This window comes from Haplochromis burtoni, unplaced genomic scaffold (assembly GCF_018398535.1).
Source record: "Haplochromis burtoni strain Fernald_Lab_line unplaced genomic scaffold, NCSU_Asbu1 Contig_72, whole genome shotgun sequence".
Lineage (NCBI taxonomy): Eukaryota > Metazoa > Chordata > Actinopteri > Cichliformes > Cichlidae > Haplochromis > Haplochromis burtoni.
This window is the reverse complement of record NW_024582433.1, coordinates 1375470-1447284: the sequence shown is the minus strand read 5'-3', so window position 1 is coordinate 1447284 and position 71815 is coordinate 1375470. Positions and strand designations below refer to the sequence as shown.

General features: G+C 41.1%; 3 protein-coding genes across 3 annotated transcripts in view; all 3 read left to right on the top strand.

Moving 5' to 3' along the window:
- Positions 1-27057, top strand: part of ass1 (argininosuccinate synthase 1) — a 32518-nt gene extending 5461 nt beyond the window's left edge. The window contains exons 2-15 of the mRNA XM_042221697.1: positions 34-168; positions 1057-1125; positions 1481-1669; positions 3345-3401; positions 3818-3892; positions 4567-4637; positions 4745-4775; positions 9870-9960; positions 14152-14236; positions 17130-17194; positions 19840-19971; positions 22253-22409; positions 26526-26591; positions 26684-27057. Of these exons, the coding sequence (XP_042077631.1) occupies positions 34-168; positions 1057-1125; positions 1481-1669; positions 3345-3401; positions 3818-3892; positions 4567-4637; positions 4745-4775; positions 9870-9960; positions 14152-14236; positions 17130-17194; positions 19840-19971; positions 22253-22409; positions 26526-26591; positions 26684-26732 (1272 nt within the window). The 3' untranslated portion in view covers positions 26733-27057. The remainder of the gene's footprint in view (positions 1-33; positions 169-1056; positions 1126-1480; positions 1670-3344; positions 3402-3817; positions 3893-4566; positions 4638-4744; positions 4776-9869; positions 9961-14151; positions 14237-17129; positions 17195-19839; positions 19972-22252; positions 22410-26525; positions 26592-26683) is intronic.
- Positions 27058-40350: 13293 nt separating this feature from the next.
- On the top strand, positions 40351-66813 carry fubp3 (far upstream element (FUSE) binding protein 3). The gene is made up of 19 exons (XM_005930095.3): positions 40351-40488; positions 49791-49902; positions 52655-52688; positions 53590-53639; positions 53778-53849; positions 55318-55375; positions 55606-55768; positions 56765-56863; positions 57058-57162; positions 57265-57367; positions 58061-58161; positions 58386-58515; positions 62878-63038; positions 63313-63386; positions 63497-63573; positions 63872-63928; positions 64120-64170; positions 64284-64408; positions 64971-66813. Exons 1-19 carry the CDS (start codon positions 40393-40395, stop codon positions 64977-64979), a joined length of 1677 nt encoding a protein of 558 aa, XP_005930157.1. The 5' UTR covers positions 40351-40392; the 3' UTR covers positions 64980-66813.
- A 4239-nt stretch (positions 66814-71052) lies between these two features.
- The window catches only part of prdm12b (PR domain containing 12b), a 3704-nt gene continuing 2941 nt past the window's right edge, over positions 71053-71815 (top strand). Inside the window, exon 1 of the mRNA XM_005930094.3 lies at positions 71053-71446. Coding sequence (XP_005930156.1) covers positions 71221-71446 — 226 coding nt within the window. The 5' untranslated portion in view covers positions 71053-71220. The remainder of the gene's footprint in view (positions 71447-71815) is intronic.

Below are 71815 nucleotides of genomic sequence, written 5' to 3'. Positions count from 1 at the left end.
ATGTTGTATTGTTGTTTCCCTGCCACTCGACAGCTTCTTTGGCTGCTTCAGCAAAAAGCACTCATCATGTCTAAAGGTACGGTGGTTCTGGCTTACAGTGGTGGACTGGACACCTCCTGCATTCTGGTCTGGCTCAAGGAGCAGGGCTATGATGTCATCACCTACTTGGTAAGGTTTGAAGCCATGCATGCAACAGTTGGTTTAGTTTTATGCTGCCAGGCTTTTGCATGTTGTGTCCTTTTGGTTGTACAGTTGGCTTTATAAAGGGTTACAGGTGTTCACTGTGGTCCGTTATTAAAAAAATCTATAAAAACAACCCCAAGACCTACCGTTTTGGGTATCTCTGCATGGGTCAAAAGGTTTGGATTCATAATGACAGCTCAAATCTGCCTGGATTTGCGTTTTGCCCCACAGCCACTCAGAACTGCACAGTAGGCAGATTTTCCGATTGTCTAACTTCATTTAGTGATTTTTTTTAGGTCAGTGGGGGTGGGTGTCAGCCAAAGGTTCATAGCTGTTGAACAGGATGTACACCTCAGCTCTAGCTCTTCAGTGGAGTAAAAGAAGGCACTCTTCCAGTACATGATCCAGTGTAATGTTTCATGAAATTACAAAATCACGCACTTGCGTGAATTTGCTAAACAACAGTCACATAAACAAAAACCGAGAGGGTTTACTGTGCCACTGTGCAAGTATAATTCATGTATGATTACTGCAATATGCAGGTTCTTTTAGAGCAGCTACAATTCACTTTACTATGTGAGAAAAATAATCCCTTGCTCAGTTCAGGAGATCAGTACAGCCTCTTCATGGCCTCGAGTGGCGTTCACGCTCAGTTGTTGCATCTCCTCAGCAGACATGATCTGAACTGCAAGACGGTGGACTGTCAAAAATAACACTTTGGTAGGCACGTGCCTCTGTGTGTCGATGCATTTAATTTAGAGAAGAATTTAAACTAGAGAACCTGCATATTTATCTTCTTATTTTGTTCATCCTGTTTCCCCTGGAGATTTCAACATCAACGTTCACATTCACAGCGCTTTTCTGTCTTTCTAGGCCAACATCGGGCAAGACGAAGACTTTGAAGCTGCCCGGAAAAAGGCGGAAAGCCTCGGTGCAAAGAAGGTAAGTGTCAGTGAAACAGGATGTTGTATTTGATTAGGATGTGTTTGCAGCGTGAGCAACATCAGAGAATGTCAGCTACAATGCTTTTAATGCTTATGCACAGCCCGACTAATCCTGGATTTCTGGCACTGATCCAAATACTAATATTTTTTTCTAGATGTAGAAGTATTGCAGTTATAGTAAAGGTGGAAAATTGTTATTAATTTCATTAGGATTTTATTTCACGGACGAGTTAGCAAGGCAGTGCTTGATTCTGCACCACAGTCAGAGTCACAGTCAGTCTTCTGGACAAATGACATGATGGAACCATTTTAACAAAGCCCTGTTCTGTGTCCTCGCCTCTGTGGCTGTGCAGGTTTTCATTGAAGACCTTCGTACAGAGTTTGTGGAGGACTTCATCTGGCCTGCAGTTCAGGCCAATGCTGTCTATGAAGACCGGTACCTGCTGGGCACTGCGGTAGCACGGCCCTGCATTGCCCGCCGTCAGGTGGAGATTGCACGCACGGAGGGTGCCCAGTTTGTCTCACACGGTGCCACTGGAAAGGTAAGTGAGACAATGGGCATGGAATTATGTCGTGTGGGGTAAGAATGTCCAAAATCTGCAAATGTGATTCCGGGAATAACTTTACATCTTTATTTTTTGAAGAGCAGGGACATAAAATCAAATGCAGGGCTTGTGATTCAAGACTAAAGCATCAGTTTTCTTATTATAAATTAAGCCTCAGACATGGCGGTTAAAATTGAGGTGTTTTGATCCCAACCAATTTCAAAGTACAGACTTATTAGCTAGGTCTAGCTCTCTTTGCACAGTTGCTTATTAACCTAAATAAGACTACAAAGTTAAAATCTACCCTTCCTCTTCCTCAGAAACCCTTTCTATTTAGTCCTTTGAAAAGAAAGAGGCATAACAGCTGAATAACAGCTGTCTTATTTCTAAAGTGAGCCTTTTTAATGGGAAAGAGCGTACAGCTCAAATGGTAAAATAGGAGCACAGAGTTTATTTGGTCAGAGTTGGTAATTTAACAGATCAAGACAACTTTGAGTCTCATCTAATGTTCAAGTGTCCTGACTGCAGCTCTACCAGATGAAGATGTTTTCAGGCTGCATGCCAAGAACTTTCTCAGCCTAGGTTGTGAAAGTGACAGTTTGTGATGTTCTCATTATTTAGACTTACTGCAGTTAGCCACACTTTCATGCTATTGTTTTCATATCCCGATTTGACCCGATGTATGTTCAGAGCACAAATTTAGCTGCGTTAGTAATAGTTCCTGTATATTTACACTGCAAATTTATGGAGATTTTTCTGGATTCATGGATTCATAATGTATTTTCAAATATATTTCTGGAATATAAAACCCTTTAAAAAAACATGTTGTACTTTTTAAATACATTTTCCTTCTATTATTTTACGTCTTTTCTGAAATGCAGTGTCCACATGTTGCCTATAGATGGAGTCAAAAACCACATCATGGAGTTAAAGTACAGGTTTAAAGCATTGTAACTTCTTATAGCTGTGTGAGAGGCCAGCGACCTGTCCAGGGTGTACCCTGCCTCGTGTTTCAACGTGCAGCCCATTTATTCTTTTACTATTTGTGTTGATAATGAGGAAACTATGGAAGCTTGTTTAAGCCACAGAAAAATTGAGTTAGTAAGCCAAAAGTAACTATTTTTAAATTTTAGGATAATAATCCAAAACTCTAAATTGTAGATAACAAAAAATGTTTAGTAGGTGATTTTTTTTGTTCTAGTGTCAGAAACAAGCTTCTATAGAAAGAGACAGTAGAGAAACAACTACTAACAACTAAGAAACGACTAAAATTTAATCAGTTCATCCATTAACACAAAAAGTAATCAACAATTCTAAAAAATTTGAGTCAGTGTGAAGTAAAATAGTTCATTTTAAGGGTTTTTTTTGCATAGTAACTATGATTCATTTGGTTTTCTTTACTGTCTTTGATAGTACATGGAGGGCATTTTTGAGTTTAGGATGTAGTTTGGGGAAAACTAATTGTTTGAATATGTAAACTTGGGGTTTGGGGTCTTTTCTGGCCCTTAATAGATAAAAAATAAAGCAGATTATTAGTGAAAATATGAATAAATGATTAAAAATGTTAGCAACGGCCCTGCTGTGCACACTTCTAATCATCTGCGTTTATTGTAAACTGATACAACAAGTAACACAAGAAACATCGAGTTGAACTGTTGTTTGCACTTTTCAGGGAAATGACCAGATCCGCTTTGAGCTAACATGCTATGCCCTCTACCCTGAGGTCAAGGTGAGTTTGTTTATTTATTGTGTGGATGTAATTTGTAATGGGGCGACCGTGGCTCAGGGGGTTGGGAAGCGTATCTGTAACCGGAAGGTCGCCGGTTCGATCCCTGGGCTCTCTGTCCTGGTCGTTGTGTCCTTGGGCAAGACACTTTACCCTACCGCCTACTGGTGTTGGCCAGAGGGGCCGATGGCGCGAAATGGCAGCCTCGCTTCTGTCAGTCTGCCCCAGGGCAGCTGTGGCTACAACCGTAGCTGCCTCCACCAGTGTATGAATGTGAGAGTGAATGAATAGTGGCATTGTAAAGCGCTTTGGGTGCCTTGAAAAGCGCTATATAAATCCAATCCATTATTATTATTATTTACTGACACTGTGGAGTAATGTCACTGTAGCTGGAAAGAGTTTCTGTTTGTGTTCTTCAGATCATCGCACCCTGGAGGATACCCGAGTTTTACAACCGCTTCCGGGGGAGGACGGACTTGATGGAGTATGCAAAGGTAACTCCGTCAGTGGCATAATGTCAGAAACACAATTATTTTACCCCCTTTATTTTCATAGCAATGGGTCTGTTAACATTTTCAAGGTACAGATTCAGCCTTTGACTAAAAAAAATCCTAACAATTACCTGATCAAATCTCCAAGTCCTAAAAGTACCATCCACTTAATAGTGACATTAACATTGTCCTGAATTATTTTGAAAAAAACAATTATTAAGCATGCAGTGGACTACCAAAGATAGGCTTATAAACGAACATTTTGTATTGAAAGCTTTAATTATTTATTGCCTCAGATTCTCAGATTAAATTACATGGACCACTTGTATTCTGGTGGACGTTTGTCGATGTAGTCGCATCCAAAAAAAAAAATGATGGGCTGACCAGTTTTTCCCACTAGAGGGTGGTCATGATGTTTAGCCAACACCTTTCAGGCAAGCCTGTGAGTTAATTGTGAAATGTACTTTGTCTTAAAGCGCTTGCATTTAATTTATTTTATTAATTAAAAAAAAAAAAAAAAAAAATGTGTATATATATATATATATACACACACACACACACACAAAATGTCTTTGTCTGTAATCCTTCAGTCAGAACCTTCTCAGTGGAGACGTACCCTTTTGCAAGTCGCGCTCACAGGATGTAACTTAAAAGCTTCTTTTGCTGTTAAACTGTAGGAGCATGGCATCCCTGTGCCTGTGACCCCTCGGGCACCTTGGAGCATGGACGCCAACCTCATGCATATCAGGTGAGCAGGACTGGCGTGATGCATCTTCTTTAGCTCTTATTTCAGAATCTTTGATTTGATTTGATTTTTTCCAGTGAGAAACTTTAATTGTTCAAATTTCTTTACAGCTACGAGTCGGGCATCCTGGAGAATCCCAAGGTAAGCTCGCAATGTTTAATAAAAGGAAACATAATTCATCATTTTTTATATTTAATCCTGCGGGGACTTACTTGTGTTAATTTTGAATTTATATTGAAGTTGTTACAGTATAATACTTGTTAACTAAAGAAATGCCTTCTAATATGCTGTTCTGTAACTGTTCTAAGAAAATAGACCAAAAATTGTTTTGTGCAGACTGTCTGAGGCATTTTTTTCTAACCTTCCTCACTGACACCCCTGTTCAAGCCTGTAAAAACAAGAGCTGATCAGAAGAGTTTTGCACAGGTGCAAAAACAATTTAAGTGAACCTGAAAAGGTAAGGTAAGGTTTTGCCTAAACTTCTGAAGGATGACATCATCTTCAGGTCAGTACCTGTTCTTGAAATTGATCGTGAGAAATAGAAAGAAACCTGCATAAGCCGCTTGACGTACATCTCATTTTTGACCATTGTGAGTCATCTCTTCAGCATCCATCTCATGCGCACACGCCGAACTAACAGAACTAATGCTGCGTTTTTGTGTGTACGTGTGGTTAAATGTGTCAGACACTTGGAGGGACACATCAGTAAACCTTCCCTTCAGTCTGCTGACCAATGCCAGCCCTGCCAGAGACAAACATGACTCACTCTCCCACAGTGCCATGGGTGAGTCAAGGGTTTGATCTCTGCAAGGTTAAAGGTCAGTGTAGTACATACAGGTTGCCCCCAGTGACCCCCCCACGCCCCCCAGAGCTCCCATCCCTCGGTCGTTGTGTCTGTGCCTCTGTCTCTCCTCACCCCGGGTCCTCACCAGGCCCTGGGAAGAGCCTGGGACACACAGACACTGACTTGTCGTCAGCAACGCTTCTACTAATTCCCGATTTCATGGGAGCCTGGGAGGGGGAAGGGTTAGGGCGTTGCGCCCAGCTGGGGCCTCCTGAGTTCCAACCCCAACTCCTCGGGACCTCATTGTTCCACTAGTTGCGCCGCCGCAGGCTGCGACGTGGGAGGGGAGCCATTTCATCATGACACCGTGACACCAAAATGTCACCAGTAACAGTAAAGTACAAAGACAGTGCGCCAGACAGATGAGTCCCCAATGGACGGGGTGTCACAGGGAGGCGAGGGGTCCTGCGCTGCTGGAGCGGAGATGCAGGGGCAGGGCCACTGTAACTCACAGACCTCCATCTCTTGCTGTCTTTCTCTGTCCCTTTCCCACCCCTCCGCTGCCTCTTTAGTGGCCGTCCTGTGGAGAAATGTTTTGAAAAGAATGAGACGAACCAGCTCAATAGCATAGCGATGTATGATGATGGTATTGTGTGTGTGTGTGTGTGTGTGTGTGTGTGTGTGTGTGTGTGTGTGTGTGTGTGTGTGTGTGTGTGTGTGTGTGTGTTCATTCGGGAGGGGTTTGTGCTGGACCTTTTCTCCGATATTGAATCGATTCATGGCCTTAAATACAATGAAATATTTATGGCACAGAGGTCTGAAGTGGTAAAAGGATTTGAATATATTACCCCAGAGCCTGAAATGCTGAAATGTGGGACTAGGTAGAAATTTCTTTACAAAAAAGTAAAAAGTTTTCAAGTCTTTTTGTTAACATTTTAATAAAAAAAAAACAAAAAAACACCAGTGCAATTTAAACTTGGGGGGTAAAAACAAAAAAGTCACTTCCCCCTCCAAATTCTTAAACCAGCAGGTCACATTCTGATCTACCTGAAGGTCATCTGATAGAGGTCACCTTGCTCTCTGTACCAGCCTGTCTCTCTGCTCCAGTTACAGCCCTGAAGGCTGAGGTCGGGCCGCGACTATTCAGACGATACAATAGTCCCCCCCTCTGTATCTGTGATACAATGGTCCCTCTCTGCTGAACACCGTCAGATTAGGAAATATCCAAATGGTCGCTCATATGTTCGTCTGTAGATAAGCGTCAGCAGTTCAGGTTACTCTGTGATTAACACTGTATCCTTCCTGATAACCCCAAACCAGGTCACCTACACCACAATGGGCTGCAGGCGTTTGTTTACTCATCTCCATATGGCAACGTTAACCTATGTGAAGACATGCATTCATGCCAGCTTTAGCTAGCTGTTGCAGACTGTTGGCATGCATCTGATAAGTGCACTGATGTAGTGGTTGTTATAAAGTTATTACATTCTGGTGTTGCTGGGAACATGAAGGTGTAGTCTGTTTTGTCTCCTGCTTATTCTTTACTAATTAAGAAGAGATATTAGAGACTGTAATGAATATGAATGTGCAGGGTTTTAATGCCTAGGATTTGCCTAATTACATTTCTGGAAACAAAATGCTAACTAGGAAGGCGATAAACAAATATTATGTGCTGTTATATATGTTTTTTTTTTTACTTCATAGACCACCACCTGTTGGCAAAACGGCTGAGGTTTTAATTGTTGCTTAGCACCTCTTATGTTCTGTAATCCATCATGTGTGGTAAACAATCCAGCACTTGTGTTTGGATGTCTCCACATCCTCAAGCTTCCTCACTGTCCCCGCTCTCTTCGTCCCTTCGCACATGAGCAGTCAGAGTCTGCCCTGAGGCAGCTTGACACTCGTCCTGAGTCATTAAAACATCACCTTGGTCTTAATTATAGCCTCTGTCAGCGAGTTTCCCCGGGCCTGCTTCTTTTTCCTTTTTTCTTTGATCCGGGAGCTGATGGCCCACTGCTCCCGTTGACCAGGAGTAAAGGAGCGAAACGCCGTGCCCCTGCCCACCTAGAGGAAATGAAAACTTGTTTGCTGCCGTTCACATTTGATCGCTGGAAAGATGGATGGTCGGAGGACTGCCTGTAGGGGTAGGAAGTGGGCTCGTAGGTGTATGTATACATGTCAGTGTGCGCTCTGAAGCAAAGAGGTCAGTATTTGTCATGCGCCTTCACTGCTCTCAGGTCTCATTAGCCTGACCTGTGCTACTTGGCGAGTGCTCTCTGCGCCCATCTAAGCATCGTCATCATCGCAGCTTTGCCTTCATAGACAAGCGCCTGCTGTCCTCATTAAATTCAGCCCAGGATGTGACACTATCCAAGGGCGCTATGAATATAAATATCTCTACAGCACAACACAAGCATATTGTTTTATTCTTGTCTCAATTTGCCATGTTTGCATTTTAAGGAGAAGGACAGACTTGAAACGTGGTGATTTTAGGATCATTTCCAATCTGTTGCGCCAAACATGTTTTGCTTTTTTTTCCCTCTTTTTTTTTTTTTTTTTTTAAACCATCCTCTCCCGCTCTCTTCCCAAATCCTGCTTTCTCCTCCTGCCATTTCTGCTTCTTTTGGCCCCTTTTTGGCTTTGATTGAAAACCAATGAGGCGACTAATAAGTGGAAAGATAGAAATTTACTTGCTTTAAGTTCATGCGTCAGCCTTCTCCTTTTGCTGCCCGGGGCACGTTTAGCACAACAATATCGCAGAAGCAAAGACTGCCAAAGGAGCTGCTCTGTGCTACATGATGGTGCGCTTCACGCCCCATTTCCCACCAATACCCCGTCGCCCCCCCGCCTTCGCCATCTCTACCTTTTCCTCTCTTTCAGGGCCACGGCTTTGGGACAGGTCCACCTGCAGGGGGTTTGAATTGAAATGCATTGATCTCTCGCTCACTGGAAACAACCCTGTCCCTTTACGTTTCCTTTTTTCCCCCCTTCTTTTTTGTATTCAGTAGTATGTAAGTTCAAGCTCTCAGCTTTGGCATCACATTACTGCTACTATACTTTTTAAATTAATGATTTTTTTTTTAGCTGATCGTGTGAAAATACTTTAGTGGTTATTTTAAACTCGGACGTTCTTCAACAACAAAAGCAGGGAGCCTAAATGAACAACTTCTTGTTAATTAAATGATAATTAAAAGACCATAAATGGAAAAAACTATAAACAACAGGTTTCCTGTAGTGTAGCATCCCGCCACCTGCAAGTATTCTTCCAGCTGGTGCCTCTCATGTGCTGTGTTGCATTTGCAGGTTAGAAAAAGATTAATTCCCTCTTTCCCTCTTCCCTCTCCAAGAGTAAGCATCAAAAGGCTTTTTAGGGCAGTCATTTTGTCCCTCTCCCATTCGCTCTCATTTGGCATCTTTCAGGGCACTGAGGCAGAAAATGAAGGAGAGGGAGATGGCCGCCTTCCCAGTCAATTTCGGTGTTTAGTTAAAAGGAAGGAAAGTGATTGCGCTGCTCGTTTTCTCCTCACTGACAGGCGGCGAGCGGATGCCGATTAGTTATTGAATGATGATTTAGAGTCTGGTAAAGCTTTCCATTTAAATGCACCCAGTGGTTATTTTGCATAGTCCCCCTGCAATTTGCCTCAGCTCAGGAGACATTGGCCATCATCTTGTCCTAATGCCGTGTAATTGTTGGAGGGGTGCATCACTGGGCAGGCACGTCAGACCGCCACGCTCTTTTAGGTCCCAGCCGTGACTTTACTGAAATCGCTCCCGGCTCCCGCCAGCTGGAAAAAAGAAAAACGACAAATGTCTGTCAACGAGGACAACTTTAGTGGATTTTAGGGTGTAGACTTGAAGGTCTTATTGTGCGATGCCCATTTAGGGGAAGATTCTTCATTTGAAAATAAAGCAGAAGGGGAAACGTCACTCAGAAAATCACAAGTGGAAAACTGGAAGATTAGAGAAGAGTGAGAGAATGGCAGAAACACGATAGAGTCGGCAGATTCTCTCAGACGGGCAGAGCTGCTGCTCAGATCGGTGCTGTCGTAGCATCAGTGGGGTTTTATTGTGTTTTTCACTTGTCAGGTATACACTGTTCTTTAGGATGTGAGTAATTTCATTCTCGTGCCCTTTCCCACTCTTTCTCGCTGTGTTCTGCTTTTCCTCGCCTTCCCCTGTGGTGCAGGGCCACATGGGGAAAATGAAACCAAATAGAGGAGAAAAATGGAACATTGATTTTTCCCCCCTTTTTTTGTCTTCACTAAAGTCCTGATGTCGTTTTCAGGTCTCTTCTTTTTCACGCATCATTCCCTCTGTTCTTCTGCCCGCCGTGTGCTCACACAACAGTCTCTTAATACGTTTTTTTTCTTCTCTTTTCTTTTTGATGAGGTCTCAAGAGGTCCGAGTTATTCCTCTCAGGGAGTGAGTGTGTGCCTTTGTGTGTTTTTCAGAGTCGTGCACCGGCTGACCTGTACCTGATGACCAAGAACCCAGAAGACTCTCCAAATGTCCAAGATGTGCTGGAGATAGAGTTCAAAAACGGTTTGTGGGCTCGCCACATGTCACCTGTTGATCCCTCCATCAGTCTGCATCTGTCTTTTACCTGTTTTTGCAGTACTGTGCAAAAGTTTTAAGCCACCCATCGTTTCTTTTTGCTTTTATTCTGTTTCATTTTTGAAAGTTTTCTCCAAAGTAGGTCTCCAGGGTTTTTTTTTAAAGCTCTTTCAAAGTTTTTCTTTGACTGCTTTTTCACTCATTTTCAGCTCCGCCCTTGTATCTGCCCATTTTCAGAACACCGCTTTTTGTTAAGCCAATGATCAGTGAGTCATTCAAGCATAAAAAAGACACCTGTATTGTCTACAATAACAGACAGCTTAGCAAAGAAGCTGTTTTAAATGGTGTATTTGGGTGCTTTGTTACTACCACGCGGTGGCAAAACACATAATTTGCTGCAATTTCTTTTGCTGAATCTATGAAAAATGCCCAAAATAACAGTTTGACAGAGATGACGTAGGATCAACACACAGAAGAGCTTTAAATGTCCTTAAAGAAGCCCAGAGAACTATTCCTGAAGACTATTTGAATACATTACAAGAAAGCTTGCCTAATAAGAAGTGTAGAAGAAGAAGCATGTGCTTTTTATACTGTTTCTGTTTGCACATCTTTTAATAAATTGCTGCACCTTTTTCCACAGTTTTGTTGCAAAATATAAAGAAATCAGGGAAGGTGCAAGCCCTTTACACAGTACTGTTCATGTATATGATGGATGAGTTTTATAGAACTTTCCAAAACACAGAGTAAAAAGTCCTTCACAGTTTGAATGAAAGCTACACATTAAAGATACGTATACATGTTCCAAGATACAGACAAATAATTAAACATGGAGTCACGTATTCATTCCAACATACACACAACCAGATGTAAACGATGGTTCAGAGTAAAGAGAAAAAGATTAAGGGAAAGATAACCTGTAAAAATTAGTTTTCAGCAGCCGTTTAAAGCAAATCACAGATTTGGCCGGCCTGACAGGCTGAAGGAGGCTTTTCCAAAGTTTGAGCACCGCAGTCTCAAAAGCAGTCTCGCCTCTGACTCTAAAGTAAGAGGGTGGAACAGTTAGGAGACCTTGATTCAGCCATTTGAGAAGTCTGCTGAAGCGATGATGTCTCAGTAGCTCTAATAAAAGAAACAGGGGCCTGTCCATGTAGAGCTTCATATGTTAATAAATTTCACTGGGAACCAGTGAAGGGAAGAAAGAAGGTCTGTAATGTGTGAGAATATGCGTTCAGCACTAAACGGAGACTGGCTAAGGAGGACTGAGAGATGCACATCAAGAGCGAGTAAGAGTAATCGAGGGAGGAGAAGATTAAAGAGTGAACTAAAAGTTCAAGATGACTGAAGGACAGTGAAGGCTCGATTTTTGTGATACTTCGGAGGTGAAACCTTTATCATGCGAATTGAAAACAGACAATTCAATTGACCTCTTGCCATGTATTTGATGAATAATTGAAGAATGGATGTGGTGATAGAGGACCTGCACAGGGTTGGTGTGACAGATGAGCCACTGTGGTGACCTCTAAGAAGGAGGTGAATTATATGGAGGATAATCACGCAGTGTTTTTAGTGTCATTTCTTTGGCCTCTGCCTTACTTTGTGTTGCTCCATCAAACCTGGAGACATTCTGTTGCATGTCATGCATAAACATTCAAAAAATGTGTTAAATGTAAACATTTCGGAGCTTCTGTTAATCATCGTTAAGAGGTCGCGTCCACTATCACTCACTGTCCACTGCAGGCCGTACCTCATCTTGTTACTTAACACTGATGGTTACAGCTGTAGGGCTACAGATCTGAGGCTGACTCAGCTGCACTTTATCAGCATTTCTGACCACCCAGTCTTATCCCTAACCCCTCACAGCATTACTTGGTCCCAATCTGCCATGTTTGACCCGGGGGCACACACACAGGCCGGAAGCATTAACTCCAGCTAATACATTGAGCCCTGAGGGGCCAGGGGAACGCTCATTAGATATATTGCTACGAGGCTCAGGGTGAGTAGTAGAAAGTGTCACATGTTTGTGCAAAAAGAAAACGGCAAGACACATCCAAGCCTGGGGCAAATGGCACAGATGTCCCTTCATCGTGGTTCCTCGGTGGAGGTTGAACTACGGCAACATCAATAGGCTGAGGAGACACTAGCGCCTCTGATTGAACAGACTTAGTGGGCAGCTTTACGAGCTATAAGCTATAAGGGTAATTTAAGGGAAGTTCAAAAGTTTAGCAGGAAATTTTAAAGAGCAAATGAAAATGCCTTTCAGTGGATCCGCAACGAAAATGGATACCCCGATCTCTCTTTACCAGTTTCCCCCAAAGAAATGTTTAACTCCGAAACAAGTTGCTCGGCGTCGGTTATCTGGAGATGCTTTTGTAAAACAGCGATGCTCTAGTAAAAGCCCGGTCTGGTTTCGCGGGCCCTTTGCATGCCTGTGCTCCATTTTCACACATATTCTCTGTGCCTTTTATTGAGCGCTCTATGACAAAAGCTGTTTTAGTTGTCCACACAAAGGCCCAAGCCTACTCCTCCCTCTGAGCACAAGATCAGCACAAGAATGTTTCATTTCATTCCCCCTCCCACCTTTTCATCCCTGCCTTTCTCACCAACGTTTTCTCACTGATTAAAAAAGAATATTTAACGACAGGAACCTTTCTACCCCCGTCAAACGCTCCGTTCCCCCAATCCTCTCCCCTTTTTTTAAGTGAAAAAAAAAAAATCATCCCTCCCTCCTTTCTTGCCAAAGAGGTAAGTAGGAAAAAGAGACACAGAGGAAAAATGTAAAGCAGTAATTTTTCCTACAACTGTGTCTGCGCTCCCATTGTCTGCACTGTTAGGCCACAAAAAAAGAAAAGAAACTGAAGAAAGGGGATCATGAGTGGAAAAATACCCCCTCGGTAAATGATAGAACCCAGAACAGCGCAAGGACGAAAAGAGCCGACCCCTGCACTCCCACGTTCAGACGCTCAGCTAATTTATTTAAACTTTTAATCTAATTATTAAATACCTAGGAGAGGGCACGTTTTAAAAAACACACTGCCCTCTCCTGCTTTCACTCTTTTTTCTTCTTCCCCTTCTTCTTCTTCTTCGTCTTCTTCTTCGTCTTCCATGGGAGCCACCATGATTCCCGCGATATGAGAATGGGCTGTCAACAAAGCCCTTGTCTAAAAAAAATTAGCCAAGTCCCTCACATGTCAGTCCCATTAGAGCTTAGCAAACGCTAGCTGAAAAGCAGAGAAGTGCTGCTCTTCTCTTCAAAGCTGTTTGACTGACAACTGCAAGCACGCTCAAGTGTGTGTAGGCCACGGGATGGACAGCGCAGCGGATTTCGTCCTGCTTCCTCCTTGCGTAGTCTTAAAAAGGATATATACACCCCCCCTCCTTCCACCTCCACCTTTGGCCTGCGTTGCTTTATCGAAGGCCACGAATAAGCAGGTCTATGACAGTGATTGATGCGCACTTGGGTTAAGTGTGCGGAGAGATCGTGGGCGTCTAAAGAGCAATAGGAAGATGAGTGCAGGTGCTTTAGCTTCCAGCACATGCGCAAAACACACACAAGAAGTGAGAAGGAAAAAAACCTCTGAGCTGAAGAGAGTATGGGTAACAAAGCTGTGTGTGTAATTGAATTAGGTAAAGCCAGCCCACAATTTCACAGCTTTCAAATGAGAAGGGCCTTTGAATTTATTAGCCCTTCTCTCCATCTCCTTTTGTAATGGCTTTCACTTTTAGCTGGAGACTATTTATTTGACTGGCTGAGATAATAAGCGCTTGTCAGCAGATTTGATAAACTCTGCTTTGTTTTTGTTTTTTTATATATCTGTTCAGTGAAAATTAATAATTTGTTTTTTAAGCCATTTGTCCAAAACATTTTTTTTAAACTAGACTGTGAAAGTAAACTTTATAACTCTTTGATTCTTTGATGTGTTTCTTGTGTTTTTGAGCATTACATTAATTTATCAGCTGCCTGCTTTGCTGTAGTTCTTTGTTGTATCAGAAAAACAGAGAACTTGGATATCAGCCTATAGATAAAATGTTGTCCTGTTTGAATCTCAGATGTAAGAAAGCACGATGTAGAGGATGGATAATGGCCTGCATCAAAGCTATTTTAGTTACTATTTATGATTCTGTTTCTATGTTGGTGTTAAAAAAAATCTTTTTTTCTAAATCAGTATTTTATTCCTGCAGGTGTTCCTGTCAAGGTGACCAATATGAACGATGGTATTTCCAAAAACACAGCACTGGATGTCTTCTCTTACCTCAATGAGATCGGGTAAGCATTTTTCTGTGGCTTCAAAACAACACGCACCTTCTGTGTACGCCTGTAAGTAAGCCTCTCTATCAGGATCGTGTCCCCAGAGGTGGAGCAGTGGTTAAGTTTACCACCTCTAGAATGATGTCTGTCGCTGCTGGCCCTGGGATCAACTTCCACCAGTTTTCCCTCCTGCGTTTCTCTTCCAGCCTTGTTTCCTCTCTCTGCTTTCCAACTGTCAGCGTAAATGAGAAATACTGAAGGTGAACCAGGCGACACCACAGAACAAACTGTTTTCCTCTGCTGCTTTTGGGTTTCAAGGTGTTTCCTGTGATTTTTATTTTACACACACTTTTTTTTCTTTAATTCTTAACTTCAGACCTTCAGACTGTTACAGATTATCTATCGTTTACATAATCTATAATGAAGTTGTACAAACTGCTACTGTTACTAATGCAGCACATTTCTATTGAGTTTAAGCACTCAGATTGTTTTCTTATTACAAAAGATTTTTAAGATGACACACACACACACACACACACACACACACACACACACACACACACTCTCTGATTAATACATCAGGGGCAACTCTGGAGTTCAGTATCTTTCCTGATGATGCTCAAGATGCAAACTGAAGGAGCCAGAGAGCAAACCACGTCTCTGATCAGTGGAGGACATGCTCTACCAAGCAAATGCATCATTGTGCGAACAGTGCCCCAAATCTGTAGCCAGATGCTACAGATGTGTGCTTTTATTAAACTTGTGCAATGATGTTGATGATGCATTCCTATGATTGCATGATTGGTGTGTATCTACCCAAGATATTTTGGGTTTATTTGAATTCTTACTGCTCTTTGACACAAGCACCCCAAAACAATAGCTGTATGGGCCACATTCAGGTGTCATTTTCCTGTAGTTGCTGTAGAAGCTGTTCATTCAGTATTAAGTAGCTGCGAGCCAAAGGGTCTTCAAGAATCACTTGTAGTAATTTATCGATCTCTAAATAAAAGAGTTTAACTTCAGGCAAAATAAACATTTATGTGTTATTCAAATGTTTTATGCCTCCACATTTGTAGTATAATTCTGATAAAGTCACAGCAGGCGGACATTGTGCCAGACACAACCCTGGTTTCTGGAGCTCTATTAGCCCTCTGTCCTCTAATAGGATTCCACTGGAATGTTCCAGATTTTGGAGAATTTTGAAGGAAAAGGGAAATCTGATAACAGTTAAAAACACCTAAGTGTCAAGTGTTAATTTAAAGATCATGAGTAGGTCTTTTAAACTATACCATTTAATATTTCTACATTTCATTATCTGTTTCTTATTATCTCTTTCTCCGCCTCCTCTCTTTCATCTGCCTCAGTCATCATTGCTCTCTCTCCTCCCTCATTCTCTTTCTCATCACCTTCAGCCTCAGCCAAGACTCCTGAACTCAAGTCAGGGGTCTAACAAAAGAAAATGTGGGTAAACATGCTTATTTATTACTGGTACTGCCATAGTTAGTTATTGCAGATCCGACATGCAACCCTCGGACTGGAGACTTCCAGGTAATGTTAGGCTCGAGTATTTTAAAAATCGCCCATTCCTTCTTTTTTTTTTTTTTTTTTTTTTTTGGCCTGTCCCGTTTGGCTCTTTTGCCATCAGAATTGTTGTCTAAAGGCAAAGAAAGATCCCAACGGATTTACTTTACCAAACTGACCATCCCAGCCTTGCCGTAATGGTCCATTTGATTCACCTTTTATTGTTTATTTTATTTTCACTTAAAAAGGAAAAAAAATCGCCCATTCCTTCTGACAAATAGCTTGGTTGCATTCTCACATCATATCAGAGTTTGTTCACTAAGTGTGTGAGCCACTTCAAAGAAAGTTTCTCTAACAGCAGCTAATGGCAGCGCTCACTGATAGAAAAGTTCAGCATAACTTCAAAAACTCACCTCAGCATTGCTGTCATCAGAGAGAAGTGGGATTCACTGTTTTACAGCCTCATTCAGAGTAAACAGGCGTGGACACCTGGTACAATACAAGCTGAGGTGAACAAACGACAGGCTGTATTCACTACAGATGAACTCCAGCTAAAATGTATGAGGTGACTCGGGCAGGTAAAAATGTAAAATATTTCAAAATATTTTTATTTCTGATTTATTGCTAAGTGTTGATATTATTCAAACAATGTTAAAATTATACTATCCCCACAAGCTGCATGTCTTTGGACGAGTGGGAGGAAGCCGGAGTACCCGGAGGAGAATCCACGCAAACACGGGGAGAACATGCAAACTCCACACAGAAAGACCCCGGCCTGATGGTGGAATTGAACTCAGGACCTTCTTGCTGTGCAGCAACAGTGCTAACCACCTGCCACCGTGCTGCCGGTGGGATAGTATAATTGGATAATCAAATCCACTAGGTGTGAACTGTGCGAGTGAATGTGAGTGCGAATGGTTGTCTGTCTCTGTGTGTTGGCCCTGCGACAGACTGGCGACCTGTCCAGGGTGTACCCCGCCTCTCGCCCTATGACAGCTGGGATAGGCTCCAGCGCCCCCCGCGACCCTGAAAAGGATAAGCGGACGCGAATGGATGGATGGATGGATGGATGGATGGATGTTAAAATATATAGTTTGCACAAATATGTTTGAGCTGGAGAAACATGCTGGCCGCCCGTGGCCATTGTTAAGGAATGCATAGCAGCTGGCTGAGCATGTTATTCGTGGACTTTTATAGGCAAAAAAGTGTAACACACATTTTCAATCAACAATTTCCACCTGTTTTCTGCAGTGAGGCCCAGAATGTCACACAGATTGAATAGAAGGGAATTTCAAGGTCAACAAATTAGGGAATTGGCGGAGCACTTCTTCCTTTTTGATGATCTAAATAATTTAGGAGTTTATCCAACAGTCTTGTCTTTATCTCTTAGGGGAAAACACGGAGTGGGCCGGATAGACATTGTTGAGAACCGTTTCATCGGCATGAAGTCCCGAGGTAAGACTTAAAAATGTTTTGTTCTTCTTTGTCTCTTTTTTTGTGCCAGATTCACCATTCCTGACTTACTTGAGCAATAATATCCACTGTAAATGCAGTAAGGTGCATATATTTGCACTTACTCTGAACTGCCTCATAGTATTTTAATTTTACATGCACTGAAAGCCTTCCTTTCAACATCCAGAGCTTTCATCCAATTTGCAGTTATTTTACATGAATGCTTCAAGTGTCACCTCTGCTGTTCTACTTCCATAAAAGTGGGCCGGGTGGCGAGCACACTTCTTAAGAGAAATGTTTTTCCTGTGGTTCACCTGGAATCATAGACTCCAAAGTTGCTTCCATTCACTTATGCATGCACACATACAGAAAACACACACCGTGAAGAGGAAAGGTGCACACGCTCCAGTGGATACACACAAATGCACAGTCGATCACGTATCTGCGCACACATCGCTCTAGGATGGTTTTTTTTGTCTCTTTATCTTCAGCATCAGCAGGCAACTTGAAAAGCTCCTTTGTTAGGTCTCTACATGTATTACCACAGCAAATATACAGGGCCAGCGAGCAGCCCTGGCCTTGCGAGATACGCTTACACAAACTGTCCTCTTCCTCCCCGACACTATGTGCTATGATTGGCAAATTGACTGGCCAACAAACTGTGGCTGTGGCGCCACTTGGCAGGTAGAAATTGGAAAATGGGAAGCCCACTTTTCTCTCCCCTCGACTGAACAAAAGATCAAAGCTGTTTCCTACACTGAAGCAATAGGAAGAGGTGGAGCAAGAGGTGCCCGAGTGGTTGAATAACTACCATCAAGTGTTCACGTTGCTGTCCTCGGAAACGGCACTCGTGTTAGCACAATAGAAGATGGGAGGAATTGAACGGGGACATGTCATTTGTGTTGGGTCATATTTATTTGTGTGGGGTCAGGGAGGCGGCAAGGATTGAAATGGTTTGTCAAGAATCTTGTCACTGTGCTACAAAGCATTCAGCAGCCTGTGTGCCAGACTAACATTTCCCTCCTGTCAAAACACTGTCAGACCTCTGACCAGTGCACCCATGATGGCCTCAGCAAAAAGCAGTCGGAAATGGCCTCATCTTTTGATGAGCGGGCTGCCTCGTCAAAAACTGCTGTCAGACATCAAGATGCTGGCTCTAAAAATACTTATAAAAGTCTTTTTTTTTTTAATGTCTTCATCTAAAGAGTCCCACCAATAATTAACCAGCTCATCTTGATCTAGAACAGGGGTGGGCAACTCCAGGCCTCGAGGGCCGGTGTCCTGCAGGTTTTAGATATCACCCTGGGTCAACACACCTGAATCAAATGATTAGTTTGTTACCAAGCCTCTGGTGAATTTCAGGACATGTTGAGGAGGTCACCCCTGATCTAGAAGATATTTAACTTTATTCGCTTGCTTGCGCTACCTGTTTATGCTTAGCTAACAGTTTGCCTGAAGGGTCAAAGAGGATCAGCTTAAAAAGAATAAATTCCTGTCCTGAACCCCTGCAGGCCTGCAGCCATGGTTAGCATACCTGCACTGACTGTATAAACCTCAAAGCCACTGGATTTTCTTTCTTTAAGCCTAACTAAACTGCCACTGTTGGGGCTTAACCAGATAGCGTTTCATTGTTTCCTACTCTCCGTGAAGCTAGTTCTGTTTTCGGAGCACTTAAGCCGAGTTTTGTTCGGGGGCAGTTTTAACTCATTTATCTGATCGAGCCTAGAATGGAAATGTCTTTACGTGCCCTCCGTGGCCCAGGATCTCCAAAAAGCCACAAGCCGCTCTTGCGGCAGCCTTTTTGAGGCTTTAAACAATTAGCGGCGTCACTAATGCTTTGTTTTTTTACCTGCACAAAATAAATGCTTCTCAGATCAGAGGTCTTTAGGCTTGTACAGATTCGGATTCAGACACTCAGGAGTTTGGAAGAGTTTAAGTTGCATTCATCTGTTAAACTTTAGGAAAGAGCTTTGAAGCCAGAAGCACATCACACAAACTGTAGTGAAGTGTCTGTTAGGCAGCGTTGCTCCAATCGAAAGTGCGCTTGCCATTCAAATTGACAAAAGACACGTGGAACCTTGTATTGAATGAAAAAACTGCGTTCACAGTTTCTCAAAATTTCAGCTCGCTCCAAAATTGATGGCACTGGTAGAGCTTTTTTTTTCTTCCTACGGTCAGATCTTGTAGCAGTTTCCTGCCTGCCCTCCTTTTGTTTTACCTGACATTTAAGTGACAGCTTCATTTCTCCTGTCATCTACCTCATCTTTTCTCCCTCCCTGTCCAGAGGGGGTAAATTGCAGGGTAGTCAGAGCCGTGGTCCAGACTCCGGGCTGGCAGGGGCCTCCTAACCTGTCACAGGCTGATCCATGTTTTGTGAGCACTGTGAAGGCCTGTCTGTCAGATGGCTGATGTAGCTGTTTGGCTGCAGTTAGTTCAAATGAACAGACCTTGTAGTTTATGTTGCTATGAATGGCCTGTGAAGATTATGCCTTGGAAGTAATTATGTGCACTATCCCAGTGCCTCTAAAAATATGATATTCATGAGCAGTCAGGCTTGTAAAGGTGCCAGCACTCTCATCTAAAACCCAGCTGAAGTCTTTTGTGCAAGTTTGACTTTGTTTTGTTGATTTTTGCTTTGGTTTGTTTAGGGATATATGAAACCCCAGGAGGTACAGTTCTGTTGAAGGCCCACTTAGACATTGAGACCTTTACCATGGACAAAGAGGTGCGGAGGATCAAACAGGGGCTTGGTATCAAGTTCTCTGAACTTGTGTACAATGGTGAGTGCCCAAAATATCTCATCTTAATTATGTTGTTTCCTCTTATTCTGTTTTTCTCCTGTGCAGTTCCTGCAAGAAAGAAGCAAACACGCTCAGTGCATCCGTACACTGCTGTGTGTTCAGTGTGTTTACACGTGTGTGTCGAGCTTTTCTCGGCTCAGGTGTCCTAATCCTCCCTTCTGCTCACTCTTCACCTTCATCCACATAATAGGATCAGTGCCATTACAGACTGACTACTAGGTTGCTTCAGTTATACCCTCCAGAGGCAGGAAACACACACACACACACACACACACAAAGGTGATACTTTGAGGAGGAGGGCAGAGATTAAACCCATTGTGGGTTTAAATCATTAATAACTCTGCAGATAGCAGACGGCTGGTAGTGGGGCTTATGTTAACAATCCACCTGTTCAGCATCTGTTTTTTTGCAATATTTACCTAAACAGTGTTTTATAGGAGAAGACACATTTGACACTAAACGACTGATTAGCGGTCAAATAAATGCTTAGTTGATTAAAATGAATCTAAATCCGCTTGCAGGGGTTTAAAGAAAGCCCAAATCTTAAAGCATCACTTTCACATCACTTTTGAAAGCAAAAGACCAAAATGACGGATTTTTCTTTGATTGACGATTTAAAATAATAATTCGTGTAATCTTCTCAAACAACCACTTAACAGAGCCATGCTGGCATCTAGAAGCAGCTAACACGAAGATCAAAAAAGAAAGGAATGATTGTCTTTGAACATGGCCAGATGATGAGGTGGAGGTCAGCCTCTGGTGAGAGAAGGACCCCTGCTGAGTGGGGTGTGACTGACCTCTGAACATATATAGACGTGTGCCTCGCCCATCTGTCTTAGTGACTGCTGATCCAGCTCATCAAAATTGGAGAAAAGAAAGGGGGAAAGGATCTTTACCTGAGACAGAAACGAGACCAGAGCAGAGAAAGAATTGTATCTCATAAAAGAGCGAACAGTCAGATCTGTGTGGCCATCCGTACTTGTATTCAATAAATAAGGAAAATACAGTGGAAAGATTTTAAGCAGTTTAGATGTTAAATTGTTATTCATGTGCCCAAACGTATCCATTACAAGGCGTCCTGATTCCAGGTGTTTGGCTTTACATGAAAACAAAGAAGCAACAGTGACGACTAAAGTCCCCAGAAAAACAAGTTGTTTAGACCAACGTGCCTCCCAAGTGTCTTTGAAAAACCATGTGCAGGTGAACTGTGAAGATGGATTTTTAACACTGCATTAAAGTAAATAAGAAACAAAAAGTCAAAAGCTTCCAGGTTTTATTATAGCACTTATGCAGATCTTGGGCTATGTGATCAATATAAAAGTCAGCAACACAAGCACTTTTCCACAGTCGTGTAAGCAACAGGTAAGATCTTAAGAGTACAATAGTTTCTTTTTCTATAGTGTCCATAAAACAGGTGGACATGGCAACCATGATGATATTCAGTGGCTATTTTGGAACTAATATGAAGCCTTGAACTTCATTTATTATGGATGAAAAGCTAAATAACCAGCTAACGCTAACTAAGCTTGGTTTGCAAGGTGCATCCGTTCACTATGCGAGTGCCTCACATAAACCCTGATATCTTGTAGTTGGTTCCAATTAGCTTACAAATAAAGTTCACAAAGTTGAAAATCCTTCCATTAAAACACTTCAAAGATAATCTAAGGGTCCACTGACTCCAGTTAGCAGAGGTGAAGCTTAGCAGATGGTCTGCATCCACCTGTCATTCAAAGCATCCACATAGAAAGACACTAGAAGGAGAGGGAACCGTTAGTGATGTGAAGCGGGCGGGTCCTGATTAAACCTTTTCCCATTTTTGAAGGGACTGTTTAAAGTGATGACTGATAGAAGTGAAACGTACTGCTGACGTGCTAACTAAGCTACAGGGTGACCTTGAATAACCAATCATGACCAGCTGGCAGCTGTAAAGTGACAGCAATATGTCACTGCTTTATATGTGGATGGGCATCTATAATGCATCATTTTAAGCCTTGTTACCATTAATACTGGCAAGTTATTAAAATATTATCTATGAACTACTTATAAATAGGCTGTACACATGTTTAATTATTCTCTAAATATGGGATCTTTGATTGGGACTCTATGGGGATTGACTCATTTTTGTGTGGATGCCTCAAGTGGTCATTCGAGGAACTGCAGGGTTTTTTTGTTTCTTGTTTTTCAGCCCTGGTTTTGTCTTATCTCTCCATCTGCCTGGACTATAATAAAAACAACTCCTAAACCAACCCTTGCATTACAGGTTTCTGGTACAGTCCAGAGTGTGATTTTGTGCGACACTGCATCGCCAAGTCCCAGGAGAACGTGGAGGGCAAAGTGCAGCTGTCTGTCTTCAAGGGTCAGGTCTACATCCTGGGACGAGAGTCACCCAAGTCCCTGTACAACGAGGAGCTAGTCAGGTAAGCAGAGGATGAAATACAAAAAAGTGCATATGTGTGTGTGTGGTTGTAAGACAGAAGTGACAGCTGCGTGTGGTGCTGCTCTGGTGCATCCACATGTTCACCAGTCGGCCTGTTATTAGGTCACTTTGACAAAGCTCTCTGATGATCTCCACATCAGCATACTTAACTGACCCTGCCTCACAAAGACATCAGAGAAGTGTCAGACTCAGTTCCTGCAGGGCAGACCTCAACACCCCCCTCCGCCCCGGCCTCTTAGCTGTGGTAACAGTGGGTTTGTTCAGGAGGGTGACCCCTAATGCCCTCTGGGCAGGCTCAGCACTGACCAAAGTGAAAACCTCCTCCATATGTCTCTCCATCTCCACGTCAGTCACACACACACCAGTTGTACCCTAAAGTCAGAGAGCTAATGGTGTTTTCAGCCAGACGAGAGAGGTGATTTCACTCGGCTTTTAAGAGGAAAGCACCAGCATGTCATGCTAGTTAAGCAGGTCAGAAAGAGAGACATTAAAAACATGCCTCACACAGTCAGCCATTCAGTTCCTTAGACTGGTTTGGCAAGCGAAACAGCCAGTTTAAAAAAAGGAGAAAAAATCAATACGGTGAGTGTACATTTTGTCCTGTGAGAGAGGGGGAGATAAACAGAGATTATACTGTACTCAGACCAGGCACGCAGCCAGCTTTAGTAACCCATACTGGCTTGTTTCAGTTTAGTTTTTTTTACTAATATTCAGTTTTTGCTAAACTTTCAACTCGTTTTAGATAAATTATAACTCCTCATTCCTTTAAACAGACAATTTGCTGTATGGTTTTAGTTGATGAACGCTTGTGTTTTGATACGAGGCTTCATTTTATAGAGTCACATTTCTCAGCAGGGATGATACGTCTGTGTGACTCAGTGTTGTGTTGCACCATCGCAAAGTCCTCGGGGCCACTGACAGATGGGCCAGTGGTTCCACATAAAGGGGCTCTTTAGAAACATCAGCCCCCCAAAAAACTCTCACATTAGTCTCAAATTTAGTCACTCACACTGACACACGGCTTTATTTCTTACCCACGGAGAGCAGGTTTTTCTTGATAAGGTGTTGTCTTTTCAGGTAAACACGCGCCTGTGACTACAGACCTGTCGCCCTACATGCTAAACCTGAGAATAAATGCTTGAATTTACGAGACCAAGCCGACTCTCAGGTGCCTTTCAGCAGTTAAAAGCAAAAAGATATTCAGTTTCATATATACTTTTCTTTGTTGATCGTATACAACAAAGAAAAGTATGAAATTCTTTATATGTGGCAACGTGAAACCAACAAATGTTTGGGTTTTTACTAAAGTCTTAAGTAAGATGATGAAGTTATAAAGAAAATAGTCGTAATAGTTACAAAATTGATTTTGTTCATCTTCTGGCCTCTTCTATTTGTACCGCACCAGTGCTCAGTTTCTGAAACTAGTGTTAGCATTAACATTTAACAACAATGAGGAAAACATGTCATACATTGCAATTTTTTAAAGATCATAGATCTCACTGCATTTTATAAGATCTGTGTTTGAGATACAGAATGTGCATATATAGAATAAAGACACTATTTCAGAGGTGCTCCTGGTGAGCTTTTGCTTTCGGTATGTAATTTTGCCTCAAAGTAAGAAAATAAAAACTCAGTGATACACCTGAAACAGGAATACGCTTTTATTTTTTCTGTAGTTATCGATAGCTTTCTCCAGGTAGCTGAGATGGTGGGACACCGGTATAACCAGAGTAGCTGTGAAAGCTACCCAGTAAAAGAAAAGGAGCAAAAAGGGATAGTGACAGAAGCTAAAACCAAGAGTGAAACTTAGAAGGGGATTTGCTCAATGAAAAGAGCTCCAGGACTTGGGAAGGTTCAGAAGTTTCAGCTGGAATTATATCTACTAAATCAGTTAGCAACAAAGCCTAACAGCCTAATACAAAAGGGGCTTTAAAATGGAGGCAGAGGGTTAGGGTGCAGGGGGGAAGTTGTCTATTGGCACTTTAGAAGAAACTTTATTGGATTATTCTTTAATCGAGAACAATGGATAAAACAAACTGAATGAAAACTTGATCTATTTCGGGAAAATGCAGTGAACCAGAACTTTCTTAAGTGCTTTCTATTGTACAATAAAATGCATAAAATCCCCTAAAAATAAGTGTTAATACACACTCATTGGCTACTTTAGTAAGTATTGCAGCACTGGGTTGGACCCCCTTTGCCTTAATCTTTTATGGCACAGATTCAGCAAGGTGCTGAAAACATACTCCTCAGAGGTTTTGGTCCGAATCGACATGACAGCTTCACACAGTCGATGCAGATTTGTCAGCTTTACATCCATGATGAGATGATATCCTGTTCCAGCACATCCAAAAAGTGCTCTACTGGATTGTGCAGACCATTTGAGTACAGTGAACTCATTGTCATGTTCAAGAAACCATCCTGCTGGAAGGAGCGATCAAAGGACAGGCACACAGTGGTCCTAAAGGGATGGACGTGGTCAGAAACAATACTCAGGCAGGCCCCAAAGTGTGCTAAGAAAATATCAAACACACCAACAGGCTGAACTATTGATACAAGGCAGGATGGATCCATGCTTTCATGTTATTTACGTGAAATTCAGACCACGCCATCTGAATGCTACAACACAAATCGAGACTCGTCAGATCAGGCAATGTTTTTCCAGTCTTCTCCTGTCCAATTTTGATGCCTTGACCATGTCTACATGCCTAATCGCGTTGACTTGCTGTCATAATATTGGCTGATTAGATTTTGCTTTAAAAGCAATTAACCGAGCGTTCCTAACAAAGTGGCCATGCCAGACTTGTTGGAATGTTTTCCAGTTTCTACAAAACATGTAAAACTACTTAACAACACATTTTTATAGATGTAATATGTCATCGATATACAAACGAGTACTTACTTGTGTATTAGATGACAAGCTTATTGTGAATTACTTCTTCGTTGCCACTGACAGATGGACGTACCTGACAGCGATACACCTGGAAGCAGCAATCTCATACACACACACTCTCACTTATTTGCCACTACATGAAAACCTGTCAAAATCACACACACACACACACACATAGAGACCAGATTAGGCATGAAACCCCCGCTGACATCCTGTTGGCTCTCCACAGGCAACAGTAAACGGCGTCATTAACACAGTGGTAATACAGCCCTTCGCCGCACCCATCTGAGACAGAAATGTCACCCTCCTCGCTCTCAGCAGTCTCCGCTCTCAATTAGACTGCAGGGTTTCTTAAAGGAATACACAATCACATGCTTGCAGACACACAGGCACAAAGTGCTGTATTCTTTGTGGCCACTCACTCATAATGGTGTTCAGGTGCTGGGCAGGGAGCCTTGTATTGAGAGTTGATGATTTAGTTGTCGGCCTTTCTTTTTATAGTGTTTATCCTATCATTTGTTGGCAATTTCCTCTTTTGCTAAGTGCTTTTGAAGAATGAGTGCAAGCTGTACACCGGGAGTTGGGGGTGTCATAGAAGGAGAGGACTCAGTAAGGGAGTGTATTAAACACTGCAGGTAGAAACTGCTGTAATTACACAGCACACGGGCACTCTTTGTGAGACACAGTAAGAAGAGATGACTACACAACAAGCAGCCTCGACAACATGGGACAACGCACCGCCGCAAGTTATAGATTTACTACTTTTTCACAAGAAGTGGATAAACTGGAAGACAGACAGCAGATTACAAAATCATCTCAACACTTAGCTCACAGTTGATATGATGGGATTGTTTGTAAATGGGTTATGTGCGTCTTTTGTGTTCTTGTATGCGTGAGCGTGTTTTCATTCTGCTGTATTGATGCGCTTTCATTCGGGACAAGCAACTAAAGAAGAGCATTCAGAGGAAAATCAATTGGGACACTGTTTCAAAAGATTATCAATGATCCAGTTATCCCAGCGGTTGATGAGGCTCTGTCTCTCTTTATGTTCACGCCAGTGACGGCGAACACTTCAATCAGTTTGTTACCCCACTGTCCTCTAACGTTTGCCTTCAGTGTTTGGTCCCTCCTTAACTGATCCCAGATTTGAAGATTGCTCCCTGTTGGCTCACCTGCTTCTTTTCTGACTTCTTTTTGTTTCAGCATGGACGTGCAGGGAGACTACGACCCGTGTGATGCCTCTGGATTCATCAGGATTAATGCCGTCAGGTTAGCGTTCGCCTTAAAACCAAAGAGTGACTGTTTATTAAAGCCAGCTCACACCTATGCTTCATCCTTCTTTGTATATTTTTCTACCACAGGTTAAGGGAACACCACCGCTTGCAGGGTTTGTCCAGCACCAAGCAGTAGTTGGTGTCAGTTGTGGAACAACACCTTCTTTTCTTGTTTTCTCTCTCCATGACATATTACAAACCAACAAATTTTAGTCTTTGTGCCTCTAGTATCTACCTTATGCCTTATCATGTAGTGTTGGTTGTATTAGCACAATAGGAAGCACATCATTTTCATAGTTGAAAGCACGTAACAGCAGGATTGGCTCACTCCAAAATATGAACTGTGGATAAACTCTTGATATGTATTTCTTAGTATTTGGTTCCCTGGAATTTTCTATTCTTGGCATCATTATTTTAATACCATGAACTGTTTGTATTCAAATAAAAAGGGGTGAAATTTCCTTTTTCTTTGTTTCTCTTCCACTTTTTGGTGTTTCATTATAAAAAGCACAAGTCATTTATGTCTTTGGCAGACTGTGTATTTGTTTTTTTGTTTTAATGCATGCCTGTTTAAGTCTTGGGGCCACACTCTGTGCCCCGAGGAAGCCGTGTCATATTTTACAATATGCAGATGTAAGGGGAGCGCTGCAGAAGTGAGCATAATGGTTCAGTGATGGACACTGAAGTGGAAGCAATGAGGTCATTTCTGAGCTCAAATGGCACAAGTCAGATGGAAGGAAAACCAATTGGACGTGATACATATGTATATTCGCCAAGCATGGCGTCCCCACGCTTACAGGACAGAGGCAGGAGGGGGTATTGTAAGGTTCACTTACAGCTTTTTTTCTTTTCTTTTTTTAAATTGGAAGGTGGTACATTGGTTAGCACTGTTGCCTAATAGAAAGAAGCTCCTGAGATCAAATCTAATCTGGGGCCTTACTACGTGGAGTTTGCAGGTTCCCCTTGTGCATGTGTGGGTTCTCTGCAGCTAAACCAGCTTCCTCCCACAATCCACACAGACATGCATGTGGTTAGGTTAATTGGTGATTCTAAATTGACTGTAGGTGTGAATGGAAACGGTTGTCTGGCTCTGTGTGTTATCCCTGCGACAGATTGCCGACCTGTCCAGGGTGTACCCTGCCTCTCGCCATGTGACAGCTGGGACAGGCTCCCCTGCAACCCTCAACTGGATAAAAAGGAGAAAATGGATGAAAAATGGGTACGCTCTTTTGGATGACTATTTAAAGATCTGTGAATAGGTGAACGTGGTGCAGTGTCGCTCAACAGGAAGACTTGAACGGGAATTAACAAGATTAGGAAGGAAATCTATAAAATTAGCTTTAATGTGGAGATTAAGGCATTAGGGAACAAAACTACAACTGTACTGCTGAAAACACGAGTAAAATATGTGTATGCTAATGTGGCGGGTTATTGTTACAGCGGCTTTTCTGAATCAACTGAAATGTGGCAGCAGATACTAAGAGCTTAAGATGTCGATGTTGTATCGTGTATTGTGACAACATTTTGGAGGTCGACAAATTAAAGGAAATACTGACTTGTTGACCTCATTCCTTTGCCCCCTCGCAGCCTGGATACTCTGAAGGAAAAGGTCCTCTACACTACATTTCATTAAACCAAGGTTCATGTTATACCATGACAAAGCAGTGAAGAGCATTTCTCTTCAGTTTAAACTTTCTCGTTCACTTTTTTAACCTGGATAACTGCAGCCTGTTCAAACACCATTACTGGTATAAACCACTGGGGTCTAAACAGGCGCAAAACAAACACTGTCTAAGCCGTTTTAAGAGATGCACTGCAGCCCTGAACATTTCTATTAATCACACAGCAGAAGTGCATGTGAGAATGCAAATGTTAGCTGGTCTTTAGCCTACCGGCTTCTCATTATAAAGTCTATGTCATGTGGGATTGCACTGATATGTGAATACATCTGAAATGGACCATTTGTGGTTCCTACATGTGGAACAGCTGTGGAAAATAAAACTGCAAAATTCATGTTAAAAAAAAAACAGCTTAAAAGTCTTTGATGTGCAGTCCTTAAGCATATGCTTGCCCCCCTGGATTGGCTTTGAAAACCCTTAAAGGAAGATGTTACTACACTGAGCGATGACCTCTGCCCTGTGAAGAATCATTTCTATTCTGATGGGAGTTGTCTCTTCTTCCATAGAGCATCAGGCCTTCAAAGTAAATACAGTGGACACACTGTGATTGGAAAGCACTCTCCCTCATCATAATAGAGGCTTCTCTTTCTACGTTTTAGGTGTTTGCAATTTCCTTTTATGGTTAGATGTAAAAATAATTCTATGCTGTAGCTGTTTCTCTTCTTCTTCCCTAGTTCCCACCACTGAGAGATGTCAGTCCTGTATCGAAGTGCTGGGTACGCTGTGGGCCTCATATTAGGGTCCACAGGCACAGGAGACCCCCCGCCAGGTCTAATGGGCAAAGAGGAATTCTCGGACCCTTTCAGTCCTGCAGCAGCCACTCAGCCACTGCACAATTACACGGCAGGCGTCTCAGTCTTTGCCTGGTCAATTACCAGCCAGTCCCTGCATTTACTGTTGTGCGCACACAGGTTGTAAGATAATCAGTGTCCAAAATTGCCCGGTTAGAATGAAGGGATGGAAGGAGAGTTATTCAGATTAGTCAGTCAAGCTGAAGGGGTGGCAGGAGGGATGGGGACAGCTATCAATCTCAATCTGGCTTCAGTGGTTGGAGAGGGGGAGGATTGTGGTGACCTTTGTTTTGTTTCTAGAAAGATATGATCCTGTGGAATTTCTTTACTGATATAATAGCTTGCATGCATTTCTTTTCAGAATTACAAGGTTGCGTATTGAAGTTTTACTTAGGTGAATACTGCTCTATCAACAACTCTGCACGTGTGTGTGTGTCTACTTACCATATCACATGTCATATCCCATCCGCCACCCCCTCCCTTCTACCTGCCTGTCCGGCCGAGCAGGTATGAAAACTGTTCCACACCTGACCAAGGGAATTAATCATCCTTGACCCTGGACCAATTACCCCTCATTACCCACTATGTCTTCCTCTCAGGGGAGAGTTGTGTGACAATGGAGTGACATGAAAGTCAGCGGTAGCACAGGACCGATGGACACTCCTAATGGACACTTCTGTGCGACTGTGTCTTCTCAGGAGGCCAGGTTGACTAGCCTTCCACTCCCTGTCACTCTTCCGCAGCACATGTACAAAGGAGGCTATTGTCCCGGATCACAGTCCGCGACCTCTTGAGCTGAAGTGCAGAGGGCCGCCGGCAACAAAAGCTGGAAAAGAAATACTCAAAGGTGGTGATGATAAGAAGGTTTCGTTTAACTTTATTTAACCATTTGGTACAGCTTTCTAAGATGACAGCACTTTTAAATGGATTCTAAGTTACTAATAATTTATAGACCAGTTATGCAAAATACTAAAATCTCTTTGGATGAAAGTCCAAACTTCACTTCCATCTAGTATTAATTCAGCTGCAAATGTTTGAAATGTACAGTGATTAAGTGCAAGAGAAGGGATGGGTGGTGTTGCTAATGCATGATCTCTCCAAAGTGTACCCTACCTCTCGCCCTATGTCAGCTGGGATAGGCTCCAGGCCCCCTCTGCATGCCTGAATTGGACGTGCAGTTAAGAATGGATGGATGTATGTTTGTTACCTGCTTCAAACCACTGCTTTAGCAAACTGCTCTCAGGACTTAATATTTCCCCATCGCTATCTCTAAGTTGTCATGTTGCAGTTTGCTTCTTGAATTTGCAGGAAGCTAAGTTAATCGTCAGACTTTTACCCATCTATTGTGATATTAATTTGTTGAGGAATTAACAGAACAAAGCGCACGAGAATGTCTGCTGTCCCCCCCCTTCAATCTGCGCTCCTCATCTGCCTGTCAGTGTGGAGAGAGAGCGATCCTTTTTTTCACTGACCTGTCCGCTTCAGCACAGTAAGACAGGAACAATGACCAAAGACCGTTAATTACCACCAATTACAGGCCAAAGTAGCTCTTGTTCACTATGGTTTGTGTGTAACCCAAGCCCAGGAAGCCGCATGACCGCTGTCCCGCTGTGTCTGTTCCTTCACCTGCCTCCAGAGCACCACATACACGCACTGTTCTTACCACCATCACGTCATATTTTATACCTACCTGGATTAATAAACACCCGCTTGTATCTGAATAAACTGGCAGCTGCTTTTTGTGCTCTACCATTTCACTTAATACTGCTTTACTTAGCAGGTAAAGGGTTAATGGACTGGTCCCCTGAGGTTAGTGTAGAAAGCTTATGGGCTTGGCAAAGATGATGAGGTCATTCCCAGCTAAGAAACAATAAGTGATTTGCAGCACACAGTAAACATTCTGCTGGGCTACTATGAATACATTATTTATATTAATATTTTCTGTGTTCACTGGAAGATCCAAATTGAACAGGACAGTATTAATAGCACATATATGAGGATAACCGCCTCATTGTTTTCTATACAGATGTGAAGTATCTGTTTTAACCACGGGCCATTAAATTGAATACTTTGAATAAACTGAGATGGGAGTGAAAGTTTCTGACACCTGTTGTATTAATTATCTAAATTATCTAATTCTGTGGTTCACGTACTGGGTATAAGTGCCACTTATGCAGGCTAGTCTGAAAGCACTGATGTGTCTTTATGGGTCAGATGTGCGCTTCATTCATACTCCTGAAACTTGATCTCCTGCTGCAACATCAAGGCGACCATCTGTGAGGAACCATCAAAATAAAACCTTCCAGGCTAGCTAACATCCACGGTTCCTGTGTGTGTGTGTGTGTGTGTGTGTGTGTGTGTGTGTGTGTGTGTGTGTGTGTGTGTGTGTGTGTGTGAGGTGTGTGGTGCGTGCTGGTGCGTGCGTGCGTGCGTGTGTGTTTTTACCTTGATGTCAAAGCCTATTTTCTGGTGTCAAAGGACACCCATACATGATGTCCTGAAGATCTATAGACAGATGGGACCATTACGGTCAAAGCCCCTGGCTTTGTTTGTCCTAAGTCGGTGATGAAATATTGATGGAAAAATAGAAATATTTTGCCCGCTGCTCAATGTTGCTCATCTAAAAGGGTTAATGAGTGTGAGGACTTCCCTGTCTCCTCTTACAACCAAATGTAGCTCAACTACTCACTAACATTGACCGGAGTCTGCAGGCTCTGTGGGCCTAACAAGAATCGATAACCTTTTTCAATACTGGATTAAGTCCGGGTATAATTGCTCAAGTAGCCGAATCCTGACTGATGAGTGCGCTGGCCTGCATTTTGCAAACTTTGGATATTGTCCATCTTTGAAAAGATCAGAATAGTAGGACATTAAAAAAGATTTTTGCCTATTTTCCTTCTTGCTGAGAGTGAGACTCACTTCTGTCTGGTAAATATAAAGCCACAACCATCTGCCAGTTAGCTAAGCCTGGCTCTGTCCAGAGGTAACAAAATCCACCCTAGCCTGAGGTTTTTGCACTTTTATCTTTGCACAGGTTAAGCAAACAAACTGTAACATGTTTGTTGCCTTTTGTGGTGGATTTTGTTCCAGCTGAACTGAGCCAACCTCCCTTGCTTCCCCTTCTTATGATAAGCTGGACTAACTCCCAGTCATGTAGGGTCATGTTTAATATAACAGTGATAGAAACACTGATCATTCACTGTCAATTTAAGTCAACGTATGCTTCTTAATCTGTAATTAAGGGTAGAAATATACATCACATCATATTTTACCTACAGGTTTCTTAAGTATTTGACTAATTTGTGGATTTTTTCCGCAAACTTGCACAAATTGCTTCTTTTTAGCACACTAATCGCACAGATCAATACTGAGATGAGTGTACTGACTGTGATTCTCTTTACTTGGAGCTTCAGTACACTTTTATTGGCTACATTATAGCTTAAAGTAACATCTTTGCTTTGACAATGAGTTTTTTCCGACTTCACTTAAAACCTTTAAACTCCTGTGTTTGGATATTTCTTTGAAACTGGTTTGAAACTTTCACTGAATCCAAACCTATCAAAGTTATGACAAACACAAGCGCGCACACACACACCATTACAATGCCCTCAATTTTGCAGGTCCCTCTGGGAAGCGCCAATGCAGCATGTTGATCTCAAATCAATAGATTTATCTCCCTGTGTTGCTTCCCCTCCTCTCCCTGGGGGTCTGCTGGCGAGGTTTGTTTGCTGGCACACGCTCTTTATGTTCTTCGATCTGTTACTCTGTGAGGAGGTGACTGGATGAGGGGTTCAAGGTGGATGCTGGTAGCCTCATTCTCAGTAAATCCCCTGGATGATGTAAATGTTTAATGGCGCTGGTTATTCGGTTGTTATGGCGTGTGTTATGATGGATGGTAATGCAATGTTTTCTGATGGTGCCTGAATTACACCGCAGGCTATGCAGGCTATTTGGGCTGGGTGTTTAACTGGCTTTCATTACTGAACTTTGCAAATATGCTCTGAAATTATAGTTCAAGCTGCTGCAGTATTTTCTGCTTCAGTAGTCATTTTAAGTCATTTTTGCACAGCGTCTTGACTACTAAACATGGTAACTTCACTCTAGCTTTCTTGTTATTGCTTTGATACTAAATGCACTGAGTGACCACATCTTTCTCATCCCATATAAATGTCTTCCAACTCACCTAGCTTAAACGTTTTGTGTGCCTTGTATTCTCCATGTTTACATGTAGATTTTAAAGCTGACACATTTACATTTCAAACCTAATTTGACAGAAAATTATTGTAATTTTACAACATTGTGCTAAATCTTGAAAATGGATCATAAATCCTGAAGCTATCATCTACATGTAAATAATGCACTACATTACACAACACAGTTACAAATTGCATTTCATTTATGCAAATTAAATTTTGTACAGTATGACTGATTTAGTGGAGGAGTGCAATTTTCTATTGGAAAAACAACTAGTTCAAAGAGAATATTGTTGATTTGTAAAGATAGTTATCAGGTCACTAACAAAGTTTAGGTTGATGATGAACAAATTTTGCTGGATGGATCCATCCTTTCATGTTGTTTACACCAAATTCTGGTCCTACTGTGCGAATGTTGCAGCAGAAATTGAGACTCTGGCAACATTTTTGCAATATTCTATTGCCCAAACTGAGGCAAACAGTTTCCTGTTCTTCATAACTGACTGCCTGTGAGGCAAAGATACTACAATATTAGAAAGAGATCCCAACAACCAAACAACCCATTATGAACAAGCAACTGGTGACAGTAGGAAGGAAAAAACACCCTTTCTACAGGAAGAAAACTGTAGAAAGTGGGTTTGCAATACTCATCACACAGGTCTTGTACCCTAAGTATAAACTTTATCAAAAAAAACACCCATTTTGAGCCTAATCTTAAAGGTCATCTTGAAAACTCTGAGAAGCACAAGTAAGCCAGCGGTCTGAGACTGAATTGCTCTAGTAGAATAAGATGGTACTATGAGGTCTTTAAAATATGATGGGACCTGATAATTCTAGATTTTGTGTGTAAGGATAAGAATTTTGAATTTAATCTGAATTTAATAGGGAGCCTTTCTCACCTTCCTCGTCGATTCTGATGCTCGGGTTGAACTTCACCAGGCTCTGTTGACCATGTATACATGGCTAAATGCATTGAGTTGCCTCCACGTGACCAGCTGATTGGATGCTATGCGTTAATGAGACTTTGAACAGGTATACCTTATAAAGTGGCCACAAAGTGTATACATAGTGTTTTAGCTTTGATGTGAGACTACTAACAGGGCTGCTATGCTGTACAAGAGACTCATGTGACGTGTTTTGCAAACCATAAAGAAAGGCATGCAACCAGTTGTGAAAAATAGGTTTGAAAAGTTGTGAGATGGTGATAAATTATGCATGCTAAGTTGTTTTTTTTTTTCCTTTTTTGGACAGCCCTGGAAGATCTATGCGCCTTTGTATGCATGAAATGAGGAACACTTGTTTTGCTGTGCAGTATTCAGGGATGTGCTGCCACCTCAAAGCTGATCCAGCTGTATGCCTTGGCTGAGCATTACGTGATACTTTGCACCTCAGTGAGTATGAGCAACACAGCAGTAGGTGAGGGTTTTATCTCGAAAGTAGATTCAACACCAGCCGAGGACATCAACGGTCGGTTCCGCTTTTAAAATGCCTCGGGGCCCCATAAGCTGTGGGTTTAAAGTGCCGAAAAGAATTGCAACCCTGCTTTGCTTTGGGTGAATAAAAAAAACATTCAGTCCATTTCTGCAGCTCTGCCTGCTGATATGCTTTTATTTCTGTCATGCCTGGTGTTTGGCTTTGAACGGCGCCTCGTGTCATCCTTATGAAACTCTTTTCAGCGGCTTGTTTTGTGGTGACAGCAGAAGAATTACCTGCAAAACACTCTTTGTCAGCTCAGTGTGCAGAGAGCTCACAAACAAGACCATTTAGCTATTATTTCCTCTCAGTATCCGTTAGACACAGCAAAACGGATGTTTATCAAGAAAAATGGGCGACTGTGGGAGAGGAGGAAAATAGGACAGGTGAAGAGAGAGGCCAGGAGAGAGGGATGGAGAAAAGACGAGAAGGGGTGAGGATGGGGGGGAGGGTTATTGGAGTTGAGGAGGGGTCATGGTGTCCCAGTGGAGAGAAATAGTGGAAAACATCCGTAATTTTCACTGCGGGATCCCGAGTAATTGAGTCATTTAAAATACAGATACAGAGCTGAATCAAAGCAAAGTGGCTCTTGGCGGGAGGAGGGGGCTGCAAAGTAAAATGGAAAAGAGGTAAAAACAAGGAGGTAAAAAGTGTGTTTCTCCTATTAGTGGGAGAAGCTGGTCTGTTTATCCTATTCATCTGTCAATCTTCTCTTTCAAGACACCGTGTTACCTGCCACAGATTTTCTTTTGTTTGTCCTCATATACTCTTTCAGTCAGCATTATGCTCCTGTTTTATGTTTTTTTTTTATTCATTTGTGGCACTGACTTAGCTTTTTGTCTCTGACTAGGTTCGTTTAGTCTTTGTGATGGATCTCCTATAATTTGACTGTTATGTTGCACTTTTTTTTTATATCTCATTTATTTTAGTCAACAATCAATGTTGAATTGACTTAGCAAATTCTTTATATATAGCTTCTTCAGTTTCTATCATTTCTGATCACACATTTCCAGATAAATAAACACGACTTATAAATTGAGGAGTTTTTGGATTTTACGTTGTTTTTCATAAATAGAGAAAATGCTGATTTGATTTAGTAGCTTCGATTTTGTGAAGACATTTTTTAATTCTCGTTTTTAAATTTTAAAACGAGAGATAAACCTGTGGCGTGAGCAAATTTTGTTTAGACTGCAACAGAACAGCAAACAAAGCAAGCAGCAGCACCTATGGAGAATAAGAAATGCAATAAAGAGTTAGCACAGCCTTCGTTTTAAAATGAACTTATGTGATCATGTAAATGAGTGTTAGAATGTAGAAAATATAAATTTTACTAGCAGTGAAGTATTTCTGTGGGATTCTAGGATGAAAGTAACTTCAAGCACATAGTTTGCAAAGCAGGAAAACTTAACTGTCAAACTACTGTACAGAAAAAAATCACCAAGCATATATGGCATATTGTTTTCACTGAATTGTTGAGCACACCCAGGTGCAGACACACCTTACAGTTTGTGTCGCATGTGTGTGTTGCAGGTGTAAAGAAGTGTCATTATTCAGTAGTACTGTGTGAGAAGCACTGAGCATCTTTATAATGGCCATAATAAATAAAACCAATGCTTTCTGTTATGACAGGTGAACCAGTACTGCAAATACTGCAAACAGACATATTGTTGAACACCAAAAAAACATAGTTTAAGTACACCTACACTGGCTTATACAGGAAAAAGATAATAATATTACATAGTAAGTAAATCATTAATCATTAATATTTAATATGAAGGTTTAAGTCCTGGGACAACTGCTCAAGGTTTAAAGGCTAAGATAAGATCTGTGATTAGAAAACTAGTTCCCATACTTGCAGCTGCATGTTTCTACACGCTGTTTAAAGGTGAGCTCAACATTTTTCACAGGTCATTTAATATATGGAATATTTGTTAAAAAATAGTTATGTAAATTCTTTTGTGCCTCCATCTGAAGGCACATGAATCAGCATTGTTTGGATGTGCAGACTTTAGGTTTAAAAGAATTAAAAAATAATGAGCCCCATATGCTTCGTACAGACAAAAACTTGCACCCATCTGGTAGGTGGTTAAGTTGCACTGTAGGTAATTCTGGCCCCTGATTTTAAAACTGCACGACCGGGGTGTCGAACATGCAGCCCCGGGGGACCATATTCAACCCAATGGCTTTGCATGGTGAGAAAATTGCAATGAAGTCATTCACTACACTTTTCTTTTTTATCATAAGATGCAATCCCATTACTGCTGTGATAATGTGATGTTAGTATTACTACACAGAAGAAGTATTTTTAGATGTAGACATTTTGTTTCAGTAGGATTGATGTTTAGATTCAAAGGCTATGCATGATCAGTAAATGTAACATGTCTGTGAAAAGCATTAAACTTTACATAATTACTCCTTCCTCTCCTTCACTTATTAAAGTAAGAATAAATTAAGGTTTTTATTTAAGGGGTTTTTTTGCCTATGAAAGACACTCTATAAATAGTTACTATAGTTACTTTCTTACTTATTTACTCATACTACTTGTTATTTATGCAACTAACTGTGAATTGATGAATTTATGTTACTCTCTTTTTATTCTTATGCAATGTTCATATATGGACGATGCACTAGAGTGAAACAACAGAAAGAATGTGTTTAGGGTCATAGTGTTTGTTGCAAACTTCTTACAGAGAAGGAAGAAATGAAAGAAACTAGTTATGCAACATACAAAAATTACAAAATTGCCAAAATTTGAGTGAATGCATGATATGAATAATACAAAAAACCCAACATATTTATTACGTTTGAAATTTAAGAACAGCTATTTTGGAAATTGGTTGTGGAAATAATTCACAAGCTGTGGCCCACATTTTTTTTCAGATATGAAAATCATTAACGCTTCAGAGCCAAGGTTTATTTACTGCTTCCTGCTGCATGAACAATGTCTTCCTGAATGAAAGCCATGCTGGGATACCTTTGAGACCTCTAGATGAAACTCTAAACCATGTCTTGCATCCAGCCTTTAGAAATTTATGCCCATAGCAGAACTATGGCAATTATAAAGCAATTACAGTCTCATATTGCCTGTTCTTTTGAGATTGGAGAGAAAAGAGGAGGAGGTAAGAGCTCGGTAGTCAAAAAGAGTAAGTGTGCCAATATTGATGCTCCTTTTTCCTAACTGCTCAGTTGTCCACCTCTGCATGTGTTCCACTTGCCTGACCGCAGAAAACATCAAATTTTGACTTCACTGAAATGAGCATGAAAAGGACAAAAAGAAAAAAGATCAGCTACTCAGCTTCAACTGATGATACTTTTTTTTTTTTTTTTTTTTAAAAACAACCTTTTATTCTTGAGAGACCAAAAGCTTGGCTGAGTTTGTGCTCAAATGCACTTCGCTGGCGAGTGGCCCAACAGTTTTACCACAGTGAACCCTGGGAACAAGCATCTATTCTCTGCCAGACAATGACAGGGAGGAAGCTGTGTCTGTGTGTGACACTTGATCAGCCTGCTACGGTAACCACAGCTCCACACACATAAACACACACTTGGTCAGTTCCCGCTGCTTGATTGGCAGCACTCCAGAGACCCACACCTGCCTTAACTGCCTTTGCTTACTACTAGGCCATTTAACCAGATGGTGGGCTGATTTTATACAAATTGTATGTGTGTGCTTGAGTCCATTCTCATGAATGCATCGTCTGGCTGTATATGAAGAAAACCACCTGACTGTGTCTTTGATTTCCCAGCCACCTCCGGGTTTGAATACATTGGCAGCACAGCACATGGTTGCAATATGTTAGTCGCCCAGATCAGACTTCAGTCCTGCTAGATTGGAGGTCTTCATTTAGAGGTGCTGGTCTGGGAACAGCGCTCAGTTGCCATTTAATTTCTCTGCTTCTTTTCTGGGAGTGATAACATGCCCGGGGGCCGACGAGGAAAGGAAACTGATATATGTAGTTACGTCTGTAAGACACGGCATGCCAGTCTCCATGTCTCAAATTAGAGCAGCTGCATGAACTTGCTACATATAAGAGGAAAACATATTTAAGTGTTTAAGAAGCAGCATCTTAACAGACTTATGAGGATCAGTTGTGGGCAACAGAAACTTCCACACAAACGACCAGACAGATTAGACTTGAAGAAAACTTGAAGAATGAAGAAAATCCTCGTCAAGACGACTCCAAAAAAATCTCCAGAAACTCTTAACTGCATCTGCTCTGCTGGACCACATATTAATATCAGTCCTCAGTGGTCAACTTGTCTGAGGTTTGGATACAATTTATGGAGAACGAACTGTTTTGCATAAACATTTTGGAAATTTGCAGCAATTTTACTCTTCTGTATTGCTGCTGGCATTTTCCAGATGTGCAATGATTTAGATGTTTCCACATGTGCAGGTTTTCATTTTGTTGCATGAGATGGGATTTTTTTTCATCCTGTCAGACAGTGAAATGTGACTATAAATATTAAAAAAAAAAAAAAGATTGAAACATATGTGGCTCGAGGAATCCGCAAACTGTATGTTAAGGCTTTGCATTTTCAGCTCAAACACGTAATGTGTGAACCATCATTAAATCCAAAAAGAAAGTTCATTATGTATAATTATGTGTAATTAAAGTTGATGTTTTACTTAGACTTGTTTTGTTTTCAAAAAGATATTTTTTGCTTTTAAAGGTATGCTTTTATTTTGCCTTTCTTAGTCTATTGGCATAAGAATAAGCTGCCAACAATTGACATATATGTTTATCCATATATGTGTATATGTACATTCATATATGTTTATCCATATATGTGTATATGTACATTCATATATGTTTATCCTTTTAGTAAGTAAGAAAGTGTCCAAATTTTCCCTGACATGAAAAATGTCTCTCTTTCTCTGATTTGTATACGTATAATATGAATAGATTTGTGTTTGAAGCCGATAAGCAGTGAAAGACCAAAACTCTCAGAGTACCACAGACAAATAAAGACATAAACATAGAGAGCGATAGCGTCTCAATAAATACCATTAAATGCACAGATTATCATTTGTCATATCCTATTTTTAATTACATTTTTCTCATTAATTAATTAAATTACCGGTACACTATTTTCCTTTGCTGTTCGTTTTTTCCTAATTTCATTTATTTATTTATTTTGGATTTTCACAGTTTTGGTCTTTGATATTAGCCAACCAAATTTACAATATCCGTTTTAAGTTTGTTTCCACCACTGAAAAATAAGCAGCCAAATCTCAAAATAAGTCAGAAATTCTTGAAAGTTTGACTTATGAATATTTATTTTTGTTTAATTTAGTGGCAGAAACAAGCTGCCACAGATATAGCACTGACCTCTGAGTGAGTATATATATATATATATATATATGTGTGTGTGTGTGTGTGTGTGTGTGGAGAAAGAGGGAGAGAGAGAGAATTCGACTGAATAAAGAAATGCACAAAATAATTTTTTTGACTAAGTACATATGATCTTTCAAATATATAATATCATTAATGTGTGCAGTACAATTCTCCTCTATAGTTGTAATGACTGTGTTTTTCTTACCTATGTCCTACATGCCATGTGTTCTACGGTCAACTCGCGAGATCATCTGGCTCGCGGTGCTTTGGTTTGGCACGTGTGCTTTTTTTTTTAAGTGCGGCTCTCAGCTGCCGAGGCGGATGATGATGATGGCGGAGCTGGTTCAGGGACAGGCCTCGGTGGCTCAGCCCGGAACGAAAGATGACTTCGCAGACACGATACGCCGGGTCCGACAGGTAAAATGCTCTTCAGCGAACACGGGAGAGACGCTTTCGCACCGCAGACAACGTGTTTGCGGGCGGAGCAGACCGAGACTTTGGTTGGGGCATCCCAGATCCTAAACTATAAACACCCCTTTTGCACACTGCGAGCTGGCAAGCTAACATTAAATAGCCGAGACGGCATAGCTGAGCGGACAGATTAGAGTTTATAGAGAGCAGAAAACGCTTTTATTCAGCGTCAACGCGGTGAAAACGACCCATAAAGACACGTTTGTCACAAGACACGACGGCTTATTGAGGTGTCGAAGTTTGTGCTACTTTAGGAAGTTAAGTGAGTCCACTGCAACCTGTTGTCAACTCTCAGAAGTTGCAGTTAGCTTGGCTTGCTAGCTGACTAACACAAGTTGAATACCCTGCAGCTCGACACCACGTGACTGAAGCTAACATTTAGTCAAGACTTGAAGCCCAATACGGCTAAACTCTCTCTACGGGCTAACTTGTTAGATTACAATGTTAAGTTAGCTTCAGTGAGACAGCTTTAAAGAGGCATCATCAAAGATTAGTGAGTAACTGAATGCATCACCAACGATTAAACTACCTCGTTTGTTACGCTTGTAATTTATTAACTCTTCCTTGTGAAACGTGTGGCGTGTGTTGGACATAAAAACACAAGCGAGCAAGTTACTACAGCTCGTGTTAGCTAGCTAGCGTTTGTGGTAGTGTGTCCTCGCACGCAGCGTTGGAGTTAGGCCATGTAACGTAACGTCATCTGTTGAAATAAGCCCCCCTCCACTACTCCTGTTATGTACACTGGATTTTTCCACTGCTCCTTGAAAAATAATAATTAAAATAAAATGCAGTTTCGTCAGAGATGCTGTCCGGTGTCTTTTTGTGACCGTTGCAGACATGGTCACTGGAGCAAGCTATCAATAAGTTGATCACATGGAGCTCGCTCTTTGCTGCAGGCTTAACTAAAAACACTTATCGTGTGCAAACTGGACTTTACTCTATAGCTACTACTGTGCCCCCCTCCAACCCCCGTGAATTATAAACCCCACCTGAATATCTTACCCACTAAAGTTGTGTACTCAAATACTTCCACAGCAGCCCAATGCATTTTTTTTCTCAAAATATACTAATATAGGTTAATTTAATCTAGTTTGGAGCTGACATGAGCAAAAACATACTGAATGTATTTCACTGTCTCAGAGTATGATTGTTTTCACATTATAACCAGTTCTTTTGGGGGGGGGGCTATGCACACACAATTTAAGGTATACAAACTTTGTTGGCTTTCCTATTAGAATTTTGCATTATCCTTTACATTTATAAAAAAAATTAAAAGTACTTTAAGCTTGAGTACATGTAGACACCACAAACAACACAAATCAGATGAACCTGGATTACCCCTTTTTAAAGCTGCATAGACACCGAAACCTATTCACTTGTCGCACATTGCTTTGAAGCTGATGGCTGGTCAGTTGTAGACATTCCAGGCTCTGGTGCCTAGGTGACCCACTACCAGGTCATACGTCAGTCGGTTGCTTCAGTTACTCATCTGGAAGTTGAGAATTGTTGATCTCAGGTCGCGCCCATTCCCCCCTTGCCCGCAGTTATTTTGCCCATAGTTGCTTCATCAAATCAAAAATGTCATTCACATTCTATAGTCTCTGGTCACCACATCACTGCAAATCGCTTCCAGTGTGTACATAACTAAAGTTTGACTAGAAGTTGACTAGAGCACTACGAAGTGCTTTTGGGGAGACGTTAATGTGACGGAACAGCAGCAGAAACTAAAACTAAATACGCTTAAAGAAACAGGATTTATTGGTGTTGTGGGGAAAAAAGATGCAAAGTAATGTGCATTTTGATTGCATGATTTTTATAATGCTGTTAGTACGACTCTGCTGTTAGTACGACTGTGCTGTAGGGCTGCACGATATTAGGAAAACCTGCGATGTGCAATTGTCTCCCCCGAAAAAATTTCTGTTGTGAAGGTTTTCCTTGTATTTCCATTGTTTATTCAACTTTTGTTGCCTGTGGACTTGGGCTTGCATGTGGCCAGTCAACCAGGGTTGTTGCGTAGTCAACATTAACAATACTACTTGGTTAAATGTACTATTGTTACTCGTACACCTTTGAGTGGCTTTGTAGCGCAGTGGTCTGAACAGTCATCTCACAAGTGAGAAATCCTTGTGCTGATCCCAAGGTTTTGTCTCTGGAAGGGCAATATAAAAACAAAGAGAAAATCTGACAGATGAAACGTATGGAGCTAGCCACCGTGGAGCCCTCTTGTAAAAAGCAAGTAGCTAAAAGTAGCTTTTAGTATGTCCACATGCTGGTATATTGCTTTGCCAATTCATTCTGTTGGCTGTGAAAATACAATTAAAATGCTTCTATAAGGTGTTATAGATGCATGCATACAAGTAATGGGCCATTTTAGACCTTTGCTAAGTGGGTTATCAGCAACAGGGCAATGTTATATCATGTATAATTTAGCTTTTGTGGATAGAAAAGAAATGTTGTCCTGAAACTAAAACAATAGGATCATTTCCTTAAGGTGGTGTAGATGCATAAAGGATTAAAAAATGGGTATTTTTTTTATCCGGTTGCTACATCGTTGCTCGGCAACTTTATGGCATCTTAAGCCTAGATTATACTCTGTTGCAGACATGGACAGCTAGGGACCCGATGGCAGAATAATCATTCCCGTTATACTTTGACATACACTTAAACTCCGCCTCCTGGGGAGCCTGCGTAGTTGGTGCATTGTAATGTAAATTCTCTGCGTGCGAGTTCACACGGGCAAAAGAAACTGGCTGGCACACGGACATCTACAGGGGCCCTCGCGCTAACAGTACATTGATGAAATTTACATCACTAGTTGACTTGCGGACATGTAAAGTATAATTCCTGCTAGGACTGTTCAATATAATGATAAATATTGGATGACGATATGAAAACGTCTTTTCATTTTACGCTATCGTTTGTTTCGTGGCGTCGCAAAATATTTTTTCATTGTTTTGATGGTCACTGTAGAATTTCTTAAAGTTCTCTCTTTATCTTATATTTAATATAACAGAGTGTTTATGGATGAGCTGCTAAAAAGAGCCGTCAAGTGCTAAAAAATAGACCTTAGAACACGCCATGTAATAAATACTCACAAGGAAAATTGCGGCCGTTTTTACTTATGTAACACTCAACTCCAGGTACACGACGCCCATGCACACATTAACACTTCACTCAAGTCGAGTTGCCGAAGATTCACAGAATTTACAGAAAATGTAAAATTTTTGTGATATATATCGTTGTCAGGACTAGAGCAGGGTGATATGACCAAAAATATCTATCACGATATACATTTGAAAATTTGCGATAACAATATAACTGACGATATAATTAACACTAGACAAAATACTTTACAACTCCTCAACTTTATTAGTGCAAAAAAAACCCCCATCAATGTATTTTGCTCTTACACAAGCAGCTTTTTAAGTGCATTAAAATTTTATAAAAAATTTGCAGTGCAAATGCAAGTCCTTGCTGATAGTTTAACCAAAAGGCATTTCCAGTGGAAATTGGCTGACATATCCTCAGCATAACCATGTATAATATCCACAAAACCTAAAAAGAGGTTATACACACACAATACGGTAATATTATGTTGAAGCAGAGTACGTATCACTCCGCGAAGCTCCTGACTACGGTAGCTATAATGCTACGACAATCCATCAAGCGGTGCAGCTTCATAGCTTAGCAAAGTTGTACTAAAACATTTGTCAGAGTTTTGAGCGCCGTGTACGACATAAAATCGTTTCGAGGTCAGTAAACGCAACCAGAACTCATACATAAGGCACACGGGATTATAAGGGGCACTGTCGATTTTCAGAAAAATCAAAGGATTGATTTTAAGTGTGCCGTATTTACCAAAAAACATGGTAATAACGACGGCCCGCTAGCATGCGCTACCAAAAATAGTGCTTTGTTGTGTATCTGACGGACGAAAGCTAAACCAGTTCCACACCACTGAAGCTCCAGCATTTTTACAAACCACTTCTGGTTCATCCGTTTCATTTAACGATCCACTTTCGCTCTTCTCATTCTGCGTCGCAGCCATGTCCGTATGTAAACAAAGGCACTGCGCATGCGCGTTTTACACATATTCTATCGCGATATTTCATTTTCTTATCGTTGCCCAACATTACACCTGTATTACCGTGAACGGTATAATATGGCCCAGCCCTAGTCAGGACGATAAATGTCTTATATCGGGAGATGAGATTTTGGTCATATCACGCAGCCCTAATTCCTGCTTTCGTATATTATTCATAATTGAATTTTTGTGAATATGAAAATGTTCATAAAATGTCATAAAAGAAATTATGTAATTTTATTTATTTTAAATGAAAGGTGTTACAGGTATACGAATGGAAAAACATAGGCCATTTTAGTTTATTGCCAGGTGGTTGCTAGGATAAGATAATCTGTAAATAAAAAACCTTCAGCTTAAGACATACCTGTATCAAGCGTAGTTGCTCAACACCAAGCTTGGCACAGTTAGTCACTGGCACACAAAGAAACAGAGATTTCTTGTACCATAGTAAGATTCCTTTAATGTACAACAAGAGTTACCGGTTTGAAAATGTTACAACACCACCAGCAATGCAGCCAATGTCCCTCTAGGTTTCTGTGAACGAAAGTTGCAAATAACCCAGTGGAACTGAGTAAAATGTTGAAAACTGTGCGTAACTGCACCAGTTAGCACTATTTTGATGTTTTGGTGTTTGTTTTAAAGGTGGATGTATGGCACCAGTTTCTCAATATACTGGAATATAACCAAGCAACTAAGGCCATGTGCTGAGCTACACTAATCTGATCCTCTGTTTGCTACAATGTACATGCCACAAAGTAAACTATATTTCAGGCACATTTAAAACACTTAAGTTTCACAAAGCTCCTCAAAAATACAGGGAATATTTAACTATTAGCATAGGACCACTATTTTGAAACCACAGACTAATTTATTGCCATCTTTCTGTTAGAATCCAGAAGTAGACCGTGTACATGTAGCTTAACAGATATGAAAGAAAAGATTTGACTGTGTGATTAATTGCAGAGAGCCATAAACAGTTGAATGAAGCACCAATAATCTGTTCGTCTCTGCCACATTTTGTTTGTGGCTGGTCCTAAATTGCAGATTTGACTCGCTACACTAGTTCCCTTAAGTGGCACCACATACTCGACAGAAAAGAGAAGTCATCCCATCGTTTTCTGTTTTGTTTTGTTTTTTTGTGCATCATGTGACATTGATGTGGCATTAGTGTTGTACGGTTTGTTTTGTTTTTTCTTACTCTATTGTGTCGTTTAAGTTCCCTCTGATGCAGCTAAAGCTAGTACCGGTTTGTCCCTGCTTGGGAGCAGCTGCTGAAAGTGACTGACATTTAAATCTTGGAGCCAAAATGGCTCAGCAGTACATTTCCTACTTTCTGCTTTTATTAAATGGTCTTGAGCCATAACAACAACAAGTCACATTAAATTGCTAGTCTAATTCACCTCTGCAATAAGCCCCCTATTTCCCATTATCTCAGTGTTGTTAAGCCATTTTAATCCCTAAATAAGTATTTGACATTTAACACACTTGTTTTTTATTAAAGTATGAAACCTGACTGACAGAAGCAGTTTTTCTTGTTTTGCATAGCTGCTCTGCAAAGGTTGCATTCAAGAAGTGAAACCCGGAGGACAGGCCAGGCTGCAGTGCTGTTTGCCTTGTGGCCTCACTGGACACAGAAGGCTTTCTGCTGATGAATATGAAGTGTGTACCGTTCAGTGAGCCACCATCCATGAGATGGCATGCCTGTCAACCTCTTGCATCATAGATGTAGATTTCTACATTTGTTCAATGTCAGGGAGTCCAAAAGTCAGAAAGGGGGGGCAAATGATAAATTAATCTACACCTCTGCCCACAGTTAAATCTTTTTTCCCCTAACATTATTTAACTTGCACTAGTTTGCTCTCCCACTGACCCACAGCTGCAGGTTAACGGGTGGTGGTGGTGGTGGTGGTGGGTCAGGCAGTACAGAACAGCAGGGGAACAGTAGCTTAACTGAGAGTATCCGCAGTGTTGAGAACAAATTCATATAGACTGATGTGGACAAGATGATAATCTTGAAGCTTTTCTACTTTTACGATAAGGTTTGAGTCAGCTCCTGTATAAATGCAGCATGTAGCAATTGCTGGTGTTTAAATTGCCTTAATTTTTGCTGGATAAATATTAAATTTTTTGAATTATGTAGTTATTTAGCAGTTTGCTAGTACCGCTATGATGATGGCACAAGGACTGGGCGATATATCGAGTTTTTAAATATATTGATATATTTTTATACGAGATGAGAGATGTGACGATATCGTTTATATCGATATAGTCTATGTTACATTATAATTATACTTGTGGAGCCGCACGTTTGCCTCTTTTGTCTACGCTGCGTTACTCTGCCTCGCCTCTCTCCTTCACTGAGCACAACTCCCCCTCCCCCATCGCTTCACCTGCAGGTAACAACAAGATGGACACGGCAGCTATCAAAGAGGAGCTGGTCGGTAAAAAGAAAACATTTGGAGATTACTATTTTAGTGCTGCAGCGTTAACGTTATTAAAATGACGTTAATGCCATAACTGTATTAACACGGCAAATCTCCGTTAACGAGTTGCCGCGGATCGCCCCGTGTGCCGGGCTGCATGGTGTCAACGTGTTAGCGTTAGCGGTTACCTCGTTAATGTGTTGACGCCGTGCAGCTAGCACTACTAGTATTTTCACCATTTACAGCGCCATAAAGTGAAAAATGAAGAGTGTGTGAAACTGCGTGCTGTATCCCAGACCGCGAAGTCTCCTAGTCTCCTGCCCTGAAACAAACTACCTTACAAAACTCGTATACCGTATTTTTCGGACTATAACCTTAGACTAAAATCCTTTCATTTTCTCAAAAATCGACAGTGTGCCTTATGTGTGAGTTTAGGGCTGTGCGATATGACCAAAATCTCATATCCCGATATAAGAATTATATCGTCCGATAACGATATAAATCACAAAAGTGTAACTTTTTCTGTAAATTCTGTGAATCTCGGGCAGCTCGACTTGCGGGAAGTGTTTCCAGCTGCGCGTCGTGTAGCTGGAGTCGAGTGTTTTAACCGATGCATGAAACTATACATTTTTAGACTTAAGTTGTAAAGGCCGCCGTTTTCTTTGTATTTATTACACAGCGTGTAAGCCTGTTCATCACCCCGTTCTCTGGAGCAAAAAGTGAGTGTTGAGTGCCTGATTGGGAAATTGTAGTTCAATGGTGGAGTTCTGTGGACAGCTTCAGACTGCTCATCAACCTGCAGAGAGCGTCTGATGTCAGAAAGGGGCAGTGTCAAAAATATGTGGTACGACCGATGTGTGGTACACTCTTGGTTATAGGTTTTGCATGGCTCCTGTTCCTGGTAACTCCGCTGTCACTCCCTTCCCTATTTTGGCCCACTTATCAACCAGTTAGCAGTCTTCCACATGGGACATCATTGCAGCTGGGATGCTTCTACACAAGGGAAGAATTTCTGCTTTTATTTGAAACTACATTTAGGTTAATGAAGATCTCTGCTTTGTCTCGTTTACTTTTAAAATGATTTCTCACAGTGAAAGTTACTAAAATACAAAGTTAGGACTTTGTAGAGATGGTTTTCGAAAAGCTCAGCCTCTCTCCATGCGGGGAAAAAAAATCAGCTGAGACGAAAAGATGTGCATTTCGCATTTCTTCTTAATACAGAAATGTGTTTTTTGTGTTGTTACACATGTACTTAAATGCCACATCACCATGGAAAAAAACAACCCCACACCTGCTTCCCTTTATGCCTCCTTATTTCCATTGCAGGCCTCTCACTTCATGAAGTGGATAATTGTCCCTGAAGGTGATGGGAAACTCTAATTTCCATCACTATATTTTCATATCGGGGAAGAAATTCCAGTCAGGCGCATATGGCAATTCAGTGTAATTTCCTGTAATCCAATACTTTTGTATGGAAGGAGAGGTTGCAGATATAATGGGGGGAATGGAAGATGCAGCCGGTGCTCACAAGAAGATTTAAATGTCGATCATTGCAAGCATCTAATTTAGGCAAGTGGCTGATTTGGAAATGGCTTTAAATCAGTTTTTAGTTGAGCTTTAAAGCAAATAGCTGCACTCTACTTGTACTTTAAAGATGGGCTCGAACACTTTCCATCACTACAAGAAAACTGGGTAGTGAAACAAATGTTGTGTTGCTAACGTGGAGTGCTGAGCCTTACAGCTTGTTTGGTAATTTAAAAACAAGTGCTGGTTGAAGCTGAGCGTATTGTTTCGTTATGTTTTTTTTTGGGGGGGGGTTAGATATTCTGTGCTATATTTATTTGCCAGATTTCCCTGAATTATATTATAATTTAAAGAAACTGAAAAAATAAAGAAAAGTTGAATGTGCAACTGTTTGGTGCAAGTTGCATGATTTGTGTGTGGGGGATATTGTGGTGTCCGTTAACAGTTTTCCCCAACAGCCTTTCAATTTTGGAGATCAGTAGCAAACTAAAGTCCTGTGCACAACCAATGACTGCTTTGTACTTTCTTCTATCTGTTGTAGCTGTTTACTGTCACCAGGAGGCAGTGTCACAAACACCTGGTCAATGGCTTGTCAATGCTGTATCATTTTTGATCTTTGGGTTTTTTGGAAGTGCATCTGGACCAGCAGCTGACCAAAATTGCCTGACATTTATGCTGGCTGTCAGGCCGCTGGTTAAGCCGAACCCTGCGTTGTATATAATTGCAGTGAAATTGTGTTGCTGTTTGCTTTTTGGTTTAGTCACTGTGTGTTATACATTAAGTCCTTTAATTAATTGCTAGCCGGCCCTTTGAAAGAGATTCAGTTTTCGCTCCAAGGACCTGGGAGTCTTTGTCGGTGTTTTAGGTAGCTGTTGTGACATATCTTGTCAGTTGTGATATTGCAATGTACTCTGATCTTTATGATTTATTGATGAAAGCTTGAAAACTTGAGCCAGTGAGAACCAGAATGTGACAGATGTTTCCAGGAAAGCATCACCATCGATCAGTCGTTTGAATATATATATATACTGTCACAGATTGCAGCTGTCAAATAGGTCTCTCTAGGGTGTTATCTAACTTTGCTCCAGAGCTGATGCTTTAAATCAAGCAAGAAGGAAAGACGAGGTGTCACTTATAAAAGGTTGCCCAAGATTATGTGTTGGAAAAGAAGTGTATGTTGAAAGGGTATCATCATGTATCTGCTGTTTTGTCCGCAGATGACAGCCAAGATGGGAGGAGACCAGATGCCCAATATGAACAGTTCATCTCCAGTCTTGGACCCCTCCATGTATGGCTTTGGAGGCCAGAAACGTTCACTAGACAATGGAGGTGAGTCTTCAGGATATATACGCGCACACGCCGCATATTTTATAACATACGTGCTCACTGGCCCCTTTGTTAGGTACACTTTGGAACCACTTTTGACTTCAGAACTGCCACAATCCATCATGGCGGAGATTCAACGTTACTGAAAACATTCCTCAGAGATTTTGATACTGACATGATGGCCACTCACAGCTGCTGCAGATTTGTCATCTGCACATCCATGAACTAACACCACATCTAAAAGGTGCTCTGCAATCTGGTAGCTGAAGAAGTAGTGAACTGAAGAAACAATCACTTTATTTGGAGAAAAATAAAACAAAAAATGCAAGAATAGCCCAGACGTCCCAGTTTTACACTAGCACATGAACGCAGCTTACATTTGTGGATCTATGCAATGCTGGAAGTGTAAAATTACTTTTTAAAACCCCACATGGGCATATGACATCTGTGTCTATCAGGCAATTCATGCGCACACATTTAAGGTTTTGTAAGTGAGGGAGTGTATTTTTAAACCTTTGTATTCAGACAAAGCTTTTTAAAAGGAGAATTTGTCTAATTTGTGAAGCCGAACTTTATAAATTGTGCGTAATGATCAGTATTTATTCCGGTGTGGATTGAAGCATGTGCTTGCCAGTCCTCAAAAGTTGCCGCATCACTGCACACATTAGTAAATCTTAATTTATGCCTTCCTTTGGAGGCCCATTTGCATCTAGGTGCATTTGAACATGTGTACCTACCAAAATGGCCAGCGAGTGTATAGTTCATATGTTGGCAGCATAAAATTCACAGATATGTTTTCTGGTTCTGCAGCTTCTCTTGCATAATGTTTACACGGGCATTCTGCTGCATGAAAACAAGATGCGTTTATCACTATTGGAGAGCGATTTTCAAAATCTGGGATATAGAGCCGCAGCAGGCGTGTGGTTGATAACCAAAGGAAAGCATGCAGTGAAATTAAACTGATGTAGGGAAGTTTGTTTTGGGTGTTGTCCCTTTTCCTCACTGAACTTGATCTTTGTTTTATTTGCTCTGTTTTATTATTAATGATTAATAAAAAATGGGTGACATGACGCATGGCTCTTTGCCTTTTTAGCTTGCATGGGTTTGTGCAACTCTGTTTCATACTGGGCTCCACAGAGTTTAGCCAACAAACATCATTATCCAATCAGAAGGAGAAAATGAGGCATCGCCTTTTGGCGTTACTTTTCAACAAAAAGCTGTGGCAGCAGTTGCTAGAAGCAGTTAATCACTGCTTATAACAGTTCAAGTGCACTGGTGGCCAAATGTTTGCAGCACATGCCATGCCTTGTGCTTGTGATTATTATTTTTTTCCATCTCTTGCTTAAGATGGAGGGAAAACAACATTTCTTGAGTTATTTGGTGATTGGATAACTTGTACAATTTGCATCAGTAATCGTGATCCTTTTTCAGGGTTTGGCACAGAAGAAATACATTTTTGTTTTTACTCTTGCCTCTAGAGCTCTGGCTAATTGACAGTTTTTCCACAAAATGTACAGTGAAAGCATCATGAAACCTGCTCTGTTATAAATAAACAGACGTGTGGACAGCAAATTGGAGATCTCAAACCAGACTACGCTAAAGCTTTGAGACATTTTCATGTAAAAGCAGCTGAATTCGGTCATTAAATAAGGAGTTATTAATTTGAATTGTAATAAATGGCTTTTCTTTCTAAACTCTTTCTGAGTGACTCTCATTCAGTCACTTTTCAGTATTCACGGTTCTGTGTAGAAGTTGCCAAACTGTCTGTGTACATTTCATCTGTGTAGGAGGAACTGTTGTAATCTGAAGTGTTTTTGTGTCTGCTTGGGCCTGACACTGCAGTGTCGTGATTTTATTTTATTTATTTTTAACTACAACAACAAAACATTGCATTTTTCTATGCCTTGCACACAAAACAAAGATTTGATGTCTTTCATATCCCCGAAGTGGAAACGCGAGACATTTATCCTGTCGTCTTATCTCCTCACAGTTGTTTGTATGATAGTTCCACCCTGAATGGACGGATAAGAAAATTGTATGCAATTCTAGTTGAGGTTTATTTGCTACTGTCATTGTTTGGATCGCTGTGTGCTCAGCTTTTTCTCAGTCAAGGTTTTTCTTGCAGTCTGGAGGGGAAATAACAGAAATTGTATCTGTGTATCACTGCAGTTAATTATCAAACAAGTACACAGGCACTCGAGGCATTCAGACTTGATCATCCAGTCTTGTCCTCGTACGAGTGAGACACACACCTTCCTCGTTTATATTCATAGCGGTCCCATTCTTAAGCGTTAACCCCAGTGCTTTTCCAGAAGAAGTGAAATCAGTGCAAACAGCCATAAAATTGATTGAACCCACGAGATATCAACTCAGGTGTTCACGTCCATGGCAGCACATCCTCCAGTGACCCTGCAGGACCCTTGCTTGGTGCTACCTGTCAAAATTCAATTCAGGACCAGCAGTCGCTGACCCGGCTGCTGCCTCTCTCTTTCTGAGCGGCTCTGATTGAAACACTCACTCATACACTTGCAGGCCCGATTTCCATGCTGGTGAAAGCCCCCTGCTGCAGGTCAGCCACAAACATGAAGGATTGGCAGAGCCGTCCCCTCCACCACTGACTCGTTCTTTCTCATTTTGCTGCTTCGCTGGCGATCACTTGGGCAGATATTTGTGGTGCATCTGCTGTATTTTAAACCATGATCTCAGATTATTTGTCACATGTTAATTGGTGTGCTTTCCCCTCTTTTTCTCTCAGTGGGGAACCATCTCAGTGCAATGGTACATCAAAGGTAAGCAGAAAACACCTGAATAAGTCCTGTGTTCATAGAAGTGCACTCAGTTTATCAGCGTATTTTCTCATACAAGCACATGCATGTCTGTGGTTAACAGTATGTTGTTGTGCCGTCAAAGATGAATATGAACCCAGTTTTACATGGTTATCATAAAGTTGTTGCTGCTTTTGCTTTTAAGTACTTTTGCTATAGTTTAACAGTAAATTAAATTAGAAAAACGTAAAGCAACTTTAATGTGGACTTGTGATTATCTCATCATACAAATATTAATATAGTGGTGATCACATTAAATGGGGTCAAAGTTTAAAGTGATGTGGTAAATTTTTCTCAGTGAGTCAAAAGCTCAGGCTTATTAGCTTTTCTTTCCTACTCTTGGCTCTGTATGTAATCAGTGTGAGCAGATATTCCCTAGCATGGTCATCTCAGCCCCCTGCTGATTTGGCTGCAACCACAGAAGCTCCACACACCTGCTGTTCAAACCCTCTGTTTATGAGCGACAGCCATTCACAATAAAGTTAGCCAAAATTTGTTTCTGACTGTGGGTGGACACCAAGCCTTGGTAATAATATTTTAAACTGTTAGTCATGCAAAGCTATTAATGTCCAAGAATAAAACGAATATGGTACTCAAATTGATCCTCATAGGTCAAAGCAAACCTTTTGGTTCAAATTGTAACTTCCTCACAATGTTATAGCCTCAAACAAAATAAAATGAAGTAAATTATGTGCCCTGTGATGGACTCGCAGGATGTGCCCCAAATTTCAGAAGTTATTCTGTTGATTGTATAGAAAACGGTCATTAGTTGTAGTCCCAATAATTTCAGCATTATTTCTTTTGATGTGTACAAGATGTCTCTGGCAGAAAGGCAGAATATTGATCATGTACCAATTTCTCTCAGGGCTTTTACAACAGAAGACTTCAAAGTGCCTGATAAGATGGTGGGATTCAGTAAGTAGCCTAACATTTGACCTGTAATCATCAGTATTGACATTCTGCTCAGTTTTTGGGTCAAAGCACTGGGCCTCAATCTAAATTGTGGGGCGGGGGAGAAAAGTTAAATGCTGAAATTTCTCTCTTTTTGCTCAGTCATTGGAAAAGGAGGCGAGCAGATCTCAAGAATTCAGCAGGAATCAGGTTGTAAGATCCAGATTGCTTCAGGTAAGTCCAGTTTAATCATAAACATAATATAAAAACATGGTGGCAGTGAGGTCTTTCAAGGTGGCAAAACAAATGTAATAACACATAACATGGTCACTTTTCATTTTGTATTTAAATACTGCGCCGTGTGCGTTACTCACTTTTATTGTGTGCAGCAATAAAAGCTGATGGTGAATGTTGTTTCCTCTGAGGGTCAAACTGTGGATGGAAAGAAGTTTGACATAAATTAAATGTTGACGAGGTGAAAAAGCATTAAAAAAGCCCCAGATGAAAATTTAATTTATTGTATATGTATAATGTACAACTTAATATATTTCAAACTCTCATCTTCTGTTTTATTTGGTCTTGTTTTGGTGACGCATTGGGTTTCTCCAAAGCTTCAGCCTTCCATTAATATCTTTTTTTCTTTTAAGTCTGAGCAAACTTGCTAATTTTTCATGATTGTATTTTAAAGATACAATTTATGCTAGCAGAAGCCTCGTGTCTCTGCCAGAGGCCGTTCTGCATTTGCAGCATACCTGCAGATTAAGAAAATGGTGAATTCAGGATTTTGTATAGAATATTTACCTGAACTTTTTGTTTTTATCAAGCTTTAAGTTTGCATGAGCAAGCCTGTACTTTTGTGGACGTAAAGTATGATGTGATAAGATCAATTACTAAGTTTTCTGCTAAGGCTAGCAAACTTGGTTAGTAAGCTGCATTCACAAACTATAGCTGAAGCTCACATGCCTGCTAATTAGTGCAAAGTCAAGGACTAATAAAATATTAGAAACACTCTAATCCTGGAGCGCAGACTTCCTGGATGTCTGCTCCACACTTTAGGCTAAATTTCACTGTCAGATTCCACATAGTGAAAGTTGGACTTTAACATGTGTTACTAACTTTTACCATTTAGGGAAGGGGAAGAAAGTCTAAATGCAGGGTTTTGGTTTTTTTTTTGTTTTTGTTTTTTTGTTTTAAACCAGGTTGTAACCTATTGCATAATATAAGAGCCAGTCGCAAGTGGACTTTACACTTTAGAGGACCTGCAGTTTGTGGCACTTGGCATTTTTATTTTCCAGCCTCTCTGTGGCTCTCGTCTTTGTTCTGCCATTCATTTATTCTTTGTCTTTGAGCCTAGTACAGAGGGTTTGGGAGTTTTGTTTCGTTTTTTTTCCTCCCCACTCAAGCTAAATTAACAAAACAGAGGATTGTCTTCGCATAGTTTGTCCAACATTGGTTCCAGTGTTACTCGCACAACTATCAGCACTGTGACATGCAGTGTTCGCCACATCTCAGGCTGTGGTTTGTTATCATGTTAAGTTGCAAGTTTGTGAAATATGTTGCTGAAAAATGAAACTCACCTTTTCTAACATGCAGTGCATTCATTTTTTTTATTGCATGAAACTAAAACTTAACCAAAACTACTTGTAAGTGCAAAGATTTATTTTTTAGTGATGAGTTTCTTTAATTGTCTGTTTTCTTGCAGACAGTGGAGGCATGCTGGACAGACCCTGCACGCTGACTGGCAGTCCAGAGAACATAGAGTAAGTCTCACATTAACTTTGACAGATTAGCTGGAACTCCACATGTCATTAGGAAAGTGTGCCCTTTTGTCATTCAGGGCTTGAACTCCAGTCTCTTTTCACTTGAAGTGCTGATCAGTGAATGAATCACCTGAGCTCATCTTTCACAACTGCAAAGCGTTTTCTTTGGGGGTGGTTGTGCAGGTTGTAGTGACAAATCCCTTGTCTTGCTCTTGGCTCCATCCCTCCAGGCAGGCAAAGAGGCTTCTGTGCGAGATTATCGAGCAGTGTAGGTATGGTCCAGGCTTCCACAATGAGATGGACGGGAACAGTTCCATTCAGCAGATCCTGATCCCTGCAAACAAAGTCGGCCTGGTGATTGGAAAAGGAGGAGAGACCATTAAACAACTGCAGGTCCGCGAGTAGATGCACTGCACTGATAACACAACACATGCACTACAGTAAAAACGAACCATGGTGATGACCTGATTTTTTTAACTTCGTATTATTATTGCAACATTTTGCATACAGATTGTAGGACTATAAAGATTGCAAATGGAGAGAATGGGTTTGGTGTTTAACAACTGTTGGAAGTTTCGGGGGACACGTCACAGCCCTGTTGCACAGGGTTAAACTTTATTTTATTTTTTAGAAGGTGGTTTCGGTGTTTCGTGTTAGTGTGTTTGAATCACGTGACTGTAATTAAAAATATGCCTTGAAGTGGTAACTGTCTGCTTTTTCTGAGAGTTCTGCAAAAAGGACACTAAAAGCACAAAGCCATCCTCTAAAAGAGGTCTGAGGAAGAAGGAAGCAGCTCTAGTTCTAAATTATCCACTGACTTACAAACTGCATCTTTAGAACAGATCAAATTGAGGTGGTCAAGTTGAAATTGATTTCTTTAGACTGGTTCTTTTGGGATAAACTTAAGGTTTGTGTGATTCTTCATCGAGCATTTAGGAATGAGTAAAGTGTTTGACCTGTCCAGTAGAAACTGACTCAAACTGAAATCAGCTGGGCTCTGTTTTAAGCATTAATCACTGCAGTAAGAACAATCGGAGGGCCCTTTTCAAACATTTTTCAAGGGACCTGTTTCAGTACCAGTGTGTGTTTTGAGCCTTGTTGTCAAATGCAGTGGTCTGATTGGTCAGATATCTTTATTCACATGAAAACAAACAAACAAAAACAAGCTTGATTCAAAACTAAATGCCACAAATTTATCCTGCAAAAGTACATGGTTTGTGTGAACGGCTGCATTCAGAATAGTTTTGTTTTAGTTTTTTTAACAACAAAAAATACATCCTGTTCTTTGAGATGTGCTAGAATCTCCTCCTTTTTGGAGCGAGTAGTATTTTGTTCCCCAGGTAACTCTTTGGTGGTTGTTTCTTCTTCTGTCTGATTGTACCCCTGCAGGAGAGAACAGGAGTGCAGATGATAATGATTCAGGATGACCCCATGCCCACTGGAGCAGACAAGCCCCTGAGAATCACTGGGGATCCCCACAAAGTGCAGGTCAGCCTCAGAAGTGCTCAGTGTGTGCCACTATCTGTCCTGTTTTACACTCAATTTTACACATTTTATGCCTTCAGCCTTCGACTCAAACATTTTATTTCGAAACTTTTTATTTTTTTGAGGAGCAGTTCAGTCCGACTTGGCTGTGTTTCACATGCAGGATTGTTTACCCAGTATTTGAATTTTCTTCTTAGCAAGCCCGTGAACTTGTGGTGAAGCTCATCCGGGACAAAGACCAAGGGGACTACAGAGCTGGCAGGGCAGATTTTGGCTCCAAAATGGGTGGAAGCAGTCTGGACGTGAGAGCTTTTTTCTCTGCTTTTCAGCTTCGGGACAGCCAGCTAAATTTGCTCAGAGTGCATTTAAGCGTTCTTCATTTTCCTTTCTTTCTGTCAACATAGGTGGTTGTGCCTAGATTTGCTGTTGGCATCATCATTGGCAGGAATGGCGAGATGATCAAGAAGATTCAGAATGACGCTGGGGTCAGGATCCAGTTCAAGCAAGGTAAAGAGGATTGAACAAGGCCTCATTTTGGCCATTTCTGCCTAATACGATTGGGTCTAGATTAATTACTTCACATACAAGGGAGTAGCTGATGTGCATCTCTGGTATTTTAATTAAGCTGTCGTAAAATAAGCTGTCATCATTTGTAGTTAATGTAAACTGTAGAGTAAGAGGTCAAGAAAGCCCTTAAAATCTGACATGAACGACACACAAAATATGGATTCAGTACAACCATGGGCTCTTGAGTGTCTTTGCAAGTGCTTGAAATCAAATTTTTGTACTTTTATTATAATAATTTTACATTTGTAAAGTGTTAAACTTGTACATTTTGGTCCTTATCAGCCTACCTGCATGTAAAAGATGACAAAATTATAGTTGTAGTGGTGATGTACTTTACAATCAGTCACAGAAAAGCTTTTTCTGAATTAGCCCAGCTGTCAGTAGCTGTTCATTCAGAAGTTACGGTTTTGTTTGACATCTGTCTCCTGGAGTGCGTGCGTAGTTGGTGCATTTTCATGTAAATTCTCTGGAGACGTGTCCATGCAGTCACGGGGGAAAAAAACCAGGCAGCCACTAAAGTTAGAAACATATCACCTATATTTTCTTTATATACTTTTCTGAATTTAAATTGAGTCTTCATGCGGTTTAAGCTTCTCTAAAATAACTTTTCCTCCCTTGAATGTGGTTGTTCAGATGACGGTATCAGCCCCGACCGTGTAGCTCAGGTGATGGGACAGCCCGACCACTGTCATCATGCGGTCCACCTCATCAATGAACTCGTTCAGACAGCTCAGGTATGTGCTTCTTAGTCCCCGTGTATTTGCATCTGTTCATGCAAAGTTGGCTTTAAATATTTAATTAGACAATTTGTTTATGAATAAATTTTTTTATTTTATTTTTTTTAAAGTCCATCAGAGCAGTCGCTCATATGCAGGGATTTTTTTCCTGACCTCCAACAATCTGTCAAGTTCTTTTGTGTCTTTATTATAATGACCTTTCTCCTGTCTCCTTCTGACAGGAGCGAGATGGATTTGGCGGCGTAATGGGACGTCGAGGGCGAGGTGACTGTAACATGGGAGGGCCTGGAGGTCTGCAAGAGATGACATATGCAGTACCAGCTGATAAGTGTGGCCTGGTGATTGGCAAAGGTAAGGAAAATGTTCTGGGGATATTTAAACACAGATACAGTTTTTTCTTTTAAATATCACTAACGCTTAAGCACAAGATGCTGTTTTTTGTATTTGTTTGAGCTGATGTTGCATAAGCCTGATTAAAATGAGCAGACTTCATAAGAGTATCCAGCTCAGCAGATTGCAGTTTCCATTTTAATAACTGCCGTTTGGTGTCCTGCCTCTGAGAGAGACTGATGAGGAGAGGAGGGGGTGAGTGACCACCCTCCTATTATCCCTCCAGGGCTCATGTATACAGCACAAGTGGCATTCATTGGCTTCACTAAGGGCTTAATGACGGGGATAATGCGTGTAATGTGACATTAATTGTTAAAGGTGCATAATAACAGCCCTCAATCATGTGGAAGGCTGCCTGGCATCTAATGAGGGTCTTTCAGCCCAATAGAGTGCAGCGAGGGAATGAATAGGAGGAATTAGCTTATTGGCTATTCATGCCCACTCTATTGCCAGCTATTTAAAAGTCATTGACCATTGCATTGGAAGGAGCTGTGTGTGTGTTGTATGCTAGGATGGATGCTGCCTTAGTGTGTGTGTGTCTATGTGGGGAAGGGTGGGTCAAAGGGGGCCTCTTTACCTAAGATAAAAACATGGCAATAGAAATGTCAAGTGGCTTTTGTGCATGTAGTGGGGCGAGGGAAACAAATAAACCTGGGCGTTGCGTCCCCCTCTCTGTGCATTAGCATATGAAGTGGGCCAATATGGTGGAGATGGCGGTGGGTCTGGGTGCTGTCAGGCATCCCTTAAAGGATGCAGTGATTAATATCTTTACGATGCCATATGCAGCTCATTGCCCCTCTGTTCTGACCTCATACACACCGCCACACCGAGCTTGACGAATCAAGCCACCCACCAACCTACTCAGACTTTACCAGAGACGTGCAAAACACATAACCAGCATCACAAAGTATATATCAGTATATCCGTACATTTGCCGTAGTGCATCTGTATATTTGCTTAACTTATCTGTATATAATTGCTCTTATTGCACTTCTGATTAGATGCAAACTGTATTTCGTTACCCTGTATTTATACGTGTGTAATGACAATAAAGTTAAATCCTGATCCGAAAGTTACACCGCACAAGTTTTAACCTGAAACATCTAAACCCACAGTGGGCTGCTACCTTTGCTACTGGCTAAAATTAACATTTGTGTAGGAACTTTTGTTATTCATCATAATTTCAACCACTTGTTGTTGTTTTTTTGTTTTTTTTAATGATTTAAGCTTTTAATGATGTGATTTTGATATGGGGTTGTTTTGCTAATTTAAGCTGAGTGAGTAAATATTTAAAAGGGCCTGTGACTTTTTCAGCTCTTCTTGTCAAAGAGACAAAAATAAACTACCAATAAGTACGTCTGAGACGTAATAAAATGTTTAGTTTTTTGGGGTTTTTTGGCTTTTTGGGGAGGTATTTGGGTTTACACTGTTTATATACTGAATTGTTTGCACTTTTAGTCCTTTTTTTTTTTTTTTTAATTTTAAATCTCATTAGTGACAGACTGCTGAGAGCACGAAGGCACGTTTTTATCTACTCCGTTTTTTTCCTATTTCATTTTTTAAAATTTATTTTATAACTTCTATTTTAAGTTTTTAAACTAACCAATGAGATGTTAAAATAAGATGTGATCTCTAATTGTTTATTTTCTTTGGTAGATTCCTAATCTTAAAAAAAAAAAAAAAGCCCAACCCTTCATTTGACTTATTTTGTAAAAGGTGTTAAAAATATATATAAACAGTCTTCCCTTGGAGATTAATGTATTTGAATGGGGCTACAGGTTTGTCTGTTTCCCTGCTCTCCCAGTGGAGCAGAGACTTTCACTGTTTAAAAGTAAATAAATAAAATTTTTACCTCAGCTGCATTTAGTTTGTTATTAGGCTGGGGTTTCAGTCTCAGCAGTATTTCATTTTATTTGGCCTTCTTGGACAACAAGTCAAATGGTGCATTGGTGTTTATCCCATAACACGAGTCAATACCCATCCTTATTTTTTTAAAGTGGGAAAATACTTGCATGCAGTTCAGCGAATATACATTTCTGTTCGTGTTTTAGAAGTTTTATTTATTCCACTATTTCAGCTATAACACCCCACTGTAATGTCATATAAAGCTGAATTCAGCGACATTAGAAACATCGCTGCCCGTTCTGCTAATTCTACTTTCCCTTAATGCCACTAGAAGTTTTATTTTCCCCACCAGCAGCTAACCAGTCCCTTGGCTTCGCCCTGAATGCCGTCACCAGTTGCACTTTTGTCTCCCTCCTTTTCTCCACCTCGCTAAACCAGTCTCATTAATAAAGCCTGTATTATCTGTCCTCACTACAGCCCAGTCCATGAAATGAATAGTCGGGGTCTTCATTGCTCTCTGCTGTCTGACTAGAAGAGCTCATAATGGCTTCATTAAGGCAGAAGTTTCATTTGGTTGACAATGGGTTAATGGCCCATGTGCAGTCTTTTGGCAGCATGGAATAAGGCTACCGGAGGAGGAGAGATTTTTGATGAGCGCTTTCATTCGGAGGTCAGCCAGGGTCATCAGAGTGTCAGCCACAAGTGAACAAATATGTAATTGATGTTGGGACAGCCCCGGTGTCCCCCCGGGAAGCACCCTCGGAGACCCCCCCCCCACCTCTCATCACAGAGGACAACACCGAGTCAAGAATGAAAGGGGGTAAAAGAGACAAACGATATCCCAGAAGGAGGATACGCTTCAATTTTGGCCCCCTTTCTCCTGCCAGCTATGTTTCATTTCTCCCTGCTGGTGTAATTGCTCTCCCCACACGTCGGGAAGCTGGCATCCGATGCAGAGGAGGGGCTGTCGTGCAGGAGATGTCTTCCTTTGTTTCCTGATTTGCATGGATGTTACAAGAGAATGGTAGATAAGTGGTGAGACACATGCCGTATTTTTCTTAAGGTAGCACTCTTAGATTTGGTCAGAAGAGAAAGTTGGCCCAGTGCTCGCTCCATGTGTTGTGGAGCAAAGCACCGAGTCGGACCTCAGAAGAGAGGTTACGATGACTTTGGTCTTCATGCAAACCCTGTAAGACAAACTTGACGGTCTCGTATTGAATGGCCAGAACGTGTAGTGAGCGACAACTGCTTTCTTCTCTCATTGCTTTAGTTTTGATGAAGTCACACACAGATATCATTTCCTTCACTTATCAGGTAATAACCTAATTTAAAGTAAAGACCTTTACACGCCGGCTGCGTGAAATCTGTGCAAATAGTTCATGCATTCGAAATATTTTTCAGACTCTCCTTTATTTATTTTGTTGTTTTTTGATACAGCCGTGCACACGGATTTTTATTTTTTTAATTTATTTTTAATTTTTTCTTCCCATATCTGAATAAACTGATCTGGCCAATCAGATCATTACAGCTTTACATGTACAAAAGCCGTCATGATACAGCTCCAACTCTGATGAAACCACAGAAACAACAGGACCAGCTCATCATCGCTTGGTCTCATCTTGTTTTTAACTGCTTTTTATTGTAATTTCTTTTAGTTTAAGGGCAAATTTCTCACAAAAAGTGTGTGTGTGTGTGTGTGTGTGTGTGTGTGTGTGTGTGTGTGTGTCACAGCCAGTTTGACTCTGAAAATTCTGAATTTCGTGAGTTGGGTGTGTAACGACTTTTAGCCTCTTGGCCTTAGAAAGATGGCAGGATGCATAGATGGAGTCATAAATAGAAAGAAGAGGGGAAGCTGTTATTTATGGTTTTTACAAATTCAGTCATGCAGATAATTGGGAACTAGCGGTGTATATGAAAGCCAATCGTTAGGAAGGGCTGTGGACATCAGTGATAGCAGTAGCATGGAGAGAACAGTGGTAATGAAATCTAAAGTGGATTACAGCTCCTGTAAATATTAGTCGGGTGCATTCATAGGCAACAATTAATAAAACTGAGACGTTACTAAAATCGTTTCCTTGTCTGGAGCTTCTTTCAGCTGCTCCAACATTCACAAAGGGTTGTCACAGCGGAGGATGAAGGCTCTTCTTGACATAACCCTCTCAAGCATTTGTTCCTCCTCTTGGTCTAGAGCGAGGGCTCTTTTAACATGTTAGGCGAATGTGTTAACCACTGTGCTAAACACATAACCTTGTTCCCAATTAGCTGTAAGCTTTTCACTGCTTTATTATGATAAACTCTGACCAGTACTGATAGTTGAGCACTTCAGATCTTGGAGTTTACTTGGAGATTAGATCTGAAGTCTTCCAAACCCACCTCAGCCCACAAGTGTTTGGCGTTAGTGCTAAATGCACTGTTGTTTGAAAAATGTGTGCAAGCTGCATATGAAAATTGAGTGCGTTTTTTGTTTTGTTTTTTCAGGTGGAGAAACCATCAAGAACATCAAAGAGCAGTCTCGTGCCCACGTGGAGCTGCAGAGAAACCCGCCGCCCAACACCGACCCCAACGTGCGCATCTTCTCCATCCGAGGCACCCCTCAGCAGATGGAAAAGGCCCGCCAGCTGATCAATGAGAGAATTGGGGTAGGTGGTCTAGCTCCAGCCCCCACGATACTCCCTCCCCAAAATGTCCATTGTCTGGTCTGATATTCATGAGCGCACATGTCAAAGCGGGGAGCTTCTCGGTTGAGCTAGGCTGCTCTGGTCCTGGTGGCCAGCAGGATGTCACCAGAGGTTAAACATGAAGAATCCATCAAATGGACTTAATGGAGTGCATCAGCGCTCGGCCCTGCCCTCTGACCTTGCCTGTTGGCTCCTTTTAAACACAAGTGTGGTCTCCTCTCTTTATCTTGTCCAGGGCCCAGGAATCGGGGGGAACAGCACCTTCGGTATGAATCCCTACAACCAAGGACCAACCACTCCCCCGCAACAGTAAGGGTCCATTTCTCTCCTCCTCACAGTGCATTTTAACACATACCTATGTGAATATAGATGTTCAGCAGATGCCGTTTAAACTCACGATTGCAATCTCCTTTTTGAAGTGGGCCTCAGACGTTCATGACTGGAGGATGGGGGACAACTTTTCAGATATGGCAACCCCAAGGACAACAGGATAACGGTGAGTAATCTCACCAAGAATGTGCTTCTTTATCTAGACGAATACTGTGATGCATTTTAAGTTCTTTTATTAGCTATAAATTTGAAAACGGCGACCAAAAGCTCGGCAGCAGAGCACGAATAGCTCTGTTCTCAGTCTTTGGCAGCTTTCCCGGAGGTTATCCACGTGTTTCTTGCACCGACGTGTTTTCCATTTGCTGTCGGTGGAAATCCTCAGAAAGCAGCATTGCAGATGGAAAAGCGGAAAAGTAAAATCCAGCCTCAGTAACTCTGGCGGCATTATCTGTGTCTGGTTTCAGGTCACAATGGATCCCAGACGGGCCAGATGGACTGGGAGCAGTATTACAAAAAGTTAGGCAAGTGTCACTCAGGAACAAAAGGACATTTATCCTTCAGCTCTTTGTTTTACTCTTTCAAGACTGAAGTTGAATCTCATCTGTGCACATTAAGCTTTATTCACACAAGTGTGTTTTTAAAAAAGAAAAAAAAGAAAAAGAAAAGAAGAGAAAGTCAGTGGAGTAGAAAATAAAAATTCTGCTCGTTATAGGTCAGCAAACCCAGGCCCAGAGTACTGTTCCTGAATACAACAAAGGATGGGGTATGTAGTTTTACCGTGTTGTTTTAGGAGTGCAGTAGATACGGATTTAAGCATATGCTCAATTCCTGCATTTGTTTCTTCACCTAATTTGTTTTTCCCCTCCTTCTGTTCAGGCCAGGCGGCTAGTCCTGGATCTCAGCAGACCTCCAATCCTGACTACAGCACCTGGGTTGACGTCTACAGACAGCCGATGGCCTTCTTCAGCCAGGGCGCTCAGACGCAAGCCCCGGGTCTTCAGGTGAGGTCGGACTCAAATGTACAGATGTTGAAGGATCAGCCCGTCTCATACGGCATGCATATTTATTTTTTATTTTTTTGTATTGCTGCTGATTGTGGTTTACATTTAACAAATCATAGTAGTGATATTTTACTTTAGCCAGGTGTAGTAAAAATATGTACTGTTTTTGTTTGTTTTTGTTGGGATTTTTTTTTCTTGATAAATAAAATTACATTTGTTAAAAAAAGTAAAATATTTATTTAATATATATTATCTTATATTATATATATAAATTTTTTTTCCAGCTTAAATTGGTGTATTTAATACTAAGCTCTTGGAAAATAGGACGAAAAAGCAACTTTACTCCCATTAAGACTGTAAATATTTTATCCATTAACTGACTGTTAATTAGAAATAGTTCACAATCAAAATTAAAACTGTTTTTAGAAAGCTCGCAGTATGCTGCTGCACCGAACACTGTGACGATGCAGCGTTTTTGCAGTGCTGTCAGTAGTCGCACGTTTTAATGGAAGTGCCTGACAAATGTCGATGTGCTAAACGCTGTCATGTTTTAACTTTACAGGATCATTAGAGAAGGCGCCCAGGTTAAAGACTTGAATCACTGAGGATGAAAACAACCCTTCTTCTTCTTCTTTCTTTTTTTTTTTAAACTGGGGGTGGGGGTGGGGGGGTCTAGATTTCCAGCGCCTTGAAGACTTTTTTTTTTTCTTAGTGAGAAACACTAGCTGTAGAGTGACTTATATAATAAAGTAATATTTCTAAAATCAGGAACATTTATTTGTTACTAAATGCTTATGTACACTGTTATTTTGGATAGACAGTATATGGGATCCCTTTGTTCTTTGGACTTGAGAGAGCTGTTCTGTTATATTTTTTTTCTATATTTTCCTGTCTTTGCTCAGTTTGCGCGCCAAAATGAACCCAAGAGTTGTAACATTTCAAAAGGCAATATGATCTATTTTTTTCTAGCTCTGTCGAAATGAAACCATGATTGTGTGCTTAGCAGTCTTGAATACAGTGTTTTGTTGTCACATGTCATAAGATGTTTAAAACGTTTGTTTAAAATGTTTTTTCTCTCCTTTTACATAATTCAATAAAATGAAACTGTGATGTTTTTGTTACAGGTTTGTTTTGGGTTTTTTTTGTTTTTTTAAAGGTTAAAAGGTTTAAGGTGGGTTAATGTCAGCCAGTGGCAATAGTTCTAATTTAATTCCTGTTGTGCATTGTTATGCTGTTTCATTGTCATTTTTATTGTACTCTGGTTTAAAGAAAGGTGCAATATCTTATTTCACTTTTGAAACAAAGATGGGTTCTCTAATATTTTGACAGACTTTTTAACTTGTAGTTTTAAGATGATTTTTTTTTTTCCAAATGCAAATGTCATGGATAATTTATTACACTGATCTGATTTAGGGGGATGTTGCAAATAGCTTTTTTGACTTTGCTACCTTGTACAACTATGTATATATATGCTCATATATTTGACTGTTTAATTTAAACATCTGTTTCATATATATAGATATATAAATACTTTTTTTCCTGCGATCAGAGTTGCAGGAAAATTGTCCCTCTTTTTCTGTTCTGTTTTCATACTGAAAATGTTCAGATTGTGAATGTGCGATTTGAAATTTGATGTTGCATCTTGTTATGAAGCAAAACAAGACGTGGTGGATTTTGTTTTTATTTTATTTTTCTCTCCTCTCCTGGGTGTGTGTTCTGTACCTGAACTATTCAAGACTGCTAAGCCCCTGTAATTCGTACCTGTGTAATAATTAATGTAGTATTTTATGTTTTAAGTATTATGATCAAAACCTGTCTTATTTGGTACCTCCCAGTTCGCCGGCGCCCCCTCTGAGCCCTTGCTGTGGACTCGGCGGGGCGTTGGACTCAGTCCAATGCTAATACCTTTTTATTTTTTTTTTTTTTTTTTTTTTTAATTTTCTTGTGTGATCTAATATAAATGATGCGTCATTATAGCAAGTGATTCTGGTTATTAACGTCATTTCTTAATGAAAAGGGATATAAATTCAAAATGTCTAATTATGGTGTTTATTTTGTTTGGTTCTTTTTCCTCCTCTTGTGTACAGTTAACCATGTATTGAAAACATCCGGACTACCTTTATTGTGTACTGTTGAGCTGAATTTTTATTTTATTTTCTTTTTTCTGTTTGAATATTGTAATCATTTGGATGTCTTTGGTTGTATTCTGATACTAAAGTGTTAAATTTCACATCTGAAACTTTCTGAGAGCTCTATTGTGTTCGTGTGTGTATATATATATACTAACAGATGATACATAGAGGATATATAGGCCAAATGTATGTTTTCATGTTTTATAAGCAGAATATCTATTTTCTATAGTCCATTGCCAGTTCTCAAATTCAAATAAATTTTCCGCAAGCCTCTCTTGTGGGTGATTTATGCTATTACACGTTCATAATGGTAACTTTTCTGCACTGCCGAGCTGCTGCATGCTGTAATACTTCCACTGCGTTACGTCCACAGACAAAAAAATACCTGCGTGTTTAAGAGTCTGTTGCATGACTTTTCATTGAAACTGATTTTTGATTTATTATTAAAATAAGCCACTGCCTTAAGTTTCTGGATGAGGACTTCAGTTGGAGTTGTACTATAGCAGACTTCACCTTCAGAGCCTGTCAGGAAATCTAAAGTTGGCCTTCATTTTATCTTTTATTTTATTTTATTCTTTTTTGCTGCTCCAAATGCTGCACTACTTGGCCACATTTCCTCTACAGCCATTCCTCATTGCACTTGAAACAATTCTTGCACTTTTTCCTTCCTCATCCTTCTCGCACATTAAATGCTTAAAGCCAGCATCAGCTCATTCCACTGTCCTGTCCCACCCCTCCTCCTCTCCTGCAGCTCTTTCCAGCTTTGTCACTGCACATCTTTGCCCTCAGCAGGGAGGCTCTTGCCACAGTGGATCCTGCGTGGCCCCGTAGCGGCCCCTGCTTTGATGCCGTGCAGCTGTTTCCAAATCCAGCCCTTGATTTTGATCCTCTTCGTCTTTAACGTGCCATCCCTGTGGACGTTTTGGACCTGCTGGGTCCTTTGTGGCCATCTAATAATTTTTTCTTTTTAAGCAGAGTGAGAGGGGCACTTCATTATCTGTAGACACACCGAAGCATTTTCCTGCTTATCCAAACTGACAGTATGATGGGGAATTTATGCTGAATATGCCGATCTGTTGCACAGGCAGGTGCCCCTGTATTGAAACGTTGATTTAAAAATGATCCTGCTTGTACAATAGTACTGTGGCCTTTTTAAAAGCGACTGCCTTCAGTCTGAAAAATGAGAAGAGCAGAGCATTTAAAGTAAACCACATTTTTTTTGATGTATTTGTGTGCAAGTAAAATATTCCTCAAATTATTTTAATGACTTTATGCAGGTTTTGCAAATGTTGTGCCAAATCAATGTAGTTCTAGGGACCTTTACTTCATTTTGAGGCCTCTATTGTTCCACCTCACTTAGCTTGTAAACAGCAAAATGATCTATAATTTCATAAACACTCTGCAGAGTGTCTAAAATTAAGATGCGTCATTCTGCATTTATCTTACATCACCTGAGCCCGAATCACTCTTAAATTCCTAGATTTTTTTTTTTCCCCCTCCCCAATCATAGCTGAACATTTTCATTATAATTCAATTTTATTTTGCCTATATTTGAGGTAGAATGGCAATGTATAAATAATTGGGAATATCGTTCCAGAATAACATTTTAATATAAGGTAATTATAGTCTACTCGGCATGAAAAAGCCTTCGCATTTCAGAATTATTGGATATTTTTAACACTGTTAGATGGGGGAATGGCAGCATTGGTTGTTTTATCCTCTTCCCCCTGCGCTGTGTCCAGGTCTTGTTTGTATAAAAGAGCATTACTGATTGGAAAGGCCAACTTCGACTCAGCTGACTGTACGACTTGTTTTTATTACGTCTGCATGCAATTTGGTGCAGTTTCATTAGAAAATATTTTAGAAAACGATCAATTTGTCTCACTCATTATTTTTCAAAGGTAAAAGTACAGTTGTCGGTATTTGTTTATTTTCAAATCGCACTCCAAACTAATGATGAGAGAAACTGGATTTGTGGGACTTTTATCCACAGCTTAGCAGTTTTGCGGCTGCTACTCAATTTGGGTACATTTTCTCTTTAGAAGTGTGAAGTAGATTTAAGGGGATAAATCAAGTCGTGACATTTTAATTATTACTGCAGTTTCTGCTGATTGTTCGAAAAAGGAGACTGATATAACTTCGCAGTTTCACGTCGCAGCCAGTGTTGGGCAGGACGAACCAAACCATGTTTCAATTAGTTTCCATGCTTTGTAAGTAATGGTGGGCCTACACACACACACACACACACACACCCCTCCACATCCAGCAGGTGTCCTGTCCCGCAACCGAGGGAGAGAGGGGTGAAGAAAAAGAGGCTCTTAGGGGTGTGGGTGGGGTGGGGGCTGCACCTCTCTCACCTTTGCAGCAGATGAGCCGGCCTCCAGGATCCGGCGCACTGTGGCAGCTACCTTAATCTGTTTTTAATGACACTGCGGAGGATCCCGCGGGAGGCTCTGCGCTCCTTTCTCCCTGCTGGTTGGACAGCAGCAGTGTGTGTGTGTGTCGCTGAAGCGGGCCTCAGTTAAATTCATGCGGATGTTTGGGTAAAGTGTCAGTGATTTACGTTCTTATTTCTAACGAGCAACAATAACGGGGAAAAAAATTTTCCAAGCAAATTCTTGAAAGCATCGTTTAATATTGAGTAATTTTCAGTTTATTCTCTGACATTTTAATGTGTAAAGCCAATCGTGTTTTCTCCTGTTTTTCTTCAGGGGTGTATCTCTCCATTCTCACCCCCTCCGATTCGCGTAAAATTCCGCTATTTACCCACAAACAAACGCTCGCCTTTGATAGGTTTCCCAGCAGCTCTTTGAAATCCATCAATTACCACATTCTTTGTGCAATAATTGTCAATCATCCACATTAAATTGATAAGCTTTAAATGGACAGAATAATGGCTTAAATTGTTTTACAATGGAACGGCTAAGCGGGATGATTTGCCATTGCTGACATGCCCGCGGCTTTACCAGCTCCGCATAATGCCACAGGTTAATGCATAAATAAGCAAATCAAATCCATGCGTTACCCCAATTCAATTCATTTAATTCCTCTTTAATAAAGAAGCGGCCCACCCCCCCCGTCCCCGCCATTTACCTCGGATTTGTGCGATGAATGCTATAAATGTAAATCAATCTAGATGAGAAAGAATCCCATTGAAAGAGCAGAGAAATTTCATCTGGGAAAAAGGAGACAAACGTGGGAGGGGCCCGCTCATAAAAAGCAGCTGTACACGGTAATCTTTTTTCGTGCCCTGTCACTCACCTTGCCTTTTCACTATCTCTGCAGCTCAACAAAACTCTCCGCTATTGTATTTACTTGCCATATCTTCTGTGCCATTACATCGCCATAGTCCATATTCGTCCAGAGAGAAAGAAGGAGAGGGAGAGCTCAACGTTGCCCACTTTTTTTTTTTTTCGGACAATCCCCTTGTAGTTGTTGGACTGAAAAGAGGAGTGCATGGATGTCAAATTGCCCTCAAAACACCATGAAAGATTGATTTGCAGCACTTTTCAGGGCCCTGACATTACTGGGAGGGGAGCTGAATAGGAAACCTGTGAGCCAGGGATGGAATAAAGATGTCCTCTCTGCTGGAAAAGAAGGAAAAACTGCCCATTTAGCCCCAGTCCATCAAGCCCGAAAAATAGGCAGGAGAGGAAAAAACACAGAGGACTGCGACTATATGGAGAAGAAAAGGGCCCATATATACTCATCTAAACGTCGCCACAATACCGAGTGGGGGTGGAGGGGGATCCGAACATCCATGAATATTAAACCGCTTACCTCAACAAGGGCTTGAAAAAGTGAACCACGTCAAAGCAGCTTTGCATTTCTTTTGCATGTGAACAAAGCTGTAAAAGAAAGAAAGAAAGAAAGAAAGAAAGAAAGAAAACCCTAAAGTTGAGCTTGTTTCCATTCTTGTTATTCCCGCGCTAACTCTTCACAAAAAAATTAATATTACCACCACATGAATACGAAATGCATGAGAAAAAAATGGGCGAGCAACTCCCAGACGCAATGACCCACTTCTGTACGCATGAGGGGAAACTTCTCGTTCTTCTTCATCATCATTTTAACACCACCTTCTCCTTCTTTATTCTTATTTATCAAACATACATCATTAAGAAAGTCCCAACAAATCCACGGAAGCACCCCCCCCCCCTTCCCCGGCAGCACAGGTGTGCATTTAAAGCGTTTTTTTTATTTGTGTGCCTTTTTCGATCTCACATGCATGACTACAATGGCTTTGCGCATGTGTGTTAATTTAATATGCAGCTTTATGTGCGGATAATTACCAAAGTAAAGTTTGCCCCTCCGCTGACCCACCCTCCCTGCCTCCCCTCACTCTCCCCTCCTCTGTCTCCGTTGGTTTTAATGTCTCTGCTGGTTTGTTGCCGTGCAGCAGGCAGGTCCACGCGGTGAGGGGTGTGTCATTAATAAGTAATTAGACAGGGGTCACACTAGCCACTTATATAAAGAGACCCCCACAACCAGGCAGGGCAGCTTTACTGCGCACAGTTTGGAGCAGAGAGAGGGGCGGACTGAAGAGCAGCTCCCTGTGTGTCCACTTCTTCTTCTCCTTCTTCTCCTCCGCTCGCTGCAGCTTCACTTATCATCATTTCTGGGTTGATTTTTCCCCTCCTCGCTCTTTGTGTTTTGTTTTTTTTTTACTCGTCTTACAATATGGGCTCCGTGCTACCCGCCGACGCTTTGGCTCTAAAATCTGGATTTAAGTGTCCCAGTCGCTCGCTGTCGGACGTGATCACATCGGACATCCTGCACAGTTTCCTGTACGGCAGGTGGAGGAACGTGCTGGGCGAACACCTGGCGGAGGAGCGGCAGGGCAGCACCGGCAGCAGCCCCAAGACCGCCTTTACCGCCGAAGTCTTGGCTCAGTCCTTCGCTGGAGGTAGGCTGAGCTGCTGATGCTCTACTATTTCATTCAAATGTTTACCCACACTGCAGTGCGGGTTTGTGGTTTTTTAATGCAGATTTTGGTTTGTTTTCGTTACACCAGGTTGTGCGTAAAAGGTCCCCTTGATTTGCGCTTTATGGCTGTAGGACACATTTTTGGAAGTATTTGATCAAATCATCTTTCTTCGTTAATCAAAGCCGACAATAAAACTTTGTATTTTTTTTCCCCATAGATTTTCTCTCTCTCAAAATTCTCATTTATTTTCATCGCTATAAACACGGACCTGTTACTGGCCTTCCACAGCGCTTACGTCCTAAACTTTCCCTGACTCCTCGCTGCTTTCCACGTTTTCTCCCAATTTTT

Coding starts and splice junctions, on each gene's coding strand:
- fubp3 (XM_005930095.3), top strand. CDS start 40,393: ATGATGATGATGGCGGAGCTGGTTCAGGGACAGGCCTCGGTGGCTCAG. Junction 53,640..53,777: donor TGATAAGATGGTGGGATTCA/GTAAGTAGCCTA, acceptor CTTTTTGCTCAG/TCATTGGAAAAGGAGGCGAG. Junction 58,516..62,877: donor TGGCCTGGTGATTGGCAAAG/GTAAGGAAAATG, acceptor TTGTTTTTTCAG/GTGGAGAAACCATCAAGAAC.